Source organism: Megachile rotundata, chromosome 6, assembly GCF_050947335.1.
Source record: "Megachile rotundata isolate GNS110a chromosome 6, iyMegRotu1, whole genome shotgun sequence".
NCBI lineage: Eukaryota > Metazoa > Arthropoda > Insecta > Hymenoptera > Megachilidae > Megachile > Megachile rotundata.
The window spans coordinates 11578266-11650354 of record NC_134988.1 but is presented as its reverse complement, the minus strand read 5'-3'; the positions used below and the strand labels follow the sequence as shown (position 1 = coordinate 11650354).

Sequence of the window (72089 nt, the reverse complement as noted above, 5' to 3'; positions counted from 1 at the left end):
CCTGCAGCGGTGCTCTGCATGCACTTCGCTTTTTTGTTCTCCCTCGAACAGGTTGCATAGCCGAAACTGTAACGTGATGCAAGAACGAGAGCGTCGGCAGGCGAAAATTGTTAAGCTCTGGCACTCGTTGTTTGATCGCGGACGAATTTGGCCGTGAGCGTGGCCGTGAGGCTAGCCACGGCGATCGGTACGCTGATTCCTCTGCCCAGAATGGGCGTGAAGATCGATTTTCTCTTTTTCATGATTTACTGCCGCGATTTCGTGCAACAACGCGTCCTAAGATTTTAATCGACTGGACACTGGCACCGCTTCTGCTCGATTCGTTCTCGCGCATCACCGCCGGCCAAAAATAACGTTTTGCCGCAAACTGGATGAACCTTGTTCGAGACGAGCTCCTAAGTTTCGTACTCGTGACAGGCATATTTATGAACTCCTGCTGAACTTTATAAGCAAATCTCTGTAGTTTCTGTGTTTAATTAAATAAGTAACTGTTTGATATATTGGTACATTTTTATGGATGTGAATGGAATTTCTCTTGAATTTCATTGAAATGTCTTACAATCATTTTTAGACTTAAATGTATAAAGAGGACTAAAATGAATAGTCCTTCTGTAATGCCTTATTCTTTCTGTAAGGTCTGTGTTTAATTAAATAAGTAACTGTTTGATATTATATTGGTACATTTTTATGGATGTGGATCGAATTTGTCTTGATTTTCATGTGAATGTCTTACAATCATTTTTAGACTTAAATGTATAAAGAGGACTAAAATAAATAGTCCTTCTGTATTGTCTTATTCTTTCTATAATGTCTGTGTTTAATTAAATAAGTAACTGTTTGATATTATATTGGTACATTTTTATGGATGTGAATCGAATATGTCTTAATTTTCATTTAAATGTCTTACAATCATTTTTAGACTTAAATGTATAAAGAAGACTGAAATAAATAGTCGAATTGGACATATTAGTTAATACATAATAGAACAAACTTAGCCATTTTGTAACATCGAGAACATCATTCAGAAATCATGAAAATTCTATCAAAAAATTATTATGAAATTGTGATAAAAATTTGAGTAACATTATTACGTAACATTACTTTCACAATAATTCCCTGAACACTTGCATCTTGAATAATCATGAAAGGTTAATAATGAAATGTATACAGAAAATAGAAAATAAAAAAGTGATTAATTCGCATAATTGGTACTTTTAAATAGCAGTCGTCAGTGTCAGTTCCATGATAGAACGTTCGGATGTTACGAGATAATTGTTAGTTGAAAGATGACCCATTTCCTAGTAACTGCAGTGCACGGTTCTTAGCTCGAGGATCAGATAATGTAGAAGAAATGCGGGTTTCGTAGATTGATGGATGATTGATGAAGGCTCACGGCGCCAAAGCACCGCCTACGCGATTTTTATAATTATAAGCCGGGATCCTAATGGTTCATTTATCTACGTAACTGAGCAACGCGAAACGGTGGCCTGCGTTAACCAGATTTCGAACCTTTGATGGTAATTAACCGCGGCAATTTCTGATTAATTAAACGATCGTGCGAGATGTTTAATTAGCCTAGATACCGTGTCTGGTATGGATTTGGAATAATAGACGGTATCGTCGGGGTAAATATCGAATTTTAATCAACACCGTGAATTAAAATCCTGAATTTCCCCGGTTACTGTAACTTACTCCATAATGATTAATTGCATGTCGAAAGTGGCTCTCGTTAAATTAATTAAATCGCTTCGTCAATTTAATACCACTCTAAATAATCTCCACGTTAAAATGCAAAATCTTTCATTAATTTAGGAATCCTCTATTATCGAAAGTTAATTTTGCTAATATTAAAATTCACCGCCGCGCTCATCCCGTCGGATTCGATTTGCATAACAATTTACCGGTGAAATAAGGGAACCTCGTTGGACAAAATTAAATTATCAAAGTCTACGGGTACGTCTATCGTGCCACATCGGTCTCTCGTGACTCCGATAATTTCATTAAAATTAATGAACAAATACCTTTTTGTTGGCGGTGCCCTCTCTAATGACACGTTCCTCCCCGTCCCCATTAATACGGCCCTGTGATCAGCGCGATCCAGCTGCCACTTTGTCCAGAAACGAATTTGCGGCGCGGACCTGTGTCTTTTTGCCATTTCGAACTGGTCCTCTCCTTTTTTTTCATTCCACTCGACGAGCCACAGTTCTCTTTGCAAAACGCGCGCATCAAACAGCGTGCACGCGAAGCAACTCGCGGAAGACGTTCCTGAGGACAAGCAATTTGCCCGGCAAAAACAAATCGCATCTTTCAAAAACATACTTGACCACAGAGGAAAAAAAGCGTGACCAATCCTGAACGAGCTACAGTTCGTACCGTAGGTGAGTTCTGGGGACATTTAACACCCTCTTTCTTTGACACCCTTCGTCGTCGACGGACAAGTCCTATAAATCATCAGGCAAATCCTACGAGGGTCGAAACAAGGGAAAAAGATAACTTTTTGTATGAAATTTCGCGATTTTATGAGCTTGTTAGCTTGCTGTCATTTGGGAGGCTGGTAAATTGGAGGGGTGTGCTCTAGTTGATAAAGTGGAATTTGCTGCGCTTGCTTTGTGAGGTAAAATTAAAAGTACAGAGTTTATTCACAAATGTTTGTGCAAGTTTTGCTGTGTTTTGTTGATATATTATTTGGTACGCTTGGATGGGGAACTTTTGATAAGGGTGAGATTAGAGGGGAGATTTTTTTATTGTCTACTTTTAGTTGAAGAGAAATTTAGGTAGAACTTGGAGAGAACTTAGTTATAGATTAGAAAGGTTAGGGAGAGTCTAAGATCCAGGGAGAGCTTTGACCCAGAAATATTGGAGATGATCTACAACTTAAGAGAAGTTTACAATCTAGAGTGAACTTAGAACCTAAGGACCTAGGACATAGGTACTAGAAACCTAGAATCTAGAGAGGAAAACCTAGGAAAATATTACAACAGAATCTAGAACCCAGATGAAATTTAAACCTAGATCAACTCCAGATCACAAAAAGAACCTAAACTCCAAATTGTCCCACATTATACATAGTAAGCCAACAAAGTGATAAACCAACCACCTAAAAGAGCTACCAAACTCCCTCTTAACCCCGAATAATGAACTCATAGCAACGTGAACCTTCATTTATCTCACCTTACAGGTAACACGAACCACAGTTATCAAGATCATTTAATGATACCCAGGATTGTACCTGGGTACTATTTGAGTTTGAATTAAGAAACCAATACGTCGGGAGCAATCAGCGTCAAGATTTAATCAACGAGATTTAATGACGCGAAATCATCATTTGCATCAATACCTTACATTACCTTCATTCAATGGACCTCCGTTTTCCCATAAGCCAGACAAACTCATTGCAGGTAACAGGTTACATTCAAATTCGCTTACGTTCATGATCCCTAAATGAACAAGGCGTAATCGAGTAAGTATTCGGTCACGCGATCGATCCTCCAGACGGAACAAGCTGCAATTTAGCTCGCTTGCAAACAAGCCTGACACCTGCTATCGGAACGCACGCTCTATTCTCATGCAAGGTAGAACCTCTTCAGGTAGCAAAAAAGTTTGCAGCTTTAATTTACGGGCTTCATTGTGAAGTTCCGCCTCTCAAGAATTCTTCAAGAACCCCAGATATTTTTTTACTCATGTTCATTCGGAAATAGAACACATGAAGTTGTGTAAAGAGAAAGTGGATGGAGTAAGTTACTTTTGGAAATAGTGTGACTTGAAGAGATAGGTCAGAAAAGGGGCGGTCGAAGAAGAAAGAAACGGGTGGCAAAATGAGAGCAGATCCGATAAACGGCAGTTTCGGTATTCTAGACCAACAGGAAGAGAAACCATGATTACACGTGTCTTTTTAACGCAAAAGGCTCGAAAACCAACACCGTAATACGACGGGGTAGTGGGCGCCCTGTAATTCACCGGGTCCAGACAGGACCAAGCTTCTCGTGAGACAACCGTTCTGAAAATTGCGATAGTCGCCCTGAAAATAAGGTGAGATTGCTTCGATGCCGGACGTAGCCGCTAACCAACGGGCTCCTCCTGTCCAAGTTATTATTTGTTTTTGCCCTGGGCGACCATCACGGTACTTATCGAGTCACCGCTCGCCTCAGCTGCAACGGTGCGTCACGCCCAATCCTCTTCGAGATGAAACAAGAGCAGATAGAGTCTTGTTGCCAAAAAAATGCGTGGGTGCTGAGAACGGGTCTACTACTGATGGAACGTTGTCGAACAACGGAACGGAAGTTCGAAATTTAAATTTTATTGCTTGCACAACTCGCAATAAAATTCTCACACTAATGTGAGGAATCTCGGATTCTAAGAATATAGGGAGGTAGGAGGGTTTAGAGATATGATGACATAGGGGTGCAAGGATTTATGGATGCAACGATTTGTGGATGCAAGGATATGTGGACGCAGGGGTATGGAGTAGAGTAATACAAGACTGTAGGAATATGCAACGTTAGAGGTATTGAGATGTGAGGATTTTGGGACGTAGAGATGTTGGGACGTAGGGATATCGAAACGTAAAGATATCGAGACGTGGAGATATCGGGACGTGGGGATATCGGGACGTGGGGATATCGGGACGTGGAGATATCGGAACGTGGAGATGTTGGGACGTGGTGGTAGTGAGACGTGGACATATTGGAGCGTGGAGACATAGGGACGTGTAGATATCGGGACGTGGAGATATCGGAACGTGGAGATATCGGAACGTGTAGATATCGGGACGTGTAGATATCGGGACGTGGAGATATCGGAACGTGGAGATATCGGGACGTGGAGATATTGGGACGTGGAGATAGCGAAACGTGGTGGTATTGAGACGTGGACATATTGGAGCGTGGAGACATAGGGACGTGTAGATATCGGGACGTGGAGATATCCAGACGTGGCGATAGCGGAACGTGGTGGTATTGAGACGTGGACATATTGGCGCGTGGAGACATAGGGACGTGGAGATATCCAGACGTGGCGATAGCGGAACGTGGTGGTATTGAGACGTGGACATATTGGCGCGTGGAGACATAGGGACGTGTAGATATCGAGATGTGGAGATATCAGCACGTAGAGGTATTGATATCTACCAAAATCTCCAAATTTCCAAATCTTCCACTTAGAACTTCCACTTAGTCCTTCCACGCAGAGTTCACCCCACACAATTTCCCACCATTCCTCATGTTACAACTTCTCCCACAACTCCTACATTACCATAAACTTTACACAACCTCGAAAGTAATGCATTCTTCACACTGCTACAATATCACCACCCCTGAACACCATGACGTCATAAAAATTAATCGGCGCGAAGGATGACTATCGAGAGCCTCGTTTTTTGTTCGCCGTCCATTGAATCGAGCCAAGGGAGACCGTGATTCACCCAAAACGGTCCATCGGTCGACGAAGCTAGAGAAGCGTGCAAAAAAAGCGGTCGAAGGCGCGAATCGAGTAAATTGGCGGGGAAGCGGGTCCAAAGACCGGCTGCAATTTTGGCCCCCGGGGCAGCGGCGCCTCTCGAACGATAATTGATATCACCTGCCATGTAAATATCGGTTATCGGCGTGGCCAGTACCTGTCGGTGGAAAAAGGCCCGCCAAGATGAAAATTACCGAACAACCGGCGGTGAGATAATTACGTGTTGGTTTTAGAAAAGGGGGAAGCACCGGTTAATTCCACACCGCGCAAAACGACGCCCCAGGGGTGATCCGCCGATCCTTCCCGATCGGTTCCACAATCGATTCGCCCATTGCGGGGTGCGCAAACAATTTTGCTAGCCAAATTGGACCTTTCTGATGACCGAATTTTTTGGGTTTTGGGACAGATCCGTGGGAACAGTTTGTGATTTCTTTAGGATTATTCTATCGATGACTTACGTTTCAGTTTATTTATATATGGGTGTTATATAAATATGTATAAAATATTTATTAAAATATGTATGTGTAAAATATGTATAGGTGTTTGATTTAGAAAGTCATATAATGGTAACTGATTCCACATTCCAGGCTACTCTGGTTCATATGTAACATATATATCATATGTAACATATGTATCATATGTATCATACGTATCATATGTATCATATGTATTATATGTATTATATGTATTATATGTATTATATGTATCATATGTATCATATGTATCATATGTATCATATGTATCATATGTATCATATGTATCATATGTAACATATGTATCACATGTATCATATGTATCATATGTATCGTATGTATCGTATATAACATATGTTTTTCAAGAAAAAATGTTTCGATCATCTTCCACATTACCCAGCTTAATATCACCTGCATCCATTAACACTTCAACTATACCAGGAAGAATGCTACCAGCAAAAACTATTTTTAGCCATAAGATTAGAAGTAGGTTCGTATAATCAACTCCATCTCGCACAGAATTACCTGTCACAAGAGAGCACTAACCTAACCACACCTTGCACTAAACCAACACATAACCAGAACGTTGACATTGAAATAACCACAATTTCAAAGCAATTCGTTGGTATTCGAACCAGTTCTCAGCATCATAGGAGCAGATGATCCGAGAGATGCTGAAGAGAATCGGACGTCCAGAATGATTTGTACCTGGTCGATAAAGGAAAGTGCGTGTTGCGAACGCCTACCGTAGGCTCTCTGTGGAACGCCTATTCATAACGTGACTGCCCGGTTAACACCTCGCGATCGTTGGTATCGTCGAGACAGCGCGTATCTCTCAACACCTTCCTTATCGATGCTCCCTTTTACGCTTCTCTAATGACACGTTTCACGATCGCTGCCGGCCAACCGGGATCCTGTTGAAAAAGTAGACCAGGAACGCGCCGTTTGCTTAGCAGCCGGATAGAATCGCTCGACAACCACCGGTTTAGGCGGACACCTTCTTCAGCGTGAGAAACTCGACTGCTTTGCGTCTACTGTATACTTACATGCTAAGTTTTCTTCGCCATCGATTTTAGGGCGAAATAGTAGCCCTTGTAAACATTCTTTGTTTTTGGTGTTCTGGGATTTTCGTGTAAATCTCAGGCTGAATATTTCTGACGTTTAGCTTCGGGGGTGTATATTAGATTCATGCTCTTAGCATAAGATGGGGTTTGATGATATGTTGACAATGAAGCGATTGGTGAGGACCATGGGGTATTCCTTGTTTTACATGTATCTTCAAGATAAGCAGTTTATCAGAATAATTATACACGCAAGTTAGATCTAGATATTCTTCCCTGAATTTTGAAAACTGATCTTGTGGATAAGTGGTACATTGTGTGCATATATAGATTGAATTTTTGATAAAGATCTAACGAAGCAGTGCTCCAGAAACTGAAGCATCCACATCTTGTACACGTGCATACGCCCTTGCACAATGGCAATAAAATTCAGGAGCACATAAATCATCAAATTATATCCCCGATAATGAACACGTCCTCCAAGATATAAATGCGAGCGCCGCTACAAAGGTATCTTGAGATCGGAGCTCAAAAAGATGCACCGGTAATTAAACACGCACGATGTAAACTCGTATACCCATCAAGTAATTGAGGAATTCAGTCCTCCATCACCTTCCAGCGCATTTTTCATACTGTCGAAGTACTCACGCTTTCGTTCAAGGTCCCTCCCACCTGCGATTTCCATGGTGGTCACCTTTGCTCCCCGTGTAAATGCATACATATTGCATGGGTTTGCCGCAGCTGAATTCCGCGAGCCAATCAATTTAATTGCAGCTTATCACGTACGCCGGAAAGAAGCACGAGAACCTGCCACAAAAGCAGCTGCCCTCCGACCGAGTAGAACGAAAACTCTTCTCTTAACGTTGTTAATTACAGGCTACCGTTCGAGCACTTTCCTTATCGTGCCATCGAATCGCCTGGTTCGACCCAAGTCAAAGGCTGACGTACCAAGCCTTTTCCATCTATTGCGTTGGATCGACGATGAGATCGATGGATCCATCTTCATGGGATCAATAGGGTTGAATACTATGGATCACCGTGACGGGGCTGTTTCTGGGAAAGCGACGAGTCTGTCGAAATTTGCCGTTGCCCTTAATTATGGGTTATATCGCCTACGTTGCACTTGCAGGGTTATTAAAACGTCAAACCACCGCTTTGATGGGGTAATAGAATGGTGATTGTTTCAAGATTCTTCAAAAATGAAACACTTAACGATTATGGTATATTGCCTCTTTAGTGTGTTTGACTTGGGTTTTGTTTTCGGGAAATAGTGGGTTTTTTGAGGTTTAATGATGTGGACTGGTGGTTAGGAATTCTGAGGTAGAACCTCAGCTACTTTGGATATGAGAATATATTGACGCACATAATTACAATATATATCTATGGTAAAGAAAATATTATACAAGACTGAAAACATTGAAACACACATGTATACAGTGAAAAAGTGATCTGGGAACATCAGGAGGCAATAAAAACATGCACGTGATGATACTACAAACATAAAAGAAACTTCATAATATCTTAAGTTTGTAACTTTTGAGTTTCCACACATGAAAATGTTTAAGTTAGGAAATCTGTAAACTTCAACCTTGAAATTTCGACAGTACATTAATTTCCAATTTAAAGAAATATCATTCCAGTGTAACCACTATGATGATAAGTAACACTTTAAACTTTCTAAACTTTTAAAAATCCCCATCCAATTGTATACGAATCAATTTGGAAGCTAATCGCCTGAACCCCGATAACCCGAAATAAAAGGGTAGACCTTGAAGTTCCTTTGCACCCGCAAGAAACAAGTAAAGGCATACTGCCAGAGATAACCCGGTCTCGGCTAATGAATAACATCGACCTAACACGAGGCAGAATCCTTAAAGGATTCATCGACGTCAATGCAATGATTTAAGGAGCATAAAACCCAGATCCTTTGTTTAATAGGCGGGGCAGGGAAATGCAAATTCGCTGGCGAATCTCGAAACCCGTTGGAAGTTGTAAATTAAAGTGAAAATCGGCTCGCGAAAGGGGATCGACACAGGAGGAACGTTAATGTATTCATTGGTTCGTTATGGCGTTGAATTATGTTGGAGCTCGCGTTACGTTACACGGCGAAGTGTCAAAAGTCCTCTTTCAACAAACACGCCTCCACGGTCGACGCGGTTCGTTCCCATAAAAAACTGGGAGAACCGCTATTTATGGCAGCCTAATTAATTCCTATGTATTTCCAGCCACTTCACATGCAAAACACCCCCCTCCGCGCGTGTCTTTATGGCTGTTCATGAGATATAAATGATCCGATAAAATGTTTAAAGCGACGAAGAACACCCGGGGACCCCGGACCGATTCCTTACTGCCACAGAGACGCTATTATTATAGAAAAATAAGAGTGTCGTGGACCCACGGGGGACACGTTATGAGCCGACTTTTGCCTCGACCTCATGAATATTCATAAAACAGGGAAACATTCTTAGAAGCGCATCGAACGATTCGCTGTTTATTTTACGAAACTCCTGGTCCAAGGTGGTGCCCTACCTTCCAGACCGTATCACGATCGTGTAACTTAAAAGGCGAAACCACCGAGCCAACCAGCCTGACTCCTTATTTTTAATAAACACACGGACCAGGCTCCAATATCGTTCGCTGTGATATTCGAACGGCATTAATCAGCCTAAAATTTTCGCGATAGCGTGGTCGTTGATTTATTAAACCCGATATTCCTTGCCTGAACAGATCTCTGGGTCTCACTAGGAATTTTTGCATTTTTAAAAGATTTAGTCAGTGGGAATCAGGACTCGTACATAGTTTAAGACTCATTAACGATATTATCGATATGAAATTCTGCAGCGAGGTACCTTTTATATTTTTAAGAACTGTACGAAATTTTGAGCAAGGGTACTCGATGTTACTTTTATGTTTTGCATGAAATAATTATTTAAATGAAATAATTTTTATTGTTGGTAAAATTGAAGAGTTTGACATAGGAAATATGTGTGAATTATTTTTGTGCCTGTAGAATTCACAGACATGTTAAGTTGAAAAATTCCTGACCTTCATATGCTTTTCCTATGAAGTCATTAAATAATAAAAACGAATGAAATTTGTGCACGCATAAGACGTTGAAATGCGCCAGCATAGGTAATAATTTATTGTCCATAGTATAATTTGACATGCCAAGAACGCATAAACTCGGCAATCGCATGCAGAAATAGGTGTATTAAGGATAATTTAACATTGGCGTTTCAGAGCAAACAAGTTAGCTCCACTTTCGAAACACGAAGCAGAAGGAAGAAAATGTGAAATTGTTTAACGGAGCGTTAAGGACCGGTGCTCTTTAATCTGTCGGCGAACTTAAACTCATTAAACGTGCGTGTGCGAAACCACGAAACGGATGCAGGATTCGTTCGTCTGACCGTGGATGGAACGCGATCGTGGATCCTTATTATTCCACGTTGGCTAAGGTCCGATACGTATGCGGGCTTACCTCACCGTGGGAAGCGGCGTACGCCGTTGGAAATGCTAATTTCATGCGATTCCTTCGAGCAGCCGCTCCTACACTGCGCAGGGAAACGTGATTACGCAATAAAACTGGCAATAATTGTGAGAACGTTTCCCATTTCATCGCGTATGCGCATGCTACGCACCGAATGCGTGACACTCCGCCATCAGCATCCAATGTAATCTTAATTTCTGGCAGGTGATCGCGTAGAGGACGCGATTTAAGCGTCGCGAACATTTTACCCCCTTTTCTAATTTACACGATGAATCGCGACGTCCCTTGGGATGCTCACGCAGCATGAAAGTTGAGGGAAATTATCTTTCGTCGTTGCAGTTTGTGTAAATTTTCAGCGAGAAGTGCAATTTGTTAACTGGGTTTCGGAATTTATTCCATCAAGTAATTGCGAATGCGAAAGAGGATTATGAATATTACAGAATGTTGGCGCTAAAATGGCTGTCGATGTTACACGCGAAGTTTTGAACTGTGTTTCTCCGGGAGAATTTACGAATTGAAATTATTTTCTGCATGAGTGGATAAGGAATTAAGTAGATTGTATATTTAATTAACATTGCTGGTATTTTTGAATCACGTTTTAACAGAAGAGAAGCGTGTAGCCATCTTGAGAATATACCTAACCTCGCACGCAACATTGAAATAGAATTTGTTAAAATAATGCAACTCAAGTTTATTTCAAATTGCAGTAGTTAAAATATTTTTGAAAATGTTGACTGTTGTAAGCTTAACAGTTGAATAATTTTGAACAGTTACACTGTTTAATATTTTTAACTAGTTAATATTTTATTGAGGAGTAAATACACTGTCGATATAGTGTTATTATACTTGTTACTCAAGTCAGGTGTAATTATACGAAGAAAATTATTACTGCAATGATAAAGTACTTTTGTGATCGAATTAAAACATGCTAACCAGAAAATTCTTACGCATATTTCACCTGACCGAATGTTTTTAACGTTAGGTGAAAGTTCGAGGTATAATAAATATAATTTCGTTGTTGACCATGTCGAATTGCAGCCAAGATCAATAATCTGCAGTATCGAGATACGGTTCATAATGAGCGTTGCATAAGGGTTATTTGCATTCTCCAAAGACTGTTGTTCGCAACAATCGAAAGACAAATTGTTTAAAAAGAATCATCTCGGTTGGAGGCAATCAGAAAGTCCATCAAAAATCAATCAAGGAAATCAATGATTACTATTATTACTTTTCTGCTGACTCCGTTGATAGCAGGTTGAAATTGTTGGCCATTCTATAACTCAAATTAGGATCGATCACGAAACGTACACATACGGTGCACATACACAGAATAAATTCAATCTTTCGCGGAAGAAAAGCATTCGTTCGAAACATCTGTGTTAAAAGAAAATGCGATGTTCCCAAAAAAGAACATAAACCTTAATGGTTATTTTCCAGAAGATCTGCGATAAACGCCAGAAGATTTGTAGTTTTCAAAATGGAGCCACGAGCGAATCTCTTTCATGGTACATCGATGTTTGGGAAACGTAATGACCAACAGCACGATTCTTTTGTACTTTAAAATATCCCATTGAGAAATTCATGGCCATTGTGTTTCTTTAAACCATGGGAACAATACTCTGCGTTCTTATGATCTTTGGTGGCCACTTGGTGACCACACCGCTTCTTTCCTGATGCTGATATTGTACTTTAAAACTTACAGAAACGATAAGCTTTTTAGATTTTATTTATTAAGTAAAATTCAATGTTCAAAGAACAATATTCATGGAACTTCATTCATAGGATTATTCATAAATTTTTAGTGCAAGAAACATTTTAACAAATACATAAATGGAGAAATTATAAAACAATGCTTTTTATATGGTAAAACTGATATAACATACCCTTTTCGTTTATAGTGAGTGCTAAGAGTTAGGTACATTCTTATATGACGCATCAGGTGCGTCACTTTAGGGTGTATAAAACTATATATAAAAAATGCAATTTTGAACAAAAAGTTTCTTTCTGTAACTAGTTAGAGTTAAGTATATTCTGTATGACGCACCTAGTACGTCACTTTTAGGTGTACAAAACTACATACCAGAAATGAAATTTTAAATAAAAAATTTCTTTTTGTGACTAATTAGAATTAAGTGTATTCTGTATGACGCATCTAGTGCGTCACTTTGGGTAGTATAGAACTACATATCAGAAATACAATTTCAAACAAAAAATTTTTCTGTGACTAGTTAGAGTTGAATATATTCTGTATGACGCACCTAGTGCGTCACTTTCAGTTACACAGAACTATGAGAAACTCAATTTCATAAAAGAAAATTCTTATTTCTGTAATTGCTAAGAGTTAAGTACATTTTGTATGACGCACCTAGTGTGTCATAAATGCAGTTTCAAAGAAAATTCAACAAAAATTCAGTGTCAGTCGATGACGCACATGGTGTGTCATACAGTTGGATATTGAACCGAGGCGAAAAAATGTAAGTTAAAGCAACAAATTGTTACTTTGTTAGACCCCTCGTTTCACGTTTCAGTTTATAGCCGGTAAGGGCGATAGCGATCGTTAGCAAGAAATTCGTTTAATTAAAGTGGCTAGGATTCCTTAGGGGTTAACGGGGTCATCGGTGGCCACACGGGTCCCTTCGAACAAGGAAAGAGAGCGTTGTTTCTATTCGATCGGAGAACTGGTTCTACCATTGGAAGAGGCGAGCGTACGCCGCGCGTGCCACTCGCGTGTGTCACGTGTCCCGAGAGTGCAGGTAACAGGTAAGCGGCGAGGCTGAGACCCGCGGATAAATACGCTCGGCGTCTTCGGCGCGGAGACGCTCGTAAATCCGGCATGCACTGCAAATTATTGCGAAATTAACGACGCTGCGCCGGCTCCGGCACACGTGTTGCGATTAAACGTGCTAGCCGCTTGGAAAAATGAACGCTCTCGATTATACCTTCGATCGCGGCCGGTTCGAGATAACCTGGCTACCTCCGCATGTTACAGTCTCTTTTTATCCTGCTTCTCCAACCGCTACCGCGTTCTATTTGTACTTCGTCATTTTACCCTCTTCATTTGTTGTTCTACCCTTTATTGCCACATGCAAATCAACTACAAAATAATAGACTATTTTATAGATTTATGATTTATGACAATTTTGTAGATTTATACGAGATCATAATATTTAACGTGTAACGAAAACGAATTTGTTTTTACTAGGTCGATGCAGTAATTTTGTACAAGTTTGTTGCCGATGAAATAAATTCTGATAGCGATGATGTATAGGTATCCCGCGTCCGTAGATTTCATCTTAAAAGTTGTTCCACAATTATTAATAGGTTCATACAAAAGTAATTATACGTCTCGATATCAGAAACTGTGTTACTAATTTCGAGTTGAGTTTTGACAGTACGCGAAATATCGGCAGATAATTTGATAAAGAACAAATTTCTTGTAACTAAAGATCAAATACGTTCTCATTTTAATGAATGGATCCAGATTAATCGAACGGAAACCAGGATGCAAGCCTCGAGTTCGCCAATCGAGTTATCTGATGATCGTTTAATTGACGCCGCGAGAAAGTGTTAATTCAAAGGTGTTAAACAGATGTCCGATCGATATGCATCTTTAATTTCGTTTCAACTCGACCGTAATTGGCTCGATGAGATAAAGGCTGACTGTTTGCTTTGTTAATATCGATAGTTGCTATTGTAACGGTATCGTATCTGATAAGCAACGGTTATTCGCGTTTCGATCACGTAGCCGCGTTAAGTACCTCCGTTCGTCGTGACCGTTTCCTTCGGTTCTTGCTAATCAAATCGTTTTATCGATAGAAAGTGTCAAGTAAGAGGTAGGAGAAAGTCACGTATCGGTTTTATGCCTCGAAGAATGCGAACCATGGATCCAGCCGTTCGTTCCTTGTATTTCCGCACGCCCACAACCAACGCGAATCTGAGACGCGGACAGCTTAACCTTTCCCGCTTTTCAAAAAGGTACACTAAGCGAAATGTCATGCACGGATGGTTCTAGAAGATACTCGTTTATTATTTTAGACGCAGATGAAAATTTATAGAGCGGAAAGTGTAGTTACGTTGGTGGTCTTGGTCTTCGTGATTTTGGAGATGAAAGTTTTGAGTTCTACAACTTTGGCTATTTTCATTTTTATGAAATTTTTATGGAATTTTGCATTTTTGCGACTTTGGCCAACTTTGGATTTTTGAACTTTAAAAATTTTTTATATTTGAGTGCTGGAAAGTTTAGGACATTTGAATTTTTGGGTATTTAGGGATTTGGTACTTTGGGGGTTCAGGACTTTGATACTTGGAAAAATTGAGACTTTGAGGATTTTACACTTTTGGGAATTTAAGAATTTGGGACTTTTAGGGTTTTTAGAATTTTAAGGATGCTTAGGATTTTCAGAATTTTAGAACTTTGAATTTCGAGAATCAAAATTGTGGACCTTTGAAATTTTTCAATTTTCGGAATTTAAGAATTTGGGACTTCTAAGATTTTTAGAATTTTAAGGACTCCTAGGATTTTTAGAATTTTAGGACTTTGAAATTGGAGAATCAAAATTGTGTACCTTCGAAATTTTTCAATTTTGGGAATTTAAGAATTTGGGACTTTTAGGGTTTTTAGAATTTTAAGAATGCTTAGGATTTTTAGAATTTTAGAACTTTGAAATTCGAGAATCAAAATTGTGGACCTCAGAAATTTTTCAACTTTGACATTTCGAAATTTTCAGGTCTTTCAGGATTTTTGAAACTTTGAGGACTTTGAGACTTAAAGATTTTTAAGCTTTGGAAACTTTGAGACTTTGATAGTGAAACTTTATAACTTTGAATCAAAATATTAAAGTATAATAAAAACGATAAATCGATGGAGCTCATAATAATCAGGATTGGACCGTCCGATAATGTTTGAAATATTGCAAATGAAGGTGTATCGATTTGCAAGCTATCAATTCCCACTTTAATTATCGGGAAATCGATTCTCGTTAGGACGATTTGTCGGCCCCGCTAAATACGCGTCCCGTATAAATTATTCGTCGAAGAACACCGTACGCCTTCCGTTTCGTTCGTCCATTCGTGGCGTTTCTAATTGTGCTGTATGCATAGCTTTAATTAAGGACTCGGTCACGTATATCGCGTTTGATGAATAGTCCCGACGGCAAAGGTCCTGGACCTGTGGCATCGATTCATCTCTGGCAGCCAACCATCTTGAAATAACCATTAATTTCAAGCTTCCGGCCGAAAGTTGCAATTACACGAATTATCGAATCTCGAAGGTCAAATTTTGATCGAGGTCATCACCTTCCATTACCGGAATATCGCCTTAGCTTACTTTCACGACTCTTTTATATCGATCCGCGCAGACATGATTACCGTAGATGTTCATCACCGATCTTATTCGTATCGATTATTTACTATACTCCCCTTTTATTGGAACAGATTCTGAAAAGGTGTAGTAAGAAATATGTAATTATTGATATTTCACAGGGAATAATTTTTTAGCTTGAAAATTCATATGTTGGAATACTATGTACCTTATAATATAATAATATTCAAATATAATTATAAAGTACTTCTATATTACCAAGTCACCAACCCCTAAAACTCTAAACTTTGACATTAGTGAATTTAAAAATTTGTCAGCTGTTAAAGTTGAATGTTTGATATCTGTGATCGTAGGAATAAGAAAAATTGCTGCAATATCTGGAGTGTAATAAATATTGCCAAGCGTAACATTGCGGTTTACCCGGTTATTTCTGAATTGACCAACTTTCCCAATTACGCAGACTGAAAATAAAGTAGGCTGTATCGTAGAGGAATTCCCATGAGTAAAGTGTACGCACGAGCTCGAAAGTAAAAGAGGGAAAAAGGAAAAGGGAAGGTAACGCGTTGGACGAGGGGTGTTTTTTCGCATCAGAATTCATGCCCCGTGATTAATCGAGATTACACGTCGCCAGGGGTAATCCTTAATGCGGCTGGCAAACACGTGGGTGTGCGCGACCCAGTTCCAACGGTGTATCGGTAATTTAAGATCGATAAACCTCGATCTATCGTTGCTATCCGGTTACCGGTCGTTGGATTAAAAAGTATATAGCCATTGACGGTAATCCCTTCTTGCCCGGGAAATAATACGGAATCGATGGAACACGAGAGCCTCGATCGAATATTAGGTTTCCTCGAATCGGTCCGAATACGTGTGCTTGATATTCGATGAAAAAAGTGGATTAAAAATATTATGTTCCGCGATATTATACCGTTGCGCATCGCATCCCCGACACGACCTGTCCCGGACTTTTACCGGCAATCTTCTTCCTTAACGCCGCGGATCCGGCGACGGTTTAGTCCGAAAATCCTCTTTGCGAGCTTTTTCACGGTTTTACGTTTCATAAACACGACGGTGTGTCCGGAGAACACGATCGAGCAAGAGGGGGCCAGAGACAGGGCCAGACAGAATGCAGAACGCCGAGAAACGAACGGCTTATCATATTTTCGTGCCTACGGGACAAATCCCTAAATCTTGTTTACAAGCAAATTCCACAATACCGGCTATAAGGGATTTAATGCGACTCGTGGCCGATCTTCGCGAAAGCCTCCTTTAAAGTGTAATTTACTACGAAAGGATTATTCTCCGGCCAGGAACGGACACGGGAACCGCCTTTTGTCGCGGGACGTCTGCCAAACTCGTTCTTTACTGGTCCACAAAAGCGCGAATTATTTGGATGCTATGTATCGATCCTGCTACCCAAGCTTTATGGACGGTACACGCAGATCGGATCTCTCTGATGTTTGGTACACGGACGGTCTGTTGGTCCGGGAATTTTGTTTACTGGACGAGAACCTGGTAAACATGATCCGTGTTACGGAATTTCGTCATCTCTCTTGGGGATCGCTTCAGAAAATAGTAATACTACGTTCTACCGACTCTAACCACGGATTAAGATATTTCAAACAAAAAAATAGGCACTATATATACAGCTACTATTTCAATATCTTGCTACCTAAGTTTCAAAACAAAATACCAATATCCCTATGTTCAATGTGAGCCTCATCAGAAGATTAATCAAAATAATAGAACAAAAAGTTTAAACACAAACTCCATTTTCACTTGAATTTCTTATACAGCCACTATTTCAATATCTTGCTACCTAAGTTTCAAAACAAAATACCAATATCCCTGTATTCAATGTGAGCCTCATCTGAAGATTAATCTAAATAATAGAACAAAAAGTTTAAACACAAACTCCATTTTCACTTGAATTTCTTAAAAAATATCTAATATATATTTTTTGTCCAAAATAGCGTAATTAAAGTGTAGTTAAAAATTTGACTTGTCTAATTTCTTACAAACTCCATTTCGTAATAATAAATAGGTTAATAAAGGTGTCTTTGTTACCCGTAATATTAAAAAGTGTAAAATCCGTTCCACACTGACCGTCTGAAACAAAGCTGAATTTGAAATTAAAATCGGTCGGACGATAAAGAGCGCAAAAAATACTGATGGTTCGGAAGGGAATCGCATCAAGCGTATCGGATTTGAATAAAATTTGCACGAAAAGCTTGCAACGCGTCAGCTGAAACAGAACCGATATACGTCGGAGACGAGGCGGAATCTATTTTGCGATAAATCGAGTTGCCTTTAACGTGGGCTGAGATTGCTCGATCCCGACTGAGAGATGGCACCCCCTTTTTCTGTTCCCAGCGGGGTGTATTCTGGCCAGCGAAGCGTCTCCTAACAGGATTACTATGACGCGATTGTATACGCGTCAAGGAAATAGAGCGGCATTGTGGATCCCGACGACTCAGATTGGATGCCGGCCAGACTGAAAATTAGGAATGCCGGCCCTTTCAGTCCTTGTATGTTAAATATTTCTTATGCCACCGTTCGTCGCGAGACATCTGCTCCTGCGAGAGATGTAGATTATGTAACCGTTTGTAAAGAATATTCTTTCAGACGGATCTATTGTCCGTGAAAATAAAGAACCTCGGAAAAATGCTCGCAAAGGGATTTTTTACTCTACATTAACCCATTAGAATCTGCACTAAGTTCAAGTACCGAACACAGTTTTAATTTTTAAATCCTTACGAAATCGTAAATTTAATTATTCAGGAAATTTTCGAGCTGCAAAATGAAACTACGAAAATTCATACTTCGTGTGTATCCATACATGTGTGTACATGTATACATGTGTGCATATAGTGACTGTAGGTTATTAAATAATTATATTCTTACAATCATTGTAAAAGGAGTAAACTTAACTCAAAAATCCTATATTTCCCAAAATTCACCCTTTTCACCATTAACCGCCTATAAACGAATGGCACGCATCCACGCAGCAACGCCTAAAACGCGTTAAGGGATCTCAGAATAATTTTCTCATTTCTCTCGTTGACTTAGGCAATTTATTCTTTCAATCCAGACTGTTCCTTTTCCGGTGCACGACGACAGCCGATCCTCGTGCCATCGAAACGAGACAAGCTGCATTTCAACGCCCACCAACCGCTTAAAAGGAACACGCCTGATTTAGTCGCGTCCGAAAAAGCTTGTGATAAAGCTGACACGATTTTTCAGTCCTACCGCACGTTGATAGGGGATGATAGCCGTGGTCGAACGATGGAACGTGTCCGTTGTTCAAGATCGCAGACATCAACCACCCCATTTGTCGCGATCACCCTGCGCTCATTAACAAGGGTTGAAGACGTCTGCGAGTTATAAATACACCGGAAATTGCCAGACGTTCATCCGCGTTCTCGACACCTTTTTATGGATCGGAGTTAATGGTGGTTTTGTTGTTCACGAGATTTATGACAGGCCTATGGCTGGGGTTGAACGACCATGTGGTATGAAATTTAACTAGATTGGTTTTGGGAAACAGGTGTTTAAATGAAAGGGAAAACTTGTGATTTGAAATATGGGAGTTTGGGATGAAATTAATGCTTCATCCCCTATTAAAAATTCTTACAGCTCCATAGTTCCAGTTCCAGTTTCCAAATGGTGAAAACATTGATATTTGCAATAGTATATTTTCTGTTTAATCCCTTGTCTTATTATTTAATTTTCAACTGTGCCATAAACAAGATCGTCTTGTTTGGCCCGGTTAGTACATGCCTTTGATACGTCATTGTAAGCGAAGGGGTTCATAAATAGGCAACCTTGTACAACAAGTATTATACCTAACCTAACATAACCTAAGTAATCTTTAGACCTCAAGTTTCGTTACCATCGTCGATCCACCTGGATAATACACCTTATTACTTACATTTCATAAACATACTCTTCTGGAAGGTCAAAAATATTTTCCGAAGAGAACCCGAAGCAAACATATTTTTCGCCGGACTACGTAAACAGTCTGAGGAAATTTAACGAGGCGTGTGGCGACGTTGGGACGCCTTATTAGACCGGATTTCAAGTTTTCCTTGACGGCGTGTGACTCCGCCACCCACGCATTCAATCCTGCGTACATATCCACACCCTTCGATCCTCTTGCCACGTTTCTCTTCGTTCGTTACACAATGTCGCGGTATGAGGTCCAAGATGTTCCTATTCACAATAGGGAAAAACGCGCCACGGAGAAAGAAATCCTGGACAGCTTGCTAACCGTGATCCCCTCGATTCACGGTTCACTTAGTTCGAGCCTTCGTTCGACATTTGTCGTACAACTTACTCCAATGTTGTTACACAACAATTCCGAGTTCACGATACGCGAACCACCCGTGGACATGCGTTTTGTGGACATTCCGTGCCATTCATTTGCACTGGGGTTCTAATGGTCTGCTGCATCTGTGGACGTATTATAGTGTTATTAACAAGACATTGCTTTATGGGATGTTCTGTTGGTAGTTTCATACTGGTTCTCATAGTTTGATAAATAATTCTATTTTATTTCGAGTCTGTTTTCTGTTGAAGCATCTTCTTGAATAATACTCACGAATACATTCAAGTACACTCAATGAACAACTGTTATTTTATATGAAGAAATATGTAGAATTAAGTTTTGATATTCCGTTTGATATTTTTACTGTCAAACTCTTTTGCAGTTGGCACCTCTTTAATTATAAACAATTAACAAGTCAGAATGAACCAATAAGTTAAAATTCAGTGAAAGAAATGAAAGCTGGCGTTCAACTTTCACATCAACGAACGTCCATGAAAACGTGCAATGTTCTATAAACACGGATGGAGGAAATGGGGTAATTAAGCTGATAAATACACGCGGATAGAGCAGAGGATGTTTGACAATTGTGAAAACAGTAGCCAGCTGCGTCAACGAGATTTCAGCAATCAAATTTCGATGATCATCAATCATTTCCCGTTTTTCCACGCAGAAGTAAAGTGTGGATCATTAAGAACTCCACCCTTGATGAATTTAACACGCGCTACAGGTCTGTTTTTACAGAACATCCTAAAGAAACATCTCGTGGCTACTTCCTTAGACGATTAATCAATCTCCTACATTGAGGAAATCCTTGTTTGATTTTCACGTTTTTTTCTGGAAGGAAAGCAACACTTGTCTCTAAAAAACTTTGAACTGTTTTACACGTACCAGGAAGAGTTCTCGAGAAGGAGTTATTGTAAGAGACAGAGTTATGTACAATTATTATTAATTCAAGAGAAAGTAACTTTAATACAATTGCAAATAAAATTATCTGCAGGAGCTTTAATGTTAACAGTGTTTCTGACACTGAAACTATCAAAAAGATCATGTGAATCTTTTACGAGTTTTTCGTTTTTACTTGCAATATTTGTTGAAACAATTTTTTTAGAGCCTTTGCTAATGTTCATGAAGATAAAGAATTAATGTGTGTAGTGATTTATGTTTTATCATTTGTTTATTTATTTTTCAAATTCATTTTTAATTTCAGAGTAAGTTTGTATTGCACACCGGTAAGTTTAGTGTTAACCATCATTCATGAGATCTCTGTGATTTATAAAAATTATTCTGCTCAAAGAAAATAATCTAATATCGCAAAAACTTGAGGTCTATCGTTTCAGAATGAGTGAAAACAGTAACATTGAATAAATTCAGTCTTACCATCATTCATGAGATCTCTATGATTTATAAAAATTATATTGCTCAAAGAAAATAATCTAATATCGCAAAAATTTCTCTGATGTCTATCATTTCAGAATAAGTGAAAACAATAACCTTGAATAAATTTAGCGTTACCATCATTCATGCGATCTCTGATTTATAAAAATTATACTGCTCAAAGAAAATAATATCGCAAAAATTTCTCTGAGGTATCAAAATGAGTGAAAACAGTAACATTGAATAAATATATGCAGTATCGAGAGAAGGTCCGATGGTTTGAGGCAACGAACGACACCCGATCACAATTTCCATTCCGAAAACGCCCTCTCCTGTGGGAGCCAGAACAGGGCCACGTGCAGTCACACGGCAATAACTCTAAAATTTGAATGCGCCAGGCATCGGGGTAGTCTACCCCGAAGGCACCGATGGTAATAGGTGCTCAACCCTTGCATCAACACCCACACAGACGACGGTGCTCGGTCCACTCCGCCACCACGTCGTAAATAAAACGAAAATTGTTGACCGGTGCCTCTCGGCTTGGTTTTTAAGCGTTAAACAAAGGGCCACGGCTCGATGTCGGTCGTCGTATCTTTGATCTCTGTTTGCCAACGCATGCATCACCCGCCAGATAATCGGGAATAATTATTTGTTAGATAAATACGATCTCAGACGTCGATAGGAAGCCGAAATTTATGATGGACCACTTGTACCGTTTGTAAATGACGTAGAGAACCCGACTATGAATCGCCCGATGCGAGCATAAAGAGTGTTGGGCCCTTCATCGCGTGTGCACGCTTCGATTTTGGATATTAACGCTTACACTCGGAGCCTGGCTGCTTCGAATTGTTTATGGGACCACGGTACCACGTAATTTGAAATTCTAATTAATCCGCGCCTCGTTAATGACCGGTCGAGGCCTTGGAAAGACTAAGAAGCTAACTGGAGGTTATGTTTGATCATTTTAATTCCCGAAACTGTGTTGGGTTCAAGTCGTATGGTACTTAATTATGCAATTCTCTAGGCTTATTGGTGATAAAAGGAGCGATCGATCTTTCCAATAAATTATAATGATCATGTTTTTGTACGAGTTAAATAGCACAATCTGACGATCGCAAAAAGTGTTTAAAAGGTTGTAAATAAAAGATAAAAATGAAAGGTAGTAATCACCTACAGATTGCGATACATAAAAATACCCTATGTTCAATAAAAAGATATAACATTTAAAATACCATGCTTGTTTGACTTCACAAGGTAGCAGATTGCATGTCTTCAAATTTAATAGAACCTACAGGAGGCTCGAATAAAATAATAATTACATTTATCCTTACGATAATATCTCACCTATTGAACCTTCATTAATAATAAAAAGCACAACATAAGAAAATTTCAAACATCCCTTATCTTCATCTGCAATTTAAATTCCACGGACCCTTGTAGCCTCTAAAACACCAAACTTCACATGGAACACAAAAACGAGTTTCATTCAAAAATAAAATTTGCTGTAGCATGTTCTCTGGCAGAGCATCGGATTACACATTCCCAAGCAGGATCTCAACCACCGTAGATCTTCTCTTTCCACATCGATCTAAAACACGATCCTGAGAACCAATTACGAGCAACATTCTTAATTACATCGTTTCCATAAACTCAGACAAGCCGGGTATAAAGTCTACATGGAGCCGCTGTTCAGAGAGTGTGGGACGTGATGGGCAAGTTTGCTGCCCGTCGATGACCTTATGGTCGCGTGCGTTGGGTTTGGAAAGTTGGAGAGGAAATTTAGATGTGGATTCAAGTTTTCAAATTTTGATGTTTCGGAATTGTCAAGTGTGGATGATTGAGAATTTAGGGGTTGGTTTGGAAGTTTTGGGGATTGGTGATTTGGAGATTTAGGGATTTAGGGATTTAGGGATTTAGGGATTTGGGAATTTTGGAATTTGGGGCTTCAGGAATTCGGAAGCGTAGAAATTCGGGGGTGTGGAAATTCGGAAGAATAGAAATTCGGGGGTGTAGGAATTCGGGGGTGTAAAAATTCGGGAGCGTAGGAATTCGGAAGAATAGAAATTCGGGGGTGTAGGAATTCGGGGGTGTAGAAATTCGGGAGCGTAGGAATTCGGAAGAATAGAAATTCGGGGGTGTGGGAATTCGGAAGAATAGAAATTCGGGGCTGTAGGAATTCGGAAGCGTAGAAATTCGGGGGTGTAGAATTCCGGGAGTGTAGAAATTCGGGGGTGTGGGAATTCGGAAGAATAGAAATTCGGGAGCGTAGGAATTCAGAAGAATAGAAATTCGGGAGTGTGAGAATTCGAAAGAATAGAAATTCGGGGGTGTAAGAATTCGGAAACTTAGGAACACAGAAATCTGGAAATTCGGAAATTTGAAATCTGAAAACTCAGAAGTTCGTCAATATAGAAATTCAGTAGCTCAGTAATTCGAACGCAAAAATCTCTGAATATGCAAATCCCAAAATCCCCAATTTCCCCGTTGAGAAAGTCTGTCTATCAGTGTCCATCAGTGCCGTAGGCAGCCTAAGAGTTGCGTGTCGAAGCCTGACGCTTGCGTAACGACATGCTAACCTTCGATCGGCACCCTCTCGATAATCGGTGGCTCACCATAGGATCTCTAGATCTCCGTAGCTTTCACGTGGTGCAATCAAGCGTCTGGATCGCGTGCATCGATGCAGCCAGGATATTTACGCGCGTCCTTACGATCAAGCGCGGATCCGCTCCCGTGCACGTTATGAAATGTAAATTGTGTAACACGCACGAGGATGCGTCTTTCTCACGGCTCGACTAGCTTACGTTCGTGAATTATTGCGCCTTCGGATCTTTGGCTCGATGTCCGGTGTCTTAATTAACTCTCCGATGTATACGTTACTTGCCACTTTCATACCTTCTAATCGAGAACGATGGTTAACCGGACATCTCCGAGATGGAGAGAGTTTTTCTCGAAGGGTATCGATACGCTTCACCGATCGAGACTGTGAGAACGGAAGGGTCAGTCGACTTCCTTATAGTGCTCACACGCGAATATGGTAAAATAAGATGGTGAGTCATGCTGTACGCTCAAGAGATTTCTGCTCCATTAGCAATTTTATATATTCAGAGAAGGTTATTTACCTTTACTCGACAGATTTCCTTGCGCGAAGACATTTTGTGAAAGGTAATATTTCTAGGTAAGTGGATTTTGATCTGAGAAAAATGCGGAAGTGGGTCATGTTTTAAATTTACTCTTGAAGAGGTATTCTCTTAGACGTGAAGATTCTACGTATAACTTCATTTGATGTACGTGAGATTTGTACGAAGGCACTTTGTATAGTATTACGATAAGGATGAAGACAAATGTGACTGAGTGTGAAATATGTATGATGCTGTGTGAACACGGAGAAAGAAGAAAGTGGATCGTGTTGCATCGAGATGTGTTCCAAATTTATTCTCGAAGAGATTGCTATATTTAGTACTTCATTTATATGTACTTATGTGTGCCTATATGTACATGTGTCACTCATATGTGAGGTTATGGATCGTTTGGATGTTATATGCAAATTTTATAACTTCATTTTAAATTTATTATGTAAGGACTAATCATTACATGCACGTCTAATTATTTAACTAAAAAAAAAATTGAAAAATTATTTACTTAAAAAATCATTTTAGTCAAAGTTTATTAAACTAAGGTGAATTTATAGAAGTAACTGATTGTCTGGATTTTATGTGCAAATTTTATAACTTCATTTTAAATTTATTATGTAAGAACGGATCATTACATGCACATCTAATTATTTAACTGAAAAAAAAACTTAAAAAATCATTTACTTAAAAAATCATTTTAATCAAACTTTATTCAACTGAGGTGAATTTATTCAAGTAACTGATCGTCTGGATTTTATGTGCAAATTTTATAAGTTCATTTTAAATTTATTGTGCAAGAACTGATTGTTACATGCACGTCTAATTATTTAACTGAACAAAAACTTAAAAAACCATTTATTTAAAAAATTATTTTAAACTTTATTCAACTGAGGTGAATTTATTCAAGTAACTGATCTATCCAACAATTGGCAATGTACAAAAAGAAGAAAAAGTTGTGAGCGTTTTACGAGGTGAAAAAACAATCCAAGCTCGAATCGTCGAAGTTTCACGCGTCGGGGCCGGTGCACCGTATCGTACATCAACGTCTCGCAAAAGGTGGGCGGACGTCGCGTCAGCGTCTGACGCCCCGCGAAATTGAATCTAAGGGTCGAGAGAGTCTGGCGTTCCTCCCTGAAGCCACGTTCGCTGCAGGGAGGTCGCAAATCATCACCTCAGCGCGTTTACAACGTTAGATAGCCCAAGATTACGGTCGTTCGACTTGAAGCCCCGGACCAGGAATTTCATCCTGTCTCTCTTATTGCGGCTTTCGCGAAACCGATTTGCCGTACACTTAGCCGGGTAACCTCTGCCGCGAGAGACAATACTATACTGCTCTTTTGCCTGTCTTCGTGGCCGTAATTTATCTGCCGGCGAGGACTAATGAGCCGGTGATTACAGGGACCGTGCCGGAGGAACTTCTTGAGCGCGCGTACACGCTCGCGTCTGTCCTCGCCGCGTATTATCGCGCGAAACACCCACGCGACTGGAACTTCATTCGCTCATTGTTTCTCCCGACTGTTCGGCTTGATTGAGTGCTTAACGGTGACAGGGGTCTGGCGTGCTGACATCATTGAAACGCTACGCCGGTAATGTAAGTCGGTATGTGATGCGAGACGAGTCGTACGACTCCTCGGCTGATTCTCCGGGAACATGGTTTCAGGGGATTGCGAGTTTTGTTCGGGATTAGGGTGCTCGCTGGAGATGACACCGGGATCAGGTTGGATCTAGAGAATGGGGATTGCATCAGCAAGTTCGGTCCAATTTGTATGAAGATTCGTGTAACGCTTATTGTGGAGGGTGAGACACGGGGTCGATGAAGTGTGATGTATCTTTGTGTGGCATCAGCTCGAATACAATGTTATGTATCTTCGAATTTTATTGTATTTCAACGAAGATATATTTCTACTTTTTTATAAGTTTTAATATATTTTATCATTATGAAGATTGTAATGGTTTTCGCAAAGGCAGATATTGACTGTGGAGGTGAAAGGTCAAACGAACTGATTATAAAACTTGCGAACTGTTATCGTGAAATGATGTGCAATTACTTCTTTATCATTGTAAGAACAGATATAATACTTCACACAATCTGTACAATATTAAGTAATACACAAATATTATAAATATGTTAGGACATATGTCTCACTACATAACATGTGTATTATACCTAGTAAAATATGTGTAACTTTCATACAAGATATGACATTATTAATTATAAACATAATCAATATGGAAGTGTCATACTATTTTTTTAAGAACTTCTATAAATATAAAGAATTTAATAGATCTTCTACATATCTTGGTTACAAATTATTGAAATGATTTTCAATTTTAAAATTTATCTATAAATAAATGTCAAAAGTGAATGCAAGAACATAAATAGAATTCCACCTAATGCTATTCTGTGCGCTGAAGTTTCAAATTGAATTTTAATACGCAATACAACTTGAAAAAATCTAAATCTTTTTTGAGATCACTTTTCTTAAATTTTGTAATGTATATAGATATGAAAATGCAAAATAAAAAAAGATGGCCCATGAGGGGATCGAACCCGCGACCTTCGCGTTATTAGCACGACGCTCTAACCAACTGAGCTAATGGGCCGATGTTATACGGTAGCAATTACAGGTATTTCAACTGCAATACACCTTGCACATCTATTTTTAAACAAAATTCTAGATACCTCAAAATATTGTCTACACTGTAATCGAGTAATTAATATAATATTTCCAATGAAAAGAGTCAGGAAAATACTCTCAGAGTAATAATATAAAATAACGTCGATGATCTAAAAATACTTTGTCTATTTCGTAGCGCGTTTTCACGTTCACAGTCAGAACAGGAATGCTTTCTCGGCAAAACGTTGGCTGTGTGACACGTCACCACCCTTAACGACTATTCATTGCCCTTTTGGCCTCAAAGGACCTCGCAACCGTAAAACCCTCGACAAAACGCACATGGCCCACCATGGTCATTTACACAAACCAAATATCACGAATCAATTACAAAAGTTATAGTACAATGTAAAATTCAGAAGCAGAACAATTGACTTACTATTTCAAAATTCAGAAGTTCATAACCAAACTACACATTGTCAAACTTTTCAAAATTTATAAGTATAAAAATAATTCAAAATGCCTGCCGAACAGCCGATTGATATGCTAAATAACACCCTTAAAGAGATCGTCTTCAGAACAAACAACATTCAAAGATTCAAGCGATTGGCACAACAGACTCATTTCAATTACAGAGAAGTTGAAGGTTATATCTTTTTCATACCGTGCGCTTAATCATTTTTGCGTAATTTATTCATATCTTGCAGCTTTGTCTATTATTCATCGCAAATGCATCGAGACACTGGGTCCCATGAATAGATTACAGTTTCGAGATATTTTTCATTCCGGTCTTGACTTCACGGAAAATATCCGGCACATATTGATCGACAGAATATTCTCTGTAGTTGACAAACGCAATGCTCTGATGGTAATTAAATATTTGGAAAAAGTGGTGAAAGTTATTCATACATACTAGTTATTCATACATAATCTTTCAGATACATCTTGATCAGTGGATCGAAGGTCTGTCGATCATTCTTCGTGGAGATCTGGCTGAAAAAATACGTTTTGCTTATAGGGTAACTATTTGTTGTATTTTTGTTATTTTTCTACAATTTGGATTAATCAGTTTTCAAGTTTTTTGTATCCCACATAATTGTTAACGAAAATGATTAAAATAGATACATAATACATTCATGAAATAAATTTATAAATGTTCCTTTATGAATGAAATTAATGAAAATCATGAATTCATAGACATATGACTATATGGGGACTCAGAAACTGAAAAAAGATCAGATATTTCCAATGATGCGTGGATGTCTAATAAAATTGCAAAACGACGAGAACCCCGATGAAGCTGTCAAAGTATATCATACTTTCCTTACAAAGTTATTAAAAAAAATTTTATAAGAAAAACTTAACCTAATTTTACGAAAGAAATTACATCAGATCTCTATCAAAATCCCATCAGAATCATTTGAAATGTTTTCTTGCCAGTAGTTCTAAAATGTTCATCAAATATTTCAGGACTTGATAGACCTGTTAATCAGAAAGATGGATGTAGACCGTGACGGTGCCATTTCCAAAGAGGACTTCAAAACAGCAGTAAGAGAACGAAATCCACTTCTCCTGGAATGCTTTGGTCCAGTTTTCCCCAGTGCAGAAGCTCGCCACGTCTTTCTGAGCACTTTCACCAATGACCTAGGCAGATACTGATAAACGAGAGTACAAACACTTGGTTTAATTCGAGTAACGCTCGACGGACACCTCGTCACAAGGGGAACTCTTGTCGGAAAGCCAGAAGCACTCTTCTGGTTACAAATGGAGGAGGAAAATGTGCCAAATCAGTCAGAAGAGATCCGGCCCGGGTACGAGAACGCTCCACTAAGTTTTCGAGGTTGCCGATGAACCTGAGGTGCATTCCTTACGATTCATCGAACGAGAAAGATTGACTTGCTCCTCCTTACCAAACAATCGCTAATGGACCGCGATAATACCGCCTCCTAATCGCATCAGATGCAATCGGTGATGTAATCGTGGCAGGGACCGATCAAATTGCTCAATTGAACTCTCTGAACGCAATTTGTGTTTGTTCGAGCTACCTTCTTCCCTCTATTCTTGTTCGGATTAGAAAATCTGCTGGATGTCTTGCCATATGCATTTCTGAACTTCTACATAAACTTCTATATGAAAATTTGGTGCTTTCAAATTTTTATTTAAAGACTTCTTTTTTTTTTAAATATGTCACATGAAGGTTTAATGCTAATCACCGAAGTGCGTTAACCGAAGTGCAGTTGTAGTCGATCATAGAATATGAAAAATTAATATATCGGTTCCTACATGCATATGTGGTGTATACCATGTGAAAAATAGTATATTGGTTGCTATAATTTTTGAAGTACCCCTTTCCAGGTATGAAAAGGATAAGCTTAATCATCCCTCGGTTTGGTAACCCATGTTGCGGCCACATTTCAGTCCGTTCCAGTATGTCCCGAGCACACCCTAATCCAGCCCTATTTCATCCCGATTAATAGAGACGGTTAGCTGGATGCAACCATCGGTGCAAACACGTCTCTCCCATCGAGTACAGAGCAAACAGGGGTCCGCGCAAAAGCCGCGATTCCAGTCGCGTTTCGGCATTGGTGTTACAAAAAAACATAATGAATGTTTGAGGATGTTGGGGTCGAACGAATGGCCCGATCCGCATCTCAAGCAGCTATAACAACAAATTAAACGAGAAAATCTCGAGGCTTTCGTCGAAACGTCCACCCTGGCCAGGAGGCTCGAGCCACAATGCGTGGGCGATACACACGTATAAGAACGAGTAACACCAACACTCACGTCACCGGGCCAAGTCCTCGTTCTTTCTTTCACTGAGAGAAGGTGGAACGATATTCTGTAAAGAGTATAATAACGTGCGTATGAAAGGGCAGATCCTTTGTGGGTAGCCGACCGTGTCTTGAAAGGATCCACCAGGATCTGCCGTGGCATGGAAGAAGAAGACGAGGGAGCTGGAGGTGGAGGATCGTCGAGATCGAGAGTTAGGGCACCAGCTGAGAAAACATGCCCGTGGTGTGTCGACAGCGAAATGTTCGTATTTGTGTCTGTGCTGGATGCGGTACATGTCTGAAAGGGGGCAGATAGCGGTAGTCCAGGATGTTCGTAAATTTGTTGATCGTACAAGCAATACGAACATGTGCTGTCTTCTCAGGGGTTGGCGAATATGTTTCTAACCTAGAACACCTTGCGAGGAGGGAAGGGTATACGAAAGAAATTAGGGGGGTTGAATATTCTTATTGTGTCACGAAAACGGTGTGTAAGTCTTCAAGGTTTGGTGCAATTTTTGCAATAACAAAATATAAAGGAATATAATTAGTTAATCTTCCTTGAACGTAAACTAAAAATATAATATACAGATCACAGTAGAGGCACAGTTTATCTTGGACATTTTTAATACACATCTCAACCGTATATGGGTATGAAGTCTATGTATGAACATGGAATATATGATGTACAATATCCAGCGACAAATAAAATAGCAATTATTGAAATACGACTCGATTGGCCAAAACTGCAGATCAGAAGCACCGATAGAAAGAAGTACATAAATTCTAATCAGACTCGGTTACGCGGAATGGCCGTGATTTGGACGAAACGTGATGAGACACGAACCGATTCGATTTGCGTGGCCCACGCCCACGCATCAAAGGTGCCGGCATCTTGGTCCACGCCAAAGGATTACCGAAATACCCTGCGAGCCTTTTTCTTCGACGATAAATCCAGTCTGGTAATTCGTCGAGGGGCGCGATTCACGTGAAATCCAATGCGTAGATCGCATTCACGCGTACGTGTGCACGCATGGGAGCATAAAGAAGATGAAAAGGCGAGGGTAGAGGTGAAATAAAAAAACGTTGATCGCGCAACGCGTGACCCTTGGCCTTATAACACGAGTGAAACGTGCCGTTTATAGGGACATCGGTATTCGATTCGGACTTAAACCTTTTCATTATAGATCAATGAATCGCAATGGAAGTACCTAAAAAAATGGAGTGTTATTTTCATCCGAGCTCAGAACGGATGTTAAATGCAGAGGAAATTACAGCTAAATGATCGGTGCTTTTCTTCGTTTTGTTGATAATGGTGGCTGTTTCACTGTTGAAGGTCATTTATGTAGCTATGAAATCATACTCGAGTGAATTTTAAACACGATTTCTACCATCACATTACAGCAAACTCGTTTGCAAATTTTTAAAACTCGTGAACTTAATCCTTCAACCTACTATCGCTTCATGATTAAAATCGCTGCATTGCTTTCGTTTACCCTCTTTTATATTTCCCGCGAGGTGAATTATAAGCAGCGATCGAACGCTAACACGTTTGAAATCACTCTACTCTCTCTCGCTCGAGTCCCAACCAAACGATTATAAATCTTTCGAATGAACCCGTACCACACCTATCTCAACATTTCCAAACCCTCCGACCACGTTCATCTAAAATTCCACCCAATTAATCGATTACAACGTTCAATCAACTCCGGAATCATCGCCGAACCCTTTACCGCACTTTATCCACATCGCATACGATCCAAAGCGCAATGGAAGCATTTCAACCATGACAATCTAGTTTCCACTTCTCCCTCAAATTCCTGTCGCTCTCGGTATGCGCTTAATCGCGTCCATCGGGCGTTAATCACCGGCTCGCTGAACACCTACGCAACGATCTGGTAAAACGATAAATCAATCATTTAAAAATTTATTATTACTGGAATTCGCGTTGACGGGGCGTGGAGGAACAACGTTCAAACACGGCCGGCACGGTTGAAAGGTCGGACGATAAATTTAACCCTTTCGCTACTATGAGTACGTGTAGTTAGTTGGCGGGAATATGTTCAGGCAGTATGTAATCGTTGAAATATTGGAAATTGGAGATATTGGAATTCGAGGATGTGAATATTTGTGGATATGGGAATTTGGGGTAGAAAATTTAATAGTTTGACGATGTTGGGCAGTTAGCAATTGGAGAACTTGAGAAAATGAAGAATTTGGGACTTGGGGATTTGAGAATATGAATCGTGAAAATTTCGGAACATACAAATTTCTTAATTTAGGGTTATGTAAATTGACTTAAAAAATTTGTAAGTTTGGGAACGTAAAATCCTACAATTGACCATCATCGATATTCAGTATTCTATAAATCTTGACAACCCATTGAACACATCATCATCTTTCAGCATTCCTTGCACAAACCTTATTGCCTTACGCTAATGTAGTGTAACAAACTACAGAGTGTAGATCGTTGCACATGTCAATAAAGCTCTTTGACACCGAAAACAGTATCTACTATCCCCATCGTAATACTTATTTACCCATACACCAGTAGAAACAAACCACGCTCGTATTTCCGTCAGACCGGACGGTAGTCGCAATAATTCTTACTCCGATGCCCGTACGTGGAAACTGACATGGTACCAAGAAAACGGGGCTAGTCCGAGCACGCGATAAATCAGCGGATTCGTTAGCGGAATCTTCCTGAATCCATTTGTCCAGCAGCCGTGTCAGGCCAGATCCTGCTGTTTCGACAAGATGGTGTCGTGTTCGAACGGGTGACCTCATGCTGCTACATGTTTGTCGTCCCTTCTCTCTGCATTTCGCCGCTGAACCGTTCGCGAAACGTTTGCTATTTACGCGCATCTGCACGCTTCATTGAACATTCCGCGCGCGCGAAACATTGTGCAAGCAGGCTAGATAGACCAGAACGAACCCCCATCGATATTTATGGCTTTTAGTTTGTCACTGTGTTCGTGCTATAATGAGAACGCGATAGTTAACCCTAACTTTTACTCATCCACCACAGTTCCTTCTTCTTTCTATTTCGCTGATCGGATACTGAAGTTGATGAAGTTTGATCACTACACTGCATTGTTAGAACTAAATTTTTGGGGAACGTTTAGAGGAGTGAAGGATACTCTCTCAACTATATTCTGATGTCAGGTCAAAGGTAATATAACCTGAGCTAACCTAATCTTTAGGTTTAATTCTAGGTTAGCTTGAAAGGCTAATTTGACTTGTTCCAAGAGTTCCTTAAGTTAGATTAGCAAAGTGACTTCAATGTTTGTGGGTTCAGAATTGTTAAATATTATCTTCACATTGTGAACAACAAAGGTAGAAACTTTCTGTAAACCAGCATCCTCGACAACATACATAGATAACTCTACTTCAAAACAAATTAACCCCAAAATTATCAGAAAGTTCTCTAATAGAAATACGTTAATGAAGTAAAAAGGTTCGTCAAATCCAAAAATGCAGTCTGTTGAACTTGAGAGGCAGCTAATCTATAATCATCGTTTCTAAGATGTCGACGAAACGGCTGTCCAACTCGGAACAGAAGACAAGTTCCCAAGTTTCGTGCGGCATCAAGTTAATTAGCTCGGCAAAACGTTACGAAGGGGACGTCAAGGCGAGACGTTAGGATCTCTGAAAGGCACGTAGGGCAACGCCCGCGAGTTGCCACGCGACTAGACAGATTTCCAAGCGAGAAGAAGCGGGAACGTCCGTCTCGAGTGGGCAAAGGTATACGCGTCGTGACGGACGGCCACATTAAATCATCCCGTGGCTCTCCAGCTGTTTGTTTCTCCACGAGCCGGATTCAATTTTCTTCTGGACGTCTCACGGATCGGGGCGACCAAAATTCGCTACGTGGATGCTCGCATTCCGTTCAGCCCCGTTCTGATCGAAATTACAGGGGATTTATCGCGGCGCAAAAACTGAGATATTCGCTTAATACCGGGAATAAATTCGAGTTCGTGAAAAAAAAAGTTATCCCGGCACGTTCGTGATCGGTCGATCGCATTTCGGGGATCAATTTGGAAGACCAACTTTGGACGCGTAACGCGGTAAAAGCAATTTCAAACGGAATAACTGAACTTCAGTTGGCGATGATTCAATTGTACCCTTTGCAACTCTGTTTCAAGATGCAATCTCCGACAGTGCAGGACTGGAGGGCTTAGTGGAAATCGAGGTCAACAAGCTTTCTCGTAGAGGACGGTTTCCGCTTTGATAGATCTGAAAGTAGTCGTCGTGTGTATACTCTTTTATACATTGATGGAATCATCAGAACGTCGTACGTACTTCAACTAACTTTACAATGAACTTGAGAGAGAATCTACTGTCACTTGTAATTAAGAAGTACATAGAATTTTATTTAGCAATAATGATTCGGTGTTTGCAAGAAATTCCAATCTCATACAAGTAAGGAAAATACTTCACATAGCTCCTAATCAATAAATTAAATGCAAAGGACATTTTCCTGCAACCATCAAACGAATTTATATCCAATCATGCACATGGTCCCCAGAAAAGCAAACTGTAATGCAGAAAACACATGCATCGATTCCCAGCGAGTCCCTTCTCCCTAATTAATTATCCGCATCGAATAAGCAGCAACAGCATCGGTATGCGTTTCATCAAGATAGCCCCGTTGGTTTTCTTCAATGTATTTATCAAATCCGACCGTTCGCACAAAGGAAGATTAATAAAGGGTCGAATCAAAGGCGTGTAAAAAGTGGACGACCGATATCTCGTGGTCTTATTGAATGTTCGCCCTTGAAATCCGATTGCAAGATAGCCGGTCAATTAATGGACGAAAGAAGGACGCGAGATCCGCGTTGATAAAGGTCCGGCCATTTCTACCGACGAAACGTCGAGACGGCCATAGCGAGATAATAGCAGCACGGTCCAAGATCGGCCCATCGCCATAAACTATCCGAAGGTGTCGAGTTTGTCACGGTCATGCGAGACCGAGTTTTCAAAACAGGATTAGGCGTCCTTCTGATCTCACTGCCGTATCTGTTCGCCAGCGAAACGTGCATCGTCCATTTTTCAGCGACGTCCTTACTCTCCTTCTCTGTCTTTTTCTTCCTCTTCCTCGTCGCTTTTTTTCCTACCACCGTTCGCAGCCGTGGGTAACCGGAGGGATTATCCACATCCGGTCACTTCTGTCTAATTTTTTTCCTCTCTCGACTACCCCCGTCCGAGACGTGCAAGGATATCGAGAGATGTTCATTCATTCATCGTTTCGAGATGCCTTCAATGGCTTTTCGCATTGTTCGTTAGGGGAACTAGTCAGAGATCGTAAGGACGATCTGATTCAATACAGGATGATTCCCTTTTCTATACCGATCTTATTCTCCCCGTTTTTTTACTCTGAGAACGGCCCTTGGTTTCTTGCACGATGCGCTTTTCCGCGAAACGATTCTACACGGAGGATGATGATGGGAAGTTGCAGTGATTTTAAGTACGATGGGTTGCTAGCTGATTTAGGATGGGGTCTGTTAAATATATTATCTTGAGACTTTTCAAGCTTTTTTGGAATTTTAAAACCTTCAGCCATAGAATTTTTGATCTATAAAACATTCATATTTTGGAATTGTAAAACTCTGGAACTTTGACACTTTGAGACTTTGAGAATTTACGATTTTGAACATTTGGGACTTCAATTAATATAAAAAATTGACTGTTCAATAATCTACCAAAGATCAGTCTGTTACATAATCTAATTTACTTTAAATATTGTCGAATAATTTGTATATTTATAATGACTTCTAATACCCATCATTTCCAGCCATTTCCAACGCGAATCGAAACTACTCGATTATTTAAAACATCAACGATATCGGCTCTCTCATTTTTAACGATGAATAAAACTCTCGACCACCTCTGCGCTTTTCCATGCGAACGGTGAAATCAAATTTTAATTTATTCCCTGTTGGAATTCAACGAGCTCTCCCTGCACCGATGTCAACTCGTTTTTCCTCATTTCACCGAGCGTAATCGGATGCTAGCAGGATGGCTCATTATCCTGTCAGGATACCCGCCGGGAAAATGACAGGTTTCCACGAAGTAGGTCGCGCAGTCGACATGAAATTTAAAATACGATGGGATTAGCATAACGGCGGGGATAGAGAGAACCATTTTGACTCGTCGAAAGATATGACTGACTCTCCTTTTTTTGTTTCTCTACTTCAAATCCTGCCTCATATGAACCAGCTGGTTTTGATAGACCTGGCAGCATCTCGCTTCGACAGCTTTCGGGCATAAAGCAAGAAAGATACGTGTAGTTTGTTACTAAGAAAACGCTGATTGCGTCGTTATACGTTTACGAGGAAAATTTGCATAGCGAAGCAACAAACTACTAACGTGATAAGGAAAGAATTTCAATAAGTTGCAAAGTATTTTTACGGAAAAGTTGCCTCGAAAATATCCGGTGGTTTCAACAAAATTTTTCATAAATTATACGCGGTTGAGATAAGTGGTTGAAAGTTTTAGAAAATGGCATGAACTTCGAAAGGCTTTAAACAGTGTATTTAAATGTACCGTCACCAAATAAATTACTGGGAGTAAAATATTTAAATTGCTATTCACTTCACAGAAAATATGTAAAAATTACAGCACTGCATTTTATATACCCATGTGAATTGATGTATCACTTAAAAATATTAATAAAACTCCTCTTAACATTTAAGTTAGACAATAGTTAAATATCCATAATTTTCATCTTTCGTTATTACTTTAATTTTATAATAAAGTATCTCTTAATAAATGAAATTAAAGAAACATTTCTGATGTAACGACGACATTTTAGTTTGATGTGACAGTGGTGCCCTCTGGTTCTGCGTCATCTTCCTCATTAAACTCGATCCCATTCATAGTCCTCGTGCTTACAATTTCCACATAAAAATGCCTCTTAATTGTTCCTACGGGATCGCTTACTCAAAAGCCAACGTTCTCGTTGTAACATACTATGGTGGCCACCTGTGTTTTCACCTCCGCAATAGTCTGTTGGCCATTTACGATAAAGTACCCCGGGAAACCGAGTTTATCCATCAAGTTGACGTGCGCCATTCTTCACGCTAAATACCAGAAGTACGTTTGTTCTTTTCTTCGTATGCTAGCTAGCCTTGGATCCGGGATGAAGCTGTAGGTATATTAATCGAGGTTGAACCTGGTGATAATTATTTAAGGGCTCTGACATCGGTTAACGACGACACGACTACCGGATTGAGACTCCTGCTCACCTTTGTAAACTATGTATCTGGCTTCTGGTTGCGTGCTGCGTGAACAAATTTCTGCTCGAAGTGAACGTAATAGTGAGTGGATTATCGCTAATGCTTTGCGCGAAGCGTGAAAGTGAGCTACCTCCAGTTTTGCTTTCTTTCGAGGTTGATGCTCAACATTTGCATAATTACTAAATTTTCGAGGCTTTTCTTGCAAAAACATTTCCATAAATCTCTTTGGAGAGCTTTTAACACTTGCATACGTCGAGTATGTTCATTAAAATGGATGAAGTCTTTCTGAAGTTATGAAATTCTTGAACATAGGGTATAACCAAAAATGGAACAGTATGAATGAATAGTAGTGTTAGTTTAAAGGATCTAGAAACCAGTTGATGTTACTTTCGTCCACTCTGCTCCACATCGATTTTCTCCAGTAGACCAACAGTGTTTTAAGAGTTTCAGGTGTCCTGAAAACTTGATCACAACAGAAGTCCAGGGGAAGAAGTATCGGCAAACTCGTTTGTGGCATCAAAGAGCTGCTTTCAAAGTAATATCCCTTTCAGTACGACCCATTTACGTACCACCATGATCGTAAGAATTCCATTTCACCCACCCTTCGCCGCTTTCTCAGCAGAGTGGCCCTAATTGGCTTGACCCCGCAGCTGACCACCGTGCAGATGCAACCGTTTGAATTTGGATCCGACGCAAGGCGACAACGAGGATCGTAGGAAAGCATAATTTTTCACTTTAACGACCGATGACCATCGTCGTTCCTTTCGCCGAGTGAATAAGAGACAGCTCACCCTTTGAATCCTCTTTTCTTACGATGGTCACACCTCCTCGTTCGCTGCTCCTCCTTTGCACGTCGCACGTACGAGCCCACTAATGATCCGACAGATTTGCATATCAATCGCGATTTACCAACCTCCTTTTTGCGTTATGGGCACCGTAATGGCTTTTCGTTGCGAACACGGCTCGATCTCGCTTTCACCGTATTTGACAGGGCAATATGGAACGATACGGCGTGCGACGGGGTGCCACTATTTTTGGTCGTAACTGTACTTTGTCAAGTCTTCCTGTATGGGCGATGAATAATATGGCGAGCTTCGGATGGACGTTTGCAGTTTCGTTATTATCGTGGCGTGGGAAGATATGGACCTACTGAGTACTCTTCTGACGTGGAAAATATTTCTTCGAGCAAGATACTTTTTTGGATCCTTCGACGCCATGATTCTTCAAGAGATTTCCTTTTCAACGTTAACTTGATCGGAAAAGTAATTTCATTATGGGTCCTTTCAGCTACATATTAACTTATACATATAATTTTTATATATGGTACAAATATTAAAGGTTATCGGTCTTTCAGATTAATAAATTTCTTTTATTGCTAAATACAATATAATGCACAACAGTTACTGTCATTGAAGTTCCTATACTGAACGTTGTTGAATGTCAGACACATGTGAATTTCTCCTGTAAAAAATTTCAAGAACATTGCGTTCATTATTAAACAAAATAACAAACCTTGCAATTAAGTAGTAAAAATAACGTCCCCAATGGTTAAGTTTATTAATAAATCACACAAATGAAATTACTTAAATTATAATACATTCAAAATTTTAAATATGTACCGCACGTGTCTAAACGAATAACTAAACAGTCCCTTAACACTTTCAATAGGATATCGTCACATTTACAGAGGAACAGTATCGAGTTGGCAGGAAGCTCCACCGAAGGAAGTTTCAAAAGTTTAGACGAATAGATCCTGCCTCCGCAGGGAGGCGTCAGGATGTCATTTACCTCGAATAACTACACGACAGATGTCGCGTCGTTAGCGAACCATTATACGAGTGTCGTCACGCGTCTCAAAACATGGATTTCCATGTATCCAGGAGAATTCACGAGCCTACGGTGCCGACAATGGAATCACGTCGTTTGCAAATATTCTTGTAAAGCTATTGTCATCGTCGGCGTCGATTCTAATACGCCAGGGACAATCGAATCAAAAAGGTTCTCCCAGCGAAATCTGTCCGGAACAAACCGACGTTCGCGGAACAAACCGCCCTTGCAAGTTTAATATTCAATGCGTATTTTGAAAATATTTTCTATACCGTGTCATCGATGCCTTTTCAATTATCTGTGTTTGTGCTGCGATGTGATTTTTCAATTTTTCTGCTTTCGGGGTGTTGGGGGAATGAAAGAGTTAGACTATTCTTTGGGACTCTGGGTTTAAAGGATTTTAGGAGATTTGGAGGTTCGGGAACTTGGGACTTTGGAATTTTAGGGAGTTTGGATGCTTGGAAGTTTGGGATTTTGGGGTGTTAGAGAGTTTGGAAGTTTGGAAGCTTAGGAGTTTGGAACCTTAGGGTTTTAGGGAGTTTGGAAGTTTGGATGTTTGGGACTTTGGGGTTTTAGGGAGTTTGGAAGTTTGGAAGTTGGGGACTTTGGAGTTTTAGGGAATTTGGTAGGTTGGAAATTTAGGAGTTTGGGACTTTGGAGTTTTAGGGAGTTTGGAGGTTTGGAAGTTTAGGAGTTTGGAACCTTAGGGTTTTAGAGAGTTTGGAAGTTTGGATGTTTGGGACTTTGGGGTTTTAGGGAGTTTGGAAGTTTGGAAGTTGGGGACTTTGGAGTTTTAGGGAATTTGGTAGGTTGGAAGTTTAGGAGTTTGGGACTTTGGAGTTTTAGGGAGTTTGAGAGTTTGGAAGCTTGGGACTTTGGGGTTTTAGGGAGTTTGGAAGTTTGGAAGTTTGGGACCTTGCGGTTTTAGGGAGTTTAGAAGGTTGGAAGTTCAGGAGTTTGGGACTTTAGGATTTTGGGGGCTTTACAAGTTTATAAGTTTGAGACTTTGGGGCTTTCGGGAGTTTGGAAGTTTGGAACAATGGGGTTATGGGATTTTGGGGAATGTGGAAGCTTGGAAGCTTACGACTTTGGGATTTTAGAGGGTTTGTAAGTGTGGAAGCTTGTGACTTTGGGACTATGAGATTTTAAGAATCTGCAACATGTGGACTTCGCGATTTAGAAGTTACAGAACGTTGATACATTGGGAATATGGAATTTCTTCATTTTAGAATGTAGGGAATCTAACAATTATCACATACAAACTTTGGAACTCTGAAATTGTCCAACTAGGGTCTCTTCGACACCTCCAAAAGCTAAAATTTGACTTCTGAACATCATCTTAGAAAAACACAAATTATTACACCCAAATCAGTCACAAGAAATGATCATATAACGCAGCCTATAAAAATCCTCATGTCGTAGAAAATAAGCAAGCACACTCACCAAATGGCGTTGATTGTGCATTAACTTCTGACCCCGTTTAACCCAGAGCTAACGGAAACGATCGATAATGATTAGGGGTGCGTTCAAAGTGTACACTGTACACGTTACCGGATATCGTGTATACGTGGGCAGATATTCATCGAAGATCGATAACATGGAAATATCTTGATATTCTCGGTGAATCTTCGGCAACTTTACCAAAGCAACCGGTGCATCGTGGCTTTAGGCGATTCGTAGCACGCGAATTACTTGATTACAACACAAGATCTACTGATCTATCGATGCTCTTTCTTTAATACTCATTATCGTCGCTGATTCAGCGTTGATCATAGTTTTATCGTGAATTATGAGCGGATCAATTTCCGGCTAACGATGATTCGCTGACAGGTGCGTGCTTAGAGTATGGCCAGTGTAATGCGAGAGTTCATGGGATATTTGTGCCTACTTGGAAAGGATCAATCTTTCGTTACCGATCCTGTGATCAAGACTCATCTAGTTTGCATACTTAACTGGGTTTATGTACTCTGGGGTACTTGTACTTGCCTATTTATAGATACTGAAGGTATCGAAACTTGATGATTTTTATCGAGTTCAAGGCAAAAGGTTAAGGTTCTAGAAGCGATTAAATGTATCTAAACGTTTAATTTGGAAGTAATGTTATTTTTTACACATGGTGTATGCAAAAACCTATGATGCAGTGAATGAACTACAATAAATTGTTAGCTCTACACTTTCTATATTTTTACATTGAAATTGCAAAGTCTATTTCGGTATTCGCTATGCATCTCCGATACCATAATAATATAATAAGTTAATAATACACAATATCTCGGAGTGCGCAAAATTTATGAGTACATTAAAGATTAATAAAAATTGAGTATCTCATTCAAAGTTAACGACCACGGTACACGACATGGTCAACTTTCACAGCTTCGATATTATTGCATACAAAGTGTGCCCGTATTCACCCCAGATATTTTAATAGATTTGCATCGTGTTTTAGCCAAGGGGAAAATTACCGGTTTCGGTAAAACGGTCTTCAGCTTACCATCACCCGATACGCGCTAAATATGGTGCATTGTGATGCAGGTGTTTTGCATCCTCGGAGCGCTTTTCCCAATCAAAAATTTGATTAAAATCGACGCACAATAATGTCATTTTAAGAATATCCGAAGGTTTTCTCCTCGTAAAACGGGCGATATGTAATTACAGCAATAATATATACGAATTTCGCTACGACTTTCTAGTACGCGAAAGTATGGCTCCAAACAGTGCGTCCATTGCCGGCTATTTTTCGTCCAAGAACGGCAGAATGCGGTTTCCCGGGATTGCAGTCGACTGCAATTACTCGCAGCCTGGCCGGTAAATCGAGGCGGGACGACCCCTAACCTCTGGGTAATGTCTGCTGCTACGGAGGCTGCTGGTAATCACGTATCCTATCGTGCAATACCGAAAGGGAGAAAGGGAACGAAGGAATGCGGAGAAGAGGAATCGACGATAGGGAGGAAATGAAATTGTCGTGGGGTCTGCGAGAATGATCGGGGTCGAACAGAGATCGAAGGAAGCTGAGACAGTTGAAGAATGGCATGGACGCGATAATCCTACACTCCAGGGATCCACTCTTTTTCTTACTTTGAGGAGATGAAAATTACTGCGACCATTATTAAAAATTACCAGGAACTACAAATTTATTTTAGGATACTTGATTGACACTTATAAAGTAAATTGTAAGCAGTAACATGTATAAGCTTTAAGTATGAAAATTATATATGTAAATCAAAATGTAAGGTTCGTGAGCTTCATCTCTGAACAATAGCTCTACCTACTAGCTCAGATCTTTAGATTCGTTTGAAATTCATGAATTGTATTTTAGAATATTTACACAGAGACGTCATAGCGTTCTTGCGCTGCGACCATTATTAAAAATGACCAGGAACTACAAATTTATTTTAGGATACTTGATTGACTTATAATTTCAGTTATAAAGTAAGCTGTAAGCAGTAACAAGTATAAGCTGTAAGTATAAAAATTATATACATGTATGTATATCAAAATGTAAGGTTCCTAAGCTTCATCCCTGAACAATAGCTCTACCTACTAGCTTAGATCTTTAAATTCGTTTGAACTTCATGAATTGTATTTTAGAATATTTACACAGAGACGTAATAGCGTTTCGATGTCATTATGAAACAGCTGCAGTATTCGAAAACGTGCAGGTAACAGCATCCCCATATTGAAGAAAGCGCAAGCCATAAGTTTGCAATTTTCATTTCCCATCCTCGCGTAGTTTTCTTTTCGGGATCATTGGCCACAGCTTTGCGTCCTCTTTCCGCTATATTGAGCAATGTTCCGCGCCGAAGACACCGGTCCCCGAATCGCCATTCAACTATTTCATAAATAACCATTATTGTCCCGTTTAGCGGAGCGACCCTTTGAAACGGAGATCATAATTTCGAGGCTGGATGAATCATGGTGGGCTAAAAATATGTCGTGCCCTCTCGCGCCATTGTCCGAGGGAAGATTTTTTGGGAGAAAAAAATTGAAGCCATCGACAAACGTTTAAATCTCGAGACGAAGGAGCGTGAAGAATCGGACAACTGCTTTCGTTTCGAGACTTTAATGCATTCTTCCCTCGATGATACTCGGACTAGTAAGAGAACACGTGTCGTTCGTAAAATCGGGCAACTCGACGTTGCGATTAAATTTATTCGACGTGCACGTCAACGCGGATCGTTGTCGTTGAATGACGACTATGGTTGATAACGCGTGCGGCTTCGAACCACGGCTGTCGACAACGAATGTCCATAGCGCGACACCGCGAAACGGCAATGAGGAAGTCGTCTGACCTGGCACACCATTCGCATAAGTTCGCACAGGCGTAAATTTACGCCTGACCCGGTTGGAAGAGGCAAGAATCGCGAATGACTGAGGTGCGAAACCGCAGATGGCTACTTTTTCATCCTTTCCATAGATGGCTGACCATAAACGTCGATGCCCAGTCCGGTAGGACCTCCATTTTGTTCGGGTACTTCAATGTTAGCTGCCTTTGAAGTAGACCTTATGTACCACATATGTATTACGTTCTTAAAATCAAACTTTTAAGTCCACAAATTTTTTAATTGTCAACATCGTGTCTTCTTCGCAATAAGTCCTTAAATTGTTAAAAGAAATTTCTTCATAATTAGTATAGCATATTAACACTTTTGTGAATCTAGAGAATCAGACCTAACTTAGATCTACTAATCAGACCTACCTCAAGACATACACCTCAAGAACTGTATCAAGAAAATATTCTGTTGGGAACCGTGAATGAAGTAGAATGTCATTACCTCATTCTTTCTCGCATAAAAGTTTGTACAAGATAAAAGTTTATCGAGTTTTCGTTGTAAAAGTCGTAGTACGACCACGTGCTACTTGGTCGGAAATGTTCGCAGCCAGAAGCGAAGGAAAAAAGGGAATGTATATCAGCGTTCGAAAATTATTCACCGGTGGCAGACAATGAATTACAAGGCGCGGTGCCGTGAGATCGATCCTGCCCTTTCTCGCTGCAAACCGATCGTTACGATCGAACTGGAACACGATCGACTTTCGCGAGTCGAACGATATCGTATATCGTAATTAAGCGTTATCATTACAACGCAATGCGAAACACTTCGGAGTTCCGTTTCGAACTCGATATTGTTGTTAACCCCTTAAATGTTATGATTCGATACAGCGTGTACTAGGTTGCCAATTACATTCGCTATCATTTTACTTATTTTGCGGCGAAGTTGCTCAAACTATGGTTGAAAGACACGAACAGTAACATATATGTTACATACAATATTTCAATAAAATTTTGCATGTTATGAAGTAGGTAAAATATTATATTCAGAAGAATAATATTTTAGGAAAATCAGAAGAGAAACCTAAACTAGAAGTTCGAGATATGTATGTATATTTATGATAATATTTTTAACAATTACATTATATTGCATACATGTATACAATACTTAACACATATTGTGTAAGAAAAAAATAATGAAATAATAAAATAACTGCGCTTCAAAATAATAAAATATTAAAATACCTAACATTATTTTCTAAATAAAATGACGAACGAGGAACATAACCTCATCGTTCAATCGCACGTTACGTACGAAACGTCTCCAACACAAAAATGTTATAAATAAATGATTGAGGCATAAGTTCGGAGAATCGCCATCGTACGAGTGAGAAATGAAATTGATATATTTGAGGCACGAGGAAGCACGTTGATTTGCCACGAAGTGGATTGATTTATTCCCTTTAATAACCATCGACATGGACGGCGTTCGAAATGCGGCTTATCGATCCCAGATCGAGCACAATTTGCCCGTCGAAATTACAGTCAACGGTTAATTTATTAAACGCGCAAGTACACACGAAATTATTTCAATCAAACCCGGTATTATTTTATGAATTATTCGGGAAATTACAGACCACGGTGCGACGTGCTTTTTAAATACACCCTCGAAAGAGAACACCGTTCTCGAACGATGATAATGATGATGACGGTGATGATCATCATCGCGATCATGATCACCACGATGAGTACGCTTAATTGTACATAGTGCGTAATTACGGTAATGACGGAGGTTGTCGTAAAGCTCGATATTCGGATGTGTTCTGAACCGTGTAATGATTTTTCAATCGTTGAAAGTTCATTTACATGTTACCTAAGATAGTAATCTTTGTCGACAGTCTTTGTAGAATTTTACATCCACATTATTTGATGTAACTAGATTAGGTAATACTTAGGTCTACTTCAAAGGCAGCTAACATTGCAGCGAAGTACCCAAACAAAATGGCGAAATCCTGCCGGACTGGTTATCGACGTTTATGGTCAGCCATCTATGAAAAGGATGAAAAACTAGCAAGGTTGAAGTAAGTGAATGAGTGAACGATTTCAATTTCATAAACTTCACCATGACATGTGAAAAATTTGAACACAAAAAACCATGTAAACTAAGTGTAAAATGTTGAATTAAAACAAATATCTTATTACCAACAAAACCATTCTACTAAGCATTAAATATTACCAATACATGATGGTTCAATTATTGAAACATCTCACCCAGCAAACTACCAATAAATCAAAAGTCCACTGAAAAAGCCAGCAGCTCACTAACGTGTTAATCGAGGAAATTAATAGACAATCATCCATCTATGTACTTGAACAATAAAATTGAACCCTGTCGTACATTTCTCCAGGCAACGTTCGACGTATGCACATGTATCAAGTTTTACGCGTTCAATGGTGGCCGACTTTCTTTTACAAGAATCATCTAATTGATTTCGCAGCTACATCGGTCCGAGGTCAGTCATTGCAATATTGCCTGGCGGCTGAACAACAACGGCGTATCATCTCGCGCCCTCATTACACCGTTATAAATCATGCCTTCCTCTCATTTTCGTGGTTCGAGGCTGGGTTGGGATCCAGGTACTTGACGTGGAGGGTCATCGGGTCGCCTGGCCAGGTGAAATGTTCGGAATTCGCAAGTGCAACGGTCTGATGAAACGCCGGCTCGAAATATCGCGAAATACTGGATCGTACTTGTGGCCAAACGCACCGGAACATTTTTATTGCTTTTGCAAAGAGGGGCATTTAGAGCAATATCATCGGTAAATTTTTAAAATTTTCTTCCTTCAATAAGTACGTTTATATTCGCTTCTGTGCAATTTTGAGACACGTGTTTTCTTCAGAAGAGTACGTTTAAATTTTTTGTTGATCTTGCGTAATGTGTCATAAAATAATACCCGGTAATTACGTTCAAATACTATGTAATCTCAATGTGTATCTCAGGAAAATTAAAGCGAAGTACTAAAACCGAGTGACCCACATGCCAATCAATGCGTTAATGTTCCCCCGGTGCATAAGCACCTTTAAGTTACGTCGTCCGGATGTGGTAATAACGAAAAATCGAAGTTGCATCGAAGTGGGTCGGCTGGATTTACCACCGAATCGTGCAGACCGCAGAAATTGCACGGCCATTTATGCGTGGTGTAATAAACCGGGATATCGATGGATATAAATGCCCAATACGAACGGGACGAGTATTTTAATGCATTGCTGACCGATTGAACTATGCTCGATCGGTAATGAGACTCGTGTAACGTTTGCCGCTTGATCAGGATTGTGGTTATTCGTTTGAACTTTCTATTATATGCAGGCATGAGATTGTCCGGGTGATTGCTGCTGGGTTCAAATTAATATCGATAACTTCCATTAACTATCGTGTGATCTACATCTCTATTCCTCGAATCTCCAGATCTCTTTCTAGATTTCTATGACCTGGATTCTTGTATACCCAGATTTTTAGATTTCTATTTTTGGGTTTCTGTGTTCCAGATTTTGATGTACAGATTTCTGTATTTCTGGATTTTTACGTTGTTAGATCTCTATGTTGTTGGGTTTATATTTAAAGCTCTAGGTCCAGATTCTTAGTATTCCAGATTAGGGATCTGGAATGTAGGGATATTCCTTAATTTCGAATTAATGGATTTCTATATTCTCAGATTTCTGGGTCCCCTAATTCCTAGATCTGTAGATTCCTAGAACCTCAGTCTTATATCCCATTTGGGGATTTGGAGAAATCCCTAAATTCTCGAAATCCCTAGATTCCCAAAATTCCCAAATTCCCAAATTCTCAAATTCCCAAGTTCCCAAATTCCCAAATTCCCAAATTCCCAAATTCCCAAATTCCCAAATTCCCAAATTCCCAAATTCTCAAATTCCCAAATTCCCAAATTCCCAAATTCCCAAATTCTCAAATTCTCAAATTCCCAATCTCCCAAATTCCAAATCTTCCAAATTCCCAATCTCCCAAATTCCAAATCTCCCAAATTCCCAATCTCCCAAATTTCCAATCTCTCCAATTCCAAATCTTCCAAATTCCAAATCTCCCAAATTCCCAATCTCCCAAATTTCCAATCTCCCAAATTCCAAATCTCCCAAATTCCAAATCTCCCAAATTCCAAATCTCCCAAATTCCAAATCTCCCAAATTCCCAATCTCCCAAATTCCCAAACCCGCAAATTCCCAATCTCCCAAATTCCCAATCTCCCAAATTCCAAATCTCCCAAATTCCAAATCTCCCAAATTCCAAATCTCCCAAACTCCCAATCTCCCAAATTCCCAAACCCGCAAATTCCTAATCTCCCAAATTCCCAATCTCCCAAATTCCCAAACCCGCAAATTCCCAATCTCCCAAATTCCCAAATTCCCATGATACCTAGATCCCTGTATTCGCACATCCTCTCACCTCTCCAAATTTCCATATCTTCAAATTTCAAATTCTAATTCCTCTAAATTCAAAATTCTTCCCATAGTCCGAGATCCTGATATCCCTAACTTGAACATCCCTACCTACACCCTAAATCCCCAAAAATTTATATCGCAACGCTAACTCTCTCTATTCGCGGCACGAATACTCGCACGTTCACCCGGTTGCAGATTTCAAGGGTGATTTTCTACCCACTCAACATAAAAACCTACGAAAGAATTATTATGAAACTGCAATAGAAGTTCAAAGACCAGAAAGCAGCTTCCATTAAACCCACGTGTCCAGCCAGATAAGGTGCACAGGTTGTAAGCTTTTAATCGATGCTGTCCACTTGAAGCTGAATTTACGATACGTGTTTTCGATAAGTACAACGTGCACACACTTAGAAACACGCTTTCACGTAGGTGAAGGATCAAGCAACGACTCGGACAGAGCTTGTACAGGATTTTTACGGGGACTTGTACGTATTAAAATTACACGAATTGGTAGGTGCACCGGTGGCGTGTAGTCGGGAAAGGGCGACATTTTAGCCGCGGTCCAGCGGGAAAATGAATCACAAATTGAATCGTAATGCTCCGTTAGAGAGGCGGATAAAAAACCGTTCGCCGATGTTATCGGGCCACGAAACACGATATAAATTCTGCGTACCCTTTTTCCTCTTGTTCGGAACAACCGTGAAATCCAGGATTATCTATGCATTCGATGTGTATCGTTGTGGTTCAATTGAGGGGATGATTCTTTGTACAACAAACCAAAATTGTGGAATAAAATTTTTGCAACTTCGTTTCTTGAGGAAAAATTTATTGTATACAATATTTATTAGGTATAATTAATAATTATTAGGTATAATAATTATACAATAAATATATTTAGTAGGACAAAGAAATCTTTGTACATAAAAGTCGTTTTAACATCAGTTTAAGTCAATAACCCAATTATTTCATAGAAGTGTACTTGAATTATAAAAATTAATTTTATTAAGAATGAAAGTAAATTTTGTGAAAAAATTGGACAGCTGTGAGTTGTTTGTGTAGATTGTATTACAGTGGTTAGAATAGCGTACAGAATTTCATGGTGGTAGATAGAAAATCGTGTTCTTACATGCACGTCACGCGCAGCCACCTGAAAATTAACAGGCATAAAATTTTAATTAAGATTTCCTAATCCGTGCCGCCGCGCCACACGTTAATTACTATGAAAAGGTTTCGTAATATTGTATCGCGATGAGATTTACACTGTGGGTCTACCCAGGCCGGTTCCGTAAAATTTCAATCACCATAAACTTTGGTGTTTGCCCACACACATACGGTGAATCCAGTCGTTGGTTTTCAGGATTTTTACGAGGATCCAGGTAATTCCAATCGCGATCGAACGATATTTAATCGAATATATTATCTATGGAAATCGAATAGTTCGGAAATTTGATCCGATCAACGTCATTTTCTGACCTCTATTGATTTAAGTAGGGGAAATGAAATTTTTTAGATTAATGTATTTATGAATTTTCGAATTTAGGTCTTAGATTTTTAAAGTCGCAATTTTCAAGGTTCCAAATTTTCCAAATTTCTAAATTTCTAAATTTCTAAATTTTAGAATTTTCAAGTTTTCCAAATTTCCCAAATTCCTCAAATTCCCCAAATTCTCCAAATTCCCCAAATTCCTCAAATTCCAAATTTCAGAATTACTACATTCCCAAATTCCATATTTCAGAATTACCAAATTTCCAAATTCCCAATTTCAGAATTCCCAAATTTCCCAAATTTTCCAAATTTTCCAAGTTTTCCAAGTTTTTCAAATTCCCCGAATTCCCAAATTCCCAAATTCCAAATTTCAGAATTACCAAATTCCCAAATTCCCAAATTTCCCAAATTTCCCAAATTTCCCAAATTTTCCAAAGTTTCCAAATTCTCCGAATTCCCAAATTCCCCAAATTCCAAATTTTAAAATTACGAAGTTCCCAAATTCCAAATTTCAGAATTACCAAATTCCCAAATTCCAAATTTCAGAATTACCAAATTTCCAAATTCCAAATTTCAGAATTACCAAATTCCCAAATTCCAAATTTCAGAATTACCAAATTCCCAACTTCTAAATTTCAGAATTACCAAATTCCCAAATTTTCCGAATTTCCCAAATTTCCCAAATTCCCCAAATTCCCCAAATTCTCAAAATTCTCCAAATCCTCTAAATTCCTAAATTCCTAAATTCCCCAAATTCCCAAATTCCCAAATTCCCAAATTACCAAATTCCCCAAATTCTCCAAATATGTCATATTCCCTAAAATCCCCAAATTCTCCACAATCCCCCAAATTCCCAAATTCCCTAAATTCCCCAAAATTCCCCACAATTCCTCACAATTCCTCACAATTCCCCAAATTCCCAAATTACCAAAAATAGAAAAATGCATAGAAACAATTTCTAATTAAGTTTTCCCTAATAAAAGGAAATGTTCAATATATGGCCCTTATTATTATTCATAATCTCACCGAGTACATCCAAATATAGTCGCAACGTTGCATCGTCAAGTTTTCACATTCGGTTTTAAAGCCACGCGAGTTTTACGATCGTCCGGATGCAACGCCCTTTGCATGCCCTCCCGAGGGATTCCAGGAATTGCATAAGCGTTGCGTAGAGGCGCGTGGGCAGCGTGCATCGCGTAGCTGACGCGTGGTGGGGCGGAGGTCAGGCAGGTGCGTGCCACGGGGTCAAGCAAAGAACATTCACTGTCACGTTGCGGATATCACGCCGTGTCGACGTGTACGCACTTTCACGCGTTCCTACATTCACTTCGACCGGTGGTTGCTTCGAATCTTGTAACATTCGAGCTCGCAGCTTTGTTTAATTACCGAGCCGTCCTGATTATTGGGGATAATGAAGGGGTATCGTTTTGATTTTAATTAAGGATCGAATGGCGGACCGGCCATTGAGATGTTTTAACAGTTGCGAAATACTTATTTCGATGCTACAGTGTACAGTGCGTTACACTGTAGTAGAAATTAATAAGAGATAATGGAAGGAGGATTTATGGGATTAACTTTGTGCACTGGAGAGTATGTTCAATTAGTAATTGCATTTTTAACGAATTTGATTAATGGGTTTTCTGATGCTTAGTGCACTTTATTGGTTCAAGCTTCAAGTATAATGTTTGACGTAATTATTTGTAATTTGTGATTTTTGGGGATTTTCAGTAAAAGTAAAATTATATGTGAAAAGATAGGGTGACATTAATTTATGACTCTATGAAGTAATTTAATTTAACCTAATTTCTAATTAGGTGTTTGTTGAATTTTATAGAAGTCATCCTGTTTGTTTAATATTTGTTCAATAATTTTTAAAGAAATTGTGGTCCAACAAATATGACCAACAAGAGAAATCGATATCGGATGACATATCGACTGCCAAACAGTGAAACTGAAGACGTTACGAGTTGGCCACGAGTATTTGATATGTTAATTTTTCAAAAACAAAATCTGTCAAACTGTCAAAACGAACGTGCTTGTGAAAGAACAGTCGTGATTAATTCGATTCAAAATGAAATATCTACCTGCTCGGTTTATAAATAATGTATTGTGGAGTGGCAGAGCATTGTTCCAAAGGCAGTACGAAGCAAATGCGAAGAATTTGATACAAAGAATGAAGAAAGTGCTAGTATGATATAATTGATTACTGTAATGAAATATTGAATAATTTTTTTATGATCGTAAAAAGAATAACGTATTGTATTTTTTGTCAAGTTTGGATGTTGATAAAAGTGGGGTTTGTAATAATTTTAGGGGTGCAATTGCATAAAAGAAAAGGCCAAAGTTCGCTAAATTACAAGGACGAGGATCGGGTGGACTGCGTTCAGGCGCTTCGCTGCAGCCAAGAAATGCATCGCAGTCTTTACGTTCAAATATCAGGAATAATGATTAATAACTTGCATTCAATATACCAAAATTAACAAACTACCACTTGTGACTGCAAAATCTATTTTATGAAATTAGGAAATAATTCTGATGAAGTTTCACATTTTCTTTTTTACTTAATTTTAGCCAATGTACCTTTACTATAAATATACCTTTATTATATAAGTTTATCTACATCATTACATTATTATTTATTAGTTGAACAATTTAAAATTCAGAAAATTTCAAAACTTGCATACTTATTTCTTTTCCTACGATTTTATTTTATCAATTTATTTCTGCATTGAAGTGCAGAATCTTTACCTCCTAAAAAATCAGCCACGAATTTCATACCTTGACACTTAAATTTTTTCTCTACTTTGAAAGATATAAATTATTCATCGCTCTCATCACTGATTTTAATTTCAAGAACGACAACGTATGTTGAATATCAAAAATGAGTGACCAATTTGTCTCGATAAACACCACGAGTGAATTCAAGCAGGTTTGAAGAAACGCTTCGATTACAAGCATGCAATCGGATCATGGTAAAACTTAATAACGAGTTAGGACGTTCCCGTGCTTAAAGGAATATTTTCAAGACAATCGCGTACGAAGGAAACTTTAATAACAGAAGCGAACCATTCTGACATACCCGTGCTCGTTTTCTCTCTTAATCATTATCCTGGTTGCAAAAAAACATCCTTTGAAGGAACGTACAGTCCGGCTGGCTATATAGCCGCGAGTGAGGAATTAAATTAATATTAATCTGGAGCACATAGCCATCAAAATTCCGGGTTACGGGCCGCGATCTGCATAATTTCAGATTTCACAGGTGCCCCTTTTTATTTCGGCAAATTCAGCCCTCTTGAGTTTCGTGTCCTAGTCTCACGAACAAAGGATGCAAGAAAATCCTCTGACAAGTGATATCCTTCTGAGGTGTATTCAAACTAAAATACTGTTGCTCACGTTACAAAGTCTTGATATTAACCTTACATCAAAAGAAAAATCCTCAATTCTTAAATCTGTAACTAAAATACTGTTGCTCATGTTACACTAACAGTCTTGATATTAACCTAACATCAAAAGAAATCTTAATTCTTAAATCTGTAACTAAAATACTGTTGCTCATGTTACACTAACAGTCTTGACATTAACCTAACATCAAAAGAAACCTTAATTCTTAAATCTGTAACATATTCATTCATTCATTCATATTCATTCAATCTATAAAAATGAATCACTTAAAATCAGATAAATCAGATAAAAATTGTTTATGTACATTGAAAAAGATCAGTGAAAGATCAGTGAAATGGAACATCACTCAGAAATGTATAAATGGTAGAGGTGTCAGAAATATATGAATGTGTACCACATATCTCGTATGAACAATATGTTCCCTTCACGATATATGGTATCTACAGATTTTCGCGATTTTATCGACAGCTCTAAATAATGTAGGACACGAAACGTGTTAATTATATACGATATGCAGTGAAGTATCGGTTTCCGCTTCTGTGTCGTACACGGAAACGCATAAATCATCTAGGGAGCATCAAAAAGACAAAAAGTGCTGATCCTCGAACTAACGACGCGAACAACAAGGGTACCTGGTACACGTAGCTCACCTGTATTTTATTGCCGCAATATAACTCGGCGTTTACTTGTGTCGTCGCGAAAAGCCGCCGTGTTTGATCCATTTAAAGCCGCGACAACGACAACACCGTTGCTCCCGCAGGATGATTTGTAGCCGCACGGGATACGTGATTCCTCCTTTTCTAACGCCGCGGCTGGAAACCGGACGATAAATTAACGGCGATACAGGCCACGATAAAGCGAGAATTCGATCGCCGCGCGAGAATGAATTGCAGGCGCGTGTTCCTCGCGGAAAACGAAGAAGGATGGGGCGCAGGTGTAAATGCCGATAGGCGTAGGAAACTGGAGATCGCGAATTCGTCAGTAAATTTCACGGTGATGCGAATTCCAGCGATCCCTCATAAATAATTTCAGCGCGAATAAAACTCCGAGTCGTAAAGATTATAGCGGTATACAGCGGAGCCTTCGAAAAAAGCTGCTCAAGAAATAAACGGTAGAATTAACGAAATAGTAAGAATGGAATTTCTTAAGAAAAGGGCCCCCCGCTAAACACCGAAAAAAGTTTCAATTTCCTTTACACTTCTGCTTCCTTTTCTAACCGTACACAATACTAAAGTTCCAATTGAACGCTTCTTCGTTCGCCATTGTTTAACAGAGAGAATTTTTCTTGCGATCAGCCTTGTTCACCGGCGTCGATGCATGACCGCTCCAGGATCACCGAGATTCCTTATTCGAGCTTGTTTGAATCGATTCGAAGCGTCGCCGATCGATTTTCACGGTCCTCGTGCTGATACCGTGGGAGAAATAATCCAAGCATTGTTACGGTCCTCTCTCGTCGTCCTCGACCATGATTCCGTTCCCTCGAATCGGTAAACCAAAGCCGATCGTCACGGTGCGCGTTTGTGCCGTGACAATCGCGATTCACAGACCTGTGTCTCGAAACTCTCCTTCGATCCGTTTCTCCTGGCTTCCCTTAATTGGGACGCTTAAACGACGATCTGACTTCCGAGAACGCTTAACACGAGCTACAGCCGTAAATCGAGGATTCGAGGTGCTTTACGAGACTCTGTTAATGGCTCTGGATGATATCTTGCCTGATAACATTTGTTCGAACCGTGTAGGGTTCATGTTCACCGTGTATACTGTGGTTAGGTCAGAAAAGTTACCGTCTCAATATCTTGTAACACTTTGTGGCCTTTTGTTATTAACTCAAGTTGCACAATGATGCACAAAATTAATAAGAAGTATTTCTTTACTTTGGTTTCTTGGTGTCACTTTACTTAAAACAATCATATATACTCCATTATATTGGTTACATATTATAAATTTGCTTAAACAGTCTAAAATATATGCCTCCTATAACAGACTGTTATGTATGTAGCTGCTCGATAATTGGTTACTAGGTAGCTGGCTGTCAGATGACTGTCTGCTAGATAAATGGCTGCCAGGTGATTATCTGCTAGATAACTGTCCCAGAAAGATATTTGTACTCAAATGTACACTTTGCTCATCATACATGATTTAAATTAAACAAACTGAATCTAAGAAGACTTTCAAGTTCAAAGACAGAATTTCAACAGATCTAAATTTCAACTCAATTCTTATTACTTAAAAAGCAGCGAATGTATCTGACAAAAGTGGGCCCAATTGTCCACGTTCGGAACTCAATGAATCGAATGTCTGTTTCAACAGCCCACGATCATAACCATACCGCAGGTCCGCGAATGAACAGCAATTATCAATCACGTTTAACAGATCCCCCACGCGTCCCATTGCAATCTTCTTGGAATTGAATCACGATCATCAATTGTGAACAGCAGGCCGGAGAAACGCTCGTTCCCTTTGTGCCCTCGAGGATGGCACTCTATTGTATCCAGTCTCCCTTGCGCGTTATATCACCGGCAAGCGAGTCCCACATCGCATAAAGTCACGTCCACAGGCCACCCGTTCGCGATGCGGACCAACTGCTGCCCACTCGTGCTCAGCGGACCGAGTCGTGACTTTTAAGCTCGCGAAAAGTTCAAGCCGGTCAATGAATCGACCCCATTCGGCACCGATTGCCTGCAGAATTCTGTCGTACGAGCTATGTTGAAATGAATGTGGTACTAAAGGTTTCGGGGACGCGAACTCGCGGGAGATATCAAAATTTTGCTAATGGAGGAGCGGATCAAGTGCCTGGAGTTATTCTTCCAGTGTGCGAAATGTCAAAGTATCAACTGCAACTGTTAGTGAATCGATAGAGTTAAACTATGCCACTGATCAGCAATTAATTATGCATGTATCTCTATCGTTGCTCGAAAATATAGAAATTTTTACCGCACGAAGAATAATGGACTCCCCGAATGGCCACCGAAACGTCATTCTCTCAGCATTCCCGTTCCCGCACGCAATATTATAGCCGTCACGAGTGCCCCAAGTGGCAAAGAGGCGCGGCAACGTCCCCGAGAAAATATATTCACCCCTAAAATTTCAATATACCGACGGGTTGCGTTACGAGGCGCGCGACCACGTGGGGACACAGAATAAAACAAAGTACAGCGGTTGTAACCGCAAACGAGATCCTACGAGCCTCCTGAACCAGAACCATCGAACCAGCCAAGATTTCTTTTTTGCAGAGTCCGTGTTGCGTGCCCATAATGTCTCAAGAGCTGTCTTCGCTCGGGCATGTCGAGCAATTTCGGGATACCAGCGTCGTTCGTCGCAGCGTGAACTCTTCCTCGCGGGATTTCGGCCCCGGCTGGAAGAACGTGGCGGTGAAGGGGGCCCCATAACCTGACGAATTAATCGCGGGCGTACGCGACCGTATCTTCGCGCGAACGTGGGACGCCCCTTTCTGTCCACAGTTTACGAAGTCATCCTAACCAACGTGCTCGCAATTTCGCGTGAACCAGCTTCCTTCCTCGAACATGCCTTGTTAGCGCAACCCCGCATAATGAAGCGTAAATTGCCGTGTTGGATTCCGCCTCACCCTCGCTAAACCGGGCATAGTGGAGGTTCGTGTTTGTGGCTGAAGGTCGATGTCAAGTTGAGAAACTGTATTGTGTTAGAGAATGAAATTAATATGGTACACCCTTCTATAAGTTAATAATAATTACACTGCTGTGTACTGGTGCGGAGGCATGTTTTCGTGAAGCACAGGTAAAAGTTCTGTTACTATAATACGTGCATGTTGATTAACCTATTTTTACATTCTGTGTATATATTTTTTGAGAACGCAAAAATATCGTGCATAATCATTGCATATTTATTTTTAATATATATCTACTTTAATTTCATGGTACGTAACGTAAGGTATGATTGGTAGACAATATGGCGGAGCTAACAGCGCATAACTTATTTATTTGATATTGAATATACTACATACATAAATATACATACATGAATAGACATGAATATACTACATACAATACAATATAAGTGTAATGAAAAATTATTTTATATATAAACTTAAACTCATGTTTCAAAAAATAAAGAAAGAGATAAATGCAAAAGAGAATGTCGAACAGGCAGGAGAGGTTAAGAATGCACGCAGCCGCTTTTACGTTCGGCTGATTTTTGCCCAGAGGATGAGGAAAGCAAATTGGAGAATGTAAAATTTTAGCAAGATCAAGGCGCGGCGCGAAAGTTGCGAAGATTATCCAATTTCGCCGATTTATAACGAGACAAACGAGGTTGCCGTGTGCCAGATGTCACGGCAGAACGTGGCGATCGAAGGAGGCGGCGATACTTTGATGTAAGCTTGCCTCAAGTGTTTCTCGTGTCACGCACGTGCTCGCGTGAAATCGACTCCTTCCGCCTTTCAAAATCCTGAAACCGCAGAAATCACAGGAAATTTAAACAGCGAAGAAAAATTCGAAATACGAACTGCAAATCAAGATGGGTAAAAATCTTCCGAAGGTTATTAGCGATAAATATACTTGTATTTATCGGGTGGTAGGAACAAGAACATAAAATTTAATGCAACGTAAAGTTTGCAATATCGAATAGAAAAAATGTAATGTTCGAGGTAAAGTACACTCGGGTGAAGTACACTAAAGCCATAAGTGGTGAAACGTGTATCCTGCAGGATCCTCAAACAAGTTTCTGAAGTAATCAGGTAAACTTCAGGTAAATCATAGTATTTCAAAGGTCATTTACAAAGTTGCAAATAACGTTGTAGCAGCTGTACACGTGCAACAGGTTTCTCGACTCATTTCACGGGAATTTATATTCTCCTACAGCTAAGATTGAAACTTTACGGCCGTTTTGCAATCCATTTTCGCAAGAATACCTTGAAGCCGCCGAAGATGCAAACAACCTGCACGAAGCGACCCGTTCACGAAGTATTTGTTCGAAACTCTTTGTTCGGTTGTGGGTCACGAGTCGTTTTCTTGTTCCGGAAATCGTTACGGATGCATTTTAGCCGCGAGGGAGAAATCGAACTTGTTCGTGGCATGCGTGCGAGCGCACGGAGTAGTTTGGAAATAATTTTAGAGAAGCACGGATCGCAAATTAACCCGGCACCTCTCGCGTGATACGTAAGTTACCTTAATGGCCGATTGGTCACGCACCGTGAACGTGCCACGACACGATTTACAATCCCACATCTTAATCGTGACCCGCAAATTATCACTTTAGCCGACGAGTATCTGCCGGACAATGGGTCTCCTGCACCTTCTTCGCTCGCTTTCGACGCTCCCATTCTGTGCTCCTAGCACGACAGCCATTTTCGGACGAATCCTCATTCGCACGCGAATCCGCAGAATCGTGTCTGAAACGAAAATTGTAGCTTTGAGGATAACTAATTTCTGTCAAAGTTTATATAAAACAATATTCTCTTGCTTTTACTACTAGTCTAGGATACTAACACTTCCTTTCGTTTTTACCAAAGATAAAAGATGAAAGAACCAAACATAAACTTGTAAGATTCACAAGCAATTGCCCTGATTAAGATATTTTAAATACCCAAAAATGTTACGTATAATTTTTGTGTTCAAAGCACAAGATCAGAAATGTAGAGATAAATCAATATTTTCAGTATACTCCTTCGATAAAAGAGAGAAAATTTTCTTCTTAAAGAGTAAAGGTGTATCTGAAAAGATTGACTGATCGTTACATTAAATCGCAATATTAAAGCAGCCATAATCCCAAGCACCGATATCTACAATTTAACTAATTCCCATATATCATGTATCCATAATCATCACTCCGAACGTTGATTTCACAAAAGGTTTTCGATATTGGAAAACAGGTTGTTGTTCATAGAATCAAAGGTGGTATGTCGGTGCCCGGGGCAAGAACCTGCAGCAGCAACAAGTAACCTGGCAAGATGTTGGCTACCCTATGCATACAGAATGCTGCTACCATGCTGCCGGGAGGAAAGAATTTATTATGTGATCTAATTTAAAGCCACGTGATATATGGTCGATGCTTGCCTTTTCACATCGCTTCACCGACCAAACTTTACCATTCGTTTGCCCACGCCTTCGAGGCTTCTTGTTCCCCGAACACTCTGTTTGAACGTTTTCCAAACTCAGACATAAATTAGATATTAGGTGAGAATGATTTTTTTAACCCTTACGTGTATGTAGGGTACGTTAGTTCTTATTTTGGCATTGTTGAATTTCTTTTGTTTAAATCTTGTTGTATAAACTTGGATTGACATTGATGTTTTAGTAGGATTTATTGATTTTATAGTTTGAGATGTGTAAGGAAAGTCAGAGTTATTATATAACGTTTGAATCTTCTATACTATAGAGCAGTCGTTCGATAAATGTTCGATAATCCACACTTTTAAACTCTAGATCCCAGAATTCCAGATTTACTGAAGTCTACGCGTGGTGACTCGACGCGTAGTGATTCGACATGTAGTAATTCGATTCGTGGTAATTCAACGCGTAGTAATTCGATTCGTGGTAATTTAACGCGTGGTAATTCGATGTGTGGTGCTTCTACGCGTGGTAATTCGACGCGTAGTAATTCGATACGTTATAGTAATTCGACGCGTGGTAATTTGACGCGTGGTGATTTGACGCGTGGTAATTCGATACGGTATAGTAACTCGACGCGTGGTGATTCTACGCGTGGTAATACGACGCGGGGTGATTCTACGCGTGGTAATACGACGCGTGGTGCTTCTACGCGCGGTAATTCGACGCGTGGTAATTTGACGCGTGGTAATTCGACGCGTGGTGCTTCGGCGCGTGGTAATTCGACGTGTGGTATCTTGACGCGTGGTAACTTGACGCGTGGTAATTCGATGCGTGGTAACTTGACGCGTGGTAATTTGACGCGTGGTGCTCCGGCGTTAGGTAATTCGACGCGTGGTATCTTGACGCGTGGTAATTCAATGCGTGGTAACTTGACGGGTGATAATTCGACGCGTGGTAACTTGACGCGTGGTAATTCAATGCGTAATGCTTCGGCGCGTGGTAATTTGATACGTTATAGTAATTCGACGCGTTGTGCTTCTACGTGTGGTAATTCTACGCTTAGTAATTCCTGCTTTTGTGGCTCCAGGAGCTTCGCAAGGAACGACCAGTTCGAACTAACCAGCTATCAAGATTCTTTAAAAATTTTTCCGTTACATTTCTTGTCACATCAGATTTCTTCAAAACCTTCACCCCCCGACAGATGAAAAAGTTCTCCCAATTCGACAAATAAAACACATCTCAGATTTCGACGAACGTATAATTTTTCCAGGGTTGCAAGAAACCGAAAATCGTCGTTGGTTTTGTATGGAAATAAGTCGGAGCCCTTTCATCCCTGTCGCGAGTACCGCGTAAACACTGGGTACACGACCCGCTTCAATTGAATTGGTAAATTCATGAATTGGCGGGCAAAAGGGACGGTGAATCGGTTAATTCAGAAAATTTGCGGCTGGCCCGGCAAATTCAAGCATGAAGATGTAACTATGGCCGCGGGTAGGAAGGGATGAGACCAGTGCATTCCAGTTGGCCACGAGGCCGGAAACATTGCGTAATTGCCCCAAGCCGACCGGGCTGCAGCATCCCCCTCGTGGCAAACGAGCTACATAAATTCTCCCCGGGCCGTGTTTACAACTCGTAATTAGCTGGAACTCGAAAAATCCGGTAACAGGGGCGTCGTTCGTGTGCCACGAAATGAAAAAGGTATCGATTCGCCGTGGCGAAACGTATTGGGATCGGTCCAACGGAACACACAGGGTGAAGTCCAGTTTGCTGAATTTTTTCGCCGGCTTCATGTGCTCGATTATTGGGTACAAATTGATATCAATGGTCTCCGAGAGGATAAAAGAGTTTCGCAGAAGTCCCTTTGGTCTTTCCGTGCACTGGGTGGCAATTGTTCACAGTGGTGTGGATACGTGGAAAATGCACAACGGAGCACGTAAAGTTTACAACACATGAAAGGCGGTATTTGAAAATATGAACTGAAAGAGAGAACTTTGTAAGTTAGAACGACGGAATTTTTAATTATATCGTGGTTAATTGAAGATACTCTGAAATTATGTATTCACTGAACGGTAAAGTGTACAAAATATGAAACATAATGAGACTGTAACGAAGAGAATAATTGAAGAGTAAATAAAAGATGATGAAACGGGAATTTAATTTCATGATAATTAATAAACGATTAAGGTTTAAAAATAAAAATAAGGATAAGAAACACTTTAATTGAAAATTTTTGCAAAATTCAGTGAACAAAGTTGTTCTCAGAAAGCAAGTAGAATTAACAAAGTAAAGGTAACAATAGAATAACAGAGAATAGGAAGTAATTAAGTCGAATAATTTGTATTGCACGTACACGATCATGCTGCAAGTACTTTTTTCATCAAATATAACCGTAAAATGATTAAGCCCGCGAAAGCACACGAGTCGCAATACGAAGATGAAAATGAAGAGCTCGCGAGCCACCGAAAGCAGAAAAATGAGTCGAGAAACAACCGTGAACTATACCCTGCCAGGGCATACAAATCCTGCCCTGAGTCTCGCCACGTAATTGCAGAGGGCGAGCAATTAAAACGTAGTCAACGCCCGTCTCGAGATCTCCATTGTAATCTTCCAGCTCGTAGCGCGGTTCGAGCCGACGAACATAAAAGCTCAATAAAAATATCACGATAATCACGCCACCACCTTCTCTGCTCTCCTTTTTTAACCCTTCCAACACCGCATCGATTCATTGCGGGTACTAACACATAAATTTGATTTATTACATTGTTTCGAGGCTTGTGGTGTGGAATTTAAATACTGAGCTGGTATTGGTTTGTTGGATGTATGTAATGCGTTCACGTGTTGTAATTTGACGCTTGGCGATTCGATCGTAGTGATTCGGTGCTTGGTAATTTGGGGAATAGAGATTCGGCGCGTAAGAATTTGACGCGTGGTGATTCGGTGCGTGGTGATTCGATGCGTGGTAATTCAATGTATGGAAATTCGGCACGTAGGTAATTCGACGCGTAGATAATTCGATGCGTGGTAATTCGACGCGTGGTGTTTCTACGCGTGGTGATTCGGCGCGTGGTAATTCGACGCGTAGGTAATCCGATGCGTGGTAGTTCGACGCGTAGGTAATTCGACGCGTGGTAATTCGACGCGTAGATAATTCGACGCGTGGTAATTCGACGCGTGGTGTTTCTACGCGTGGTGATTCGGCGCGTGGTAATTCGACGCGTAGGTAATTCGATGCGTGGTAGTTCGACGCGTAGGTAATTCAACGTGTGGTAATTCGACGCGTAGGTAATTCGACGCGTGGTAATTCGACGCGTAGGTAATTCGATGCGTGGTAATTCGACGCGTAGGTAATTCGACGCGTGGTAATTCGACGCGTATAAATTCGACGCGTGGTAATTCGACGCGTGGTGTTTCTACGCGTGGTGATTCGGCGCGTGGTAATTCGACGCGTAGGTAATCCGATGCGTGGTAGTTCGACGCGTAGGTAATTCGACGCGTGGTAGTTCGACGCGTAGGTAATTCGACGCGTGGTAATTCGACGCGTAGATAATTCGACGCGTGGTAATTCGACGCGTGGTGTTTCTACGCGTGGTGATTCGGCGCGTGGTAATTCGACGCGTAGGTAATTCGATGCGTGGTAGTTCGACGCGTAGGTAATTCGACGCGTAGGTAATTCAACGTGTGGTAATTCGACGCGCAGGTAATTCGACGCGTGGTAATTCGACGCGTGGTAATTCGACGCGTAGGTAATTCGATGCGTGGTAATTCGACGCGTAGGTAATTCGACGCGTGGTAATTCGACGCGTAAGTAATTCGACGCGTGGTGTTTCTACGCGCGGTGTTTCGACGCGTGGTAATTCGACGCGTGGTAATTCATCGCGTCGTCATTCGATGCGTGGTAATTCTACGCGACAATTCCACATATATGAAACTAAACCGTGGTAATGATCCAACTCCTGGTAAGTCCTATTAATTAACCTCGTGGTATTTTCACGATAATTTCCCGCATGATACCTCCATGCTTACTAAATGTGTGGTAATTCAACGTGTGATCCAGCACTATACACTCTACATTGGTATTTCATTCCAACCCTTATGAAATATAGCTACATAAAACATACGTGTGTAACACGCGATATAACAGTATATATCCTAGTCTACTAAGTCATAAACTCATTACAAAAAGAGCCAAATAGTCCACCTAAATAGAAGAAAAAGATAATACCGACATATAAATCTTGTAAAGGAAAAATGTCCGTCTTTCTCTAGCAGTTGCCTCGGACGATAACTTTAACTGAAGCCCCGACCATAGATCAAGTGAAAAAGTAATTTTACACACTGTTTACACTGACCTCGGTGCGCGAGCAGGCAACAGGAGTTGCGTACCGAAGATCCAAGAAGCTATCAACGTAAATCAATAACGGGAGCACTTTGGCGGCGCATCGGCCAGCTGCTGCTTGAACGGCTCCTCCGCCTGGCATTCCATTGGCTATTGCTTTTTCGAGGCTTCTACTTTGCAAGGAATCACATCGACGACGCTGTAAATAATAATCGTGTAACCACAGGTTTCAAGCTGCTTTTATATTTTCACCAATTAAGCGATGTTCTGCGAGACATGCTAACCTCACTTGAGAGGATAATCTGACAATGGATCTAGCTACTAACTTGGTAGCTAACTTAGCTGCATTTAAACGTCGGGTTTATTTATACAATGTAATGTTCATCGAATTATGCATGCATGCCACGGGAATTAATTTGGGAATAATTTGATCGTTTTGAGAGAAAATTGAGGGTTGCTGATGGCAATGATCAGAGGGCCTTTGATCAGAGATATGCAGATCAGAATATCGAACGGGGAAATTGACGGTTAAGTAATTAAAAATTGGGTGTTTCGATATCGTTCGGTGTCCTTAATGATTGTAATAGCGTTAGCGTAACGGTTATGAGCGACTTTAATTCTGGTATACGGTATTCTTAAATTTTTATTAAAGGGCGAGACACAACGTGTAATTTTGTGCAGCAAGTTACAGGAGCGGCCTTTTCAATTTTGCTTTGACAGATACAATGTTTCATTTCTTACATATATAATAATAAAAGAACATAGAAATTAATACAGCGCTCGGACCGAAAATTACTAGTTATTCAATTATAATAAATAAATTCGAACACGTGCAGCCCGGGGTGGTTAATTGAATGTATAATAAGTTGCAATAAGTAAGTCAATCGAATATCAGTTAAGCGTTGATAATTAATTTTATCAAAAAGGAAATTAAAAATGTCTGCAATTTACTTGCAAATTCCATGTAAATTGCAAAGATCAACGTTTCATAAACTGATCGCTAGCAAATTTGCAGCCGCACAATTTGCAATAACTTTTCACACAAGTGGACATAATAATAGCATCGTAAACAAACGCCTACATAAAGTGTATCTCCTGTTTGTCAACAAGTATAATTCGTACTTTCCAAAGAGAGAAGACGAACAAGATCGCCGAGGCACATCTTCTTACATCTCCGAGGGAAAAAAACAGAGAGGACTGTCGAAACGTCGACAGAGAAGAGAGAAGCATCGAAAGCTGATATTGAAATTACCTTAATCGATAACCATAAAGCATAAGCCAGGACATACGAGTGTGACGCCGAGCATAATTTATCCTTGGCATCCGCGCGAATATATTCAGTGATTCCGCATGCTGGTTCTCACGTCCAGCTGTGCAAAGAACGGCAGCAAACGAGATCGGGCAAAAATGATTTAGCTTCGACAGTCGCGGTCGGCCCGATAAATTGTAGCTCGATTTTCTTGCAACAGCAATCATAACTCGCCATAAAATACGAGACTTTTTATCCTACAGTTTGACATCCGCTGAACCTGTTATCCCTTGCCAGGGAACGTTCTTTTACGTTCTTAACCCTTTGTATCGCTCCTTTAAGGATCTAATGATCTTCCGTTTCGTAGCGGAGTTGTATGGACACTCTTGTCGAATGGACTACCAAGCTTTATTTGCGAGATGAATCGAAGACCTTGCACGTGAAGTCTGGAAGAATTAAATCGCTTTCAGGTGGAAGGACGGGTTATAAAGTTTTGATGTACATTGGTTATGCTGTTGAACATTAGTATTTAATTTGGTTTATTTCGATTTACTTGAATGGACAGATTCGTTCGGAGTCTTTAATGAACGGGTGGACTGTGGATAGTTCAGATTTCTCTGTCTTCAAAAATTTAAAAGGTGTTAATATTTGGACATCAAAGTTCCAAGTTCCACTTTCATTAAATTTAATAGATCACAGAATTACAAACTTCCTGAAGTCTACACGTGGTGATTCGACGCGTGGTAATTCAATGCGTGGTGATTCTACGCGTGGTGCTTCTACGCGTGGTAATTCGACACGTCGTGATTCGGCGCGTGGTAATTCGACGCTTGGTAATTCGATACGTTATAGTAATTCAACGCGTGGTGCTTCGGCGCGAGGTAATTCAATACGTTATAGTAATTCGACGCGTGGTAATTCGACGCATGGTAATTCTACGAGTGATAATTCGACGCGTGGTGCTTCTACGCGTGGTAATTCCACGCGTGGTAATTCTACGCGTGGTAATTCGGCGCGTGGTGCTTCTACGCGTGGTAATTCGACGCGTAGTAATTCGACGCGTGGTAATTCGACGCGTGGTAATTCGACGCGTGGTAATTCGTCGCATGGTAATTCTCACGCGTGGTAATTCGACGCGTGGTAATTCGACGCGTGGTAATTCGACGCGTGGTGCTTCTACGCGTGGTAATTCGACGCGTAGTAATTCGACGCGTGGTGCTTCTACGCGTGGTAATTCGACGCGTAGTTATTCGACGCGTGGTAATTCGACGCGTGGTGCTTCTACGCGTGGTAATTCGACGCGTAGTAATCCTACGCGTAGTAATTCGACGCAAGGTAATTCTACGCCTGGAAATTCGACGCGTAGTGCCTCTACGCGTACTGCTCCTACGCATAGTAATTCAACATCCTGAATCCTAAAATTTCAACTTAATTCCACACGTCCAAACTCCCAAATCCAAACCCCCCCAACTCCCACCATCACATACGATCCTAAAATCCCCAAAAGCACTCGCAGTAAAAAGAGCAAAGCCATCTGTATACAAGCGTAAAAGTCACCCTTTTCTGCCAGTTGTTGTACTGTTAAGAGAAGTGTCATTTATAGGTGTCAGGATGCATAACACGACTATCTCGAAATCCCGGTATAAAATCAACGAACAAGCGTTGTCCGTGCGTGTGTCACACGAACGCGCTAATACCATGGTATTATCGTATTCAGTGGGATATCGCTTACCGCTTTTAAAGACGTGATTATTCTCTGACAGCACAGCAGCCGCCGCGAACACGCGGCGAGATTATTGCCATTTCACGAAATTCCTGTTCGCACGTAACCACAGCTGTCGTGGACAATTCAAACACGCCGCTTAAATGACGTGGAATTATCCCTCGGTGAAGTGTGCTCGCCGAGGCGAAACCACGGCGTTGCGGAGATATGCGTGGATAAGGCTGGCAAAGAGTATCGCGGAACAGAGAATGCATTTAGAGATGCAATTACAGTAATTATACGTGCACGTTACGTTTACGGAGTGAATTGCAACCACTGTGTACACCGGGTCACAATAATAGTATTTACTGGTATTACGGTTTGTATCAATGAGCTTTCCAATTCAACAGACGATGTTTGTTTGTTATCGAATAGCTTAGCACTTTGGGTTGAAGACAGAAAAAGTAATGGAAGGTAAAATTATATGGTGTACTCTGAATTTATATATTTTTAATGGCAGGCAATTGGTTCACTGATGCATGATCACATGTGGTCTACATCAAGCAAACTGATCTCTCATGAACACTAGTATTGATATAATCTTGATATCATGAAAAGATATTTAACTATATATTTAATAACATTTATTACACGTGACAGCAATGTGCCTATTGAAATATGAAGCTAAAATTCATATATGAACTTTTGAGTATATCTCATGACATGATTTCATGATAATATATAACGTTTGTCATTCCCTAATAATTCTAAGGTTCCCACTTGCGAGAGTCAGTAAAAGTTATTGCAGTTCTTGGTATAAGCCACTGACGAATTCGTGACACGCCACGAGTCTGTTCCTCAGAAGTCTGCCCTCGAAAGGAACGATCTCCTTGCTGTTTCACGCACGCAACCTCCGATTTCGTGACGTTCAAACATAAGGGTGGGGACAAACGTCACACGTTCAACACCTGTTACATTCGCTAGTGTAGCGAAAATGTACATGTATGACAAGCATTTAAAAATTCTCTGAATTTTATTTTCACTTTAGGGAGTTGCAAAAATTAAACCTGTTGAAAGTTCTATTCATTATTTTTCTTGTATTTGAAGTTCGTATAATTATTTTGAATTGTGACATTTCACTGCTACAAACTGTGTTGCTATATATTACATATTTCATACATGATATTTCATATACTATGTTCTAGCGTTTCTTTGCTACGAGGTGTATTTTGAAGAAAGTTTAATAAGTCAAAGTGACACTGAAAGTCATTAGAGTTGCACTTTTAATCATCCCAACAGAAGGTTCCTGGTTAGGAACTGATTACAAAAAGAACGTTCGCAATGCAGCAGCAATTCCGACAAGTGTACACGGATAATTGTCGTGCCTCGCCTATCGCGAGTTTGAAGGAATTTTTTAATTAATCCCAAAGCTGTTGGGACGCGTGGAAGGTACGAAGAGCCGTCTTGCAGCGTTATGGACCGATCGAAAGCAGTCTTTAAAAGGGCCGAGGTAGAGAAGGTATTGGTGAAGAGTGTAGGGGTCCGGTGTAGGCGGAGAGTCTGTTCGCCTGTCGGTGGGATAGCAAGGGGAAACGTTAAGAAGAAGAAAGAGGGGTGGAAAGAAACAGGGAGACGAGGGAGCCGATGGTATGGTAGAACCGAGAGGCTTAATTAATGAGACGTACGCGGCAGCTGCAGATACCAAGATGCATTGTAAATACAGCGAGGCCAGAAAAACTATTGTCCCCGAACGAGATTTATACCTGTCCCAATTACACTCGCGTCGGAACGTTCAATTTTTTTCGTTCGCCGGACAATTCGTTGAGCGCCCCTTTTTTGCATGGAACGGCCCTCGATAACATTCTATGGGATGGTCAGCCACGATCGTTATAGGGCACCACGCTGAAGACAACAAATGTCCGGCAATGGGATAGCCAACCGCTCGTAAAGCTCACCCACGCAACGGGTTAACTCGCACGACTCTTCCCGATCGACGTTTTATCAATCTCGGACCTGGCTAAGCCTGGCAATTTGTTTCTCGAATTTTTGGACAATGATGGAACGCGATGGGGTTTAACGCGATTGCTGCTTCTACGATATCGTCTAGATAAATTCCAATTCACGTTCACCCACATTCGAATTCACGTTCACATTGTAAAATACCATCCTGCAAAAACAACAACTTAAAAACAAAATAATACCCATATATAATTTTTCATACAAACAGTTATGCCTCGCACAAGAATTAAAAATAATGCTAATAGTAGTAAACGGTAAAATGATGAATCTTGCACACTGCATAATTTGCCGAAGTAAATGCGACAGCTGTTGCGAGACCTCCGAGAAACATTATTCATTGTAACATTAAATGATACTTTAATAATATCCGTGAGGGCGAAAGTATCGAAGCAAAAAGGACACGTGGTCAAGCGGCGTTACAACGAAACCGAAAGAACTTGTTAATCCGGCGTTCAAGTTGCATGGAGCCTTGAGCAAATTCGAGATTAAATTCATCAAAATCCAATTCTGACCGACTTCCCTTCGGGCTGCATTGCGGATGAATAATGCATTAAGTAGCGTGCAACGTCTTGCGCTGCTCCTCTTCTCATCATTCACCAAGGGTCACACTGACGTCGACTGATTAGACTTAGCAAGGCGATGTTTCAGGTGCTTGCATCCGCTTCAGCGGGGGTGTTTTGTCGAGAACAAAGGTTGCAGACGAAGAATTAGCCGGGGAATGGGATTAGAGATCCAGAGGTAGAAGTGAGCGATTGTAATTATGAAACAGTAGCAGACTGCAAATGGAGTAGCCCGAGGATAGAAACTGAAGCTTTTCTATAATGGGCTTTGTCCTTAGGCGAGTGCGATTCGGAAGTCAAGTGCTGACGGTAGATCGCTTGAACGTTGCTAGCTTTCGTTGATCGATCGTTTTATACCGGTAAATCGAATTTGGAAAATGTTAGGTTGGTTTGACTAAGTGGTAATTTGATTCGTGGTGATTCGACGCGTGGTAATTCGATGCGTGGTGATTCGATTCGTGGTAATTTGATGCGTGGTGATTGGACGCGTGGTAATTCGATGCGTTGTAATTTGACGCGTGGTGATTCTACGCGTAGGTAATTCGACGCGTGGTAATTCGACGCGTAGGTAATTCGACGCGTAGACAGTTCGACACGTGGTAATTCGATGCGTGGTGCTTCCACGCGTAGTGGTTCGACGCGTAGGTAATTCGACGCGTGGTAATTCCACGCGTAGGTAATTCGACGCGTAGCTAATTCGATGCGTGGTGCTTCCACGCGTGGTGGTTCGACGCGTAGGTAATTCGACGCGTGGTAATTCTACGCGTAGGTAATTCGACGCGTGGTAATCCGACGCGTAGCTAATTCGATGCGTGGTAATTTGATGCGTGGTGCTTCTACGCGTGGTGGTTCGACGCGTAGGTAATTCGACGCGTGGTAATTCGATGCGTGGTAATTCGATGCGTGGTGCTTCTACGCGTGGTGGTTCGACGCGTAGGTAATTCGACGCGTGGTAATTCTACGCGTAGCTAATTCGACGCGTGGTAATTCGATGCGTAGGTAATTCGACGCGTGGTAATTCGATGCGTAGTGCTTCTACGCGTGGTAAATTCGACGCATAGGTAATTCGACGCTTGGCAATTCGACGCATAGGTAATTCGACGCTTGGCAATTCGACGCATAGGTAATTCGACGCTTGGCAATTCGATACGTGGTGATTCGACGCGTAGTAATTCAAGACGTGGTAATTCCTAGATCCATTATTCTAGGATTACCAAACACTGATCCGATTACCAAACGCTCTAGATAGCGTTCGACAAAACATTCCCTTCATGAACGCTTCAGAAGTCAGGAAGCACATTTCCGAGAGCTGACAATCGAAGTAGCACGCGTCAGTAGGAATTATCGAGCGGGTACACGCGTCGAAAAGAAGGCGAAGGCGTTCGCGGAGGTTCGTGTGGGTGCCCCTTTCCTTCCGAAAGCCGAATCAGCGCGGATTGTATGCAAATTGCGGTAGCGGCTACTTGAGCCAGCGCATTTAAACGGCTCGCAGAAGGGCAGCAGCTCGTTTCTGCCCTGGCAGAGGCCCGCGGTGTCCCTGAATAAAACATCTCGCGAGGAATTCCAGGCACCGGCGAGGGTGAAGAGAAAGAAAGACGAAGATGCTCGTGGCTCTTCCACAACCAGCCAGCCCGGAGTTGTTAAGTACACGTCGCACCAGCTGATGCTAATTAAAATGAGACTCACTTTGGCTGCTCGTTCTCTCGGTTTCTTTTCATCCATCTCCTTCTGTCTCGTTTGCTGCCTAGCCTTCTTTCACTTTCGTCTCTTTTCTGCCCTTTGGTCTCGACGTCCACCTTCTCTGAATCGCTCCCAACATTGTCTGCCTCACGGCTAGGAATATAAAGATCCTACTTAGCCGTTATTACAAAACTACCTACGTGGGTAGATCATTCCGTGCCACCGATTCTTTTTGCCCGACGCGCTGGCTCGCGCCACCAAACAGCCCACGGTAGCCCGATGAGGATTGGAAGAGGAGCCTTTGGATGGGTTTCATACAGTAATGTACAAATACTGATCATAGATCTCGAAGATTTAGGAAGCTTGAAATATACAGATATAGATTGCAACCAATATTGAAATTACCTTTATTGCCATTAAAAATAGTAACCATTGATGGATACTTATGAAGTCTCATGACATTTAGTGATGATGTGAAAATTATGAAATTGTATGAACCTCTCTCATTTGTTTCCAGTTTAAATAAAAGTAAACCATCAACTTAAACCTAAGTGAAGACATTGAATTTAAACCTCTTACAACTATGCTAAATTAATTTCCAAAACAAGTCAAAGGGAGTGGGTATCTGTTTAGAACCCATCTCCAAAAAATGAAGGGAATTAATCGCATTCTCTCGCAAGGATAAAAAACGTCAGTACCATGGCTAACCCTCCCTGATCGACATCGATCAAAGGAAGAAATCGATCCAGCGTGTAGACTGGCATTCATTCATCATCCCTTCGCTGATAATCGATCAAAAATCATTCCCTCCCTAAGATATCGGGTTCCCCGTTTCGGTCCTGGTAGCTGCACCGTGTCCTCCGGTTTAGTTTAGCATAATTGACAGAGGATCCGGCGAAAATATTATCGTCGTACGATCTACCGGTGGCCAGGTTGACATAACCGCTTATTAGCGAGGGAAGGCACGGCAATGCGTCTTTTCTCCAGGACCAAAAGTGACTGACAGAGAGGACGCCTGTTAAGGCACCTCCACGTCACCTTGGATTAATATTTTTCACGCGTGATCGTGCCGCGGGATGTCTTCATGTGTGCCAGGGTAACGGTTTCCAAGTTATTGTCGGTGGCTCCTTTTTCAACTCGTTCCTTCACTCCCGCCAATTTCTAACCGTGACTTCGCTCTTTCGCCCTTGAAACACTTCACAGAACTCGAACGGCGGGGACCATGCGGTCCGGTTTGCAACATAAAAGGGCATTCTTCTTATTTCAACACCATTGTTCCGCTAATTTTAATTAGGCACGAGCGGCCCGCGACCGGCTGGAAAGTTTACTTTAATTCGCCTTCGGGGAATTGAAGTTAGCAAGTTGGGAACTTGATATATCACGCACACCAAACTCTCTATTGTTCCGTGCTGTTACCTACTGCAACTTGGGCGGTGTTAATTTTATCGAATGCGTTACTCCATAAATAACTTGATGAACATTTCATTAAATGCGACAAAAGACTTTCAGTGTTACTTCTAGGTCATCTATGAGTAGCATTGTTCACTTTAAATAAGATAAGCTAGTAATTAAAGTATCATTTATCTTGGGCTCTTAAGTGAGGTACAGCGATTTATGAAAGTGCAGCATAATTATTTTGCTTATTTTGTACGTACATGGATCACTACATACATGCATACACACATACATACATACGTATATACATGCATACATACATACATGCATGCATACACACATACATGCATGCATACATACATACATGCATGCATATATGCATACATACATACATATATGAATACATATGTACATACATACATTCATACATACATA

The 72089-nt window shown here is 40.4% G+C and overlaps 1 protein-coding gene, 2 long non-coding RNA genes and 1 other non-coding gene across 4 annotated transcripts; 2 read left to right on the top strand and 2 right to left on the bottom strand.

Moving 5' to 3' along the window:
* Window positions 1-12844: 12844 nt before the first annotated feature.
* On the bottom strand, window positions 12845-20247 carry LOC143264675 (uncharacterized). The gene is made up of 4 exons (XR_013038549.1): window positions 20132-20247; window positions 19727-20007; window positions 13415-13569; window positions 12845-13313 (listed from the first exon to the last, which is right to left on the bottom strand). It is a non-coding gene; the product is annotated as an uncharacterized LOC143264675 (long non-coding RNA).
* Window positions 20248-27157: 6910 nt separating this feature from the next.
* TRNAI-AAU (transfer RNA isoleucine (anticodon AAU)) lies at window positions 27158-27231 on the bottom strand. The gene has a single exon. It is a non-coding gene; the product is annotated as a tRNA-Ile (tRNA).
* A 437-nt stretch (window positions 27232-27668) lies between these two features.
* On the top strand, window positions 27669-29379 carry LOC100876799 (calaxin). Its single transcript, XM_012285068.2, has 5 exons — window positions 27669-27888; window positions 27950-28110; window positions 28181-28261; window positions 28440-28550; window positions 28713-29379. The coding sequence occupies exons 1-5, from the start codon at window positions 27762-27764 to the stop codon at window positions 28899-28901; spliced, it is 669 nt and encodes a 222-aa protein (XP_012140458.2). The 5' UTR covers window positions 27669-27761; the 3' UTR covers window positions 28902-29379.
* A 21855-nt stretch (window positions 29380-51234) lies between these two features.
* On the top strand, window positions 51235-51897 carry LOC143264593 (uncharacterized). Its single transcript, XR_013038394.1, has 2 exons — window positions 51235-51470; window positions 51596-51897. It is a non-coding gene; the product is annotated as an uncharacterized LOC143264593 (long non-coding RNA).
* Window positions 51898-72089: the final 20192 nt, after the last annotated feature.

What these genes read in the sequence shown, in the direction of transcription:
- LOC100876799 (XM_012285068.2), top strand. Translation starts at nt 27,762, where the DNA reads ATGCCTGCCGAACAGCCGATTGATATGCTAAATAACACCCTTAAAGAG. An exon ending in CAATTACAGAGAAGTTGAAG is followed by an intron (nt 27,889 to 27,949) that starts GTTATATCTTTT and finishes CATATCTTGCAG; the next exon opens with CTTTGTCTATTATTCATCGC. An exon ending in AAATACGTTTTGCTTATAGG is followed by an intron (nt 28,262 to 28,439) that starts GTAACTATTTGT and finishes ATGAATTCATAG; the next exon opens with ACATATGACTATATGGGGAC.